Source organism: Echiichthys vipera (genome assembly GCF_963691815.1).
Source record: "Echiichthys vipera genome assembly, chromosome: 4".
Classification (NCBI taxonomy): Eukaryota; Metazoa; Chordata; class Actinopteri; order Perciformes; family Trachinidae; genus Echiichthys; species Echiichthys vipera.
The window spans coordinates 1,691,610-1,752,895 of NC_139829.1; the positions used below are offsets into that span (position 1 = coordinate 1,691,610).

Here is a 61,286-nt window from a genome sequence, read left to right on the forward strand (position 1 = left end):
CTTTTTATTATTACAGCAAACCGCACTTTGCCACTGTTTGATGTGTTTTTGTCTGTAGTCTCGCATTGCCAAAGTGGGTATGGAAAGTATTCAGACCCCCTTAAATTTCTCACACTTTGTTAATTTGCAGCCTGAAATAGTTTAAGTTGTTTTTTTCCTCATCAATGTTCACACAGCACCCCACTTTTACAGAAAAACGCAGAATTGTAGAAATGTTTGCAAATGTATTAAAAAAACAAAAAGTGAATATGACATGTCCATAAGTATTCAGAGCCTATAATGTGACACTCGTATATTTAACTCAGGTGCTGTCCATTTGATTAGGAAAGGCCCACGCCTGTCTATATGAGACCTAAAAGCTCACAGTGCATGTCAGAGCAAGGAACTGCCCAGAGAGCTCAGAGACACAATTGTGGCAAGGCTCGGATCAGACCAAGGTTACAAAAGAATTTCTGCTGCACTTCAGGTTGCTCAGAGCACAGTGGCCTCCATAATCCTTAAATGTAAAAAGTTTGGGACGAGCAGAACTCTTCCTAGAGCCGGCCATCCGGCCAAACTGAGCGATCAGGGAGAAGAGCCTTGGTGAGACAGGTAAAGAAGAACCCAAAGATCACTGTGAATGAGCTCCAGAGGTGCAGTGAGGAGATGGGAGAAAGTTCTACAAAGTCAACCATCACTGCAGCCCTCCACCAATCAGGACTTCATGACAGAGTGGCCCGACTGAAGCCTCTTGGTCTCATTAGACCAGAGAATTTGGCAAGAGAAAGAACGATTAAGAGCTATTTCTTGTGTGAGTAATATAAGGCTACATCCCAGTACTGAGCACACAGGCTTCGTAGCTTCATCGAGATGTCACTTATGTGACTTTGGTGTGTGGTCTTTTTAATTACATATTTTCAGTCTTAATAGGTTTTTTGATGAATTGGGATTCTTGATTTGCAATATTATCTTTTAAATTGACTTGCATCATAACATCATTCATGGCACAATTCAAACAGGATAAATAAAGGAGTTCTTGAACATTTTTCAGTACACAATCAAAAAGGCACACAGAAACAATATCAATAACCAAACCAAAAAAAATTAAAAGACAGATATACATAATAATTGAAGAATAACACACTTGGTCATTCAGGAATTAAGAAAGTGATGTTATTTTTCGATCAACATTTTACACATTGTGCATCAGGCAGCAAATCCGGGAATAGTTAAGGTTCTCATCTCATCCTTCAGTTGGAGACCAAATTTTATATTGTTATGCATTGGAATCTGAATATTTTGATGATTATAGGTTGTCCAATATTGAAATCCCTATACCCCCTGAACCCCTTACTCTGCAAGATAGCAAGCTACTCTAAGGAGACTGAAACCCTGAGACAGCAGGTTGTCCAGATGAAGGCCAAAGGGATGACCCTCTCAGCCATCAGAGCGAGCTTGGGCGTTCACAGTCTGTGATTTCAAGAATACTGAAACTTTACAAGGACAAAGATTAATTTAAGTCCCTCAAAAAGGCCGGTCGTCCACGGAAAACAAGTGCCTGAGAGGACAGGATTATGAGAAGACTCTCAACTCACGGCAGCTGGAGTTGGTCTCCAGTTCAGTACTGAACAGGGCATGGATCTGTCTCTGCACACAGTGTCTCATTGTTTAAGACTTTTTGGACTGGTTTTCTACAGGACAGGCCACAGCAAGTGCAGGTGAATGGTTTTAAATCCAGCAAACTGGTTTTAAATACTGGTCTCCCCCAAGGCTGTGTTTTATCTCCTGTTCTCTTCTTTATCTACACCAACAACATTTCGTGCAGTGGAGAAGGAAAGACTCTTTTAAAGTATGCAGACGACATGGCCTTAGTAGCCCATTTGACGGACACAAGAGCACTGTCTGACTACCATCAGAGAGTGAAAACCTTGGCCATAACTTTTCAGGAAATATCTCTGGAAATCAACATTGAGAAAACAAAGGAGCTCTGCTGTCAAAGCAGGGGAACACTGAGCTCACAGCAGATGTTTCAGCCACTCAGCATCAACGGTCAGCCAGTTGAACAGGTTGAGGTTTTTAAATACCTTGGTACAGAGCTGGACACATCACTGTCCTTCTCACAACATGCTGACTCTGTGTACAAGAAGGCCCAACAGCGCCTCCACCTGCTGAGGAAGCTCAGAGCTTTTAATGTCAACAAGGACATTTTAACTGTGGTTTGCTGTTCACTCATTGAATTCATACTTACTTTCAATATCTCAGCCTGGTACAACACCCTTACCATCAAGCACAAAACAAAACTTGCACGTATAGTTAATCAGGCCGGCAAAATAATTGGCTCTCCCCAAACCCCCCTACCACAACTGTACACCCGGTCAGTACTCAGGAAAGCCAATACAATCACACAGGACCCCACCCACCCCCTCCACCAATCCTTTGACTTACTGCCATCAGGTCGACGCTACAAAGTCCCGTTGGCACGAAAAAACATCTATAAAAAATATTTTATCCCCACTGCCATCACCACACTGAACAGTCACAAATGGGCAACGTATCTCACTCCACTCAGTCACCCCTTTGCACTGCTTGCATCTTCAGGCATTAATGTATTGTCATTGTTTGGGACTGTCTGTTTTGTATGTTTTTATTTATTTTGTGTAAATTTGAACCTGCCCTCTCAAAGACGAATTTCTCTCACTTGTGACAGACAATAAAATTTTTCTTATCTTATCTTATCTTATCATATCTTATCTTATCTTATCTTCTGTGGGCCATCCAATCTCTATATACCCAAAGCAAGAGCTGTGTCCGGATCCTCGGCAGTAAGTCAGATTCATTCCCGGTGGGGTTTGGCCTCCGCCAGGGGTGCGCTTTGTCACCAATCCTGTTTGTGATTTTCATGGACAGGATATCGAGGCGTAGTCGTGGTGAGGAGGGGTTGCAGTTCGGTGGGTTGAGGATCTCATCGCTGCTTTTTGCAGATGATGTGGTCCTGATGGCATCGTCGGTCAGTGACCTTCAGCACTCACTGGATCGGTTCGCAGCCGAGTGTGAAACGGCTGGGATGAGGATCAGCACCTCTAAATCTGAGGCCATGGCTCTCAGCAGGAAACCGGTGGATTACTTACTCCAGGTAGGGAATGAGTCCTTACCCCAAGTGAAGGAGTTCAAGTACCTCGGGTCATGTTCACGAGTGAGGGGACCATGGATTGTGAGTTTGACCAGAGAATCGGAGCAGCGGGGGCGGTGTTGCAGTCGCTCTACCGCACCGTTGTGACGAAAAGAGAGCTGAGCCGGAAGGCAAAGCTGGTCAATCTTCATTCCTACCCTCACCTATGGTCATGAAAGCTGGGTCATGACCGAAAGAACGAGGTCGCGGGTACAAGTTGTCACAGTTCATCTCTGCCTCACACTCTGCACCTGCTTCAATCTGCCAATCAGACACACCCCTCTCATCAAGCCAACTCCACTCACCTGTGCTCTCTGCTCTGGCTGTATTTAAGCCCCAACTCCACACTCACTCACTGCCGGATTGTTCTTGATGCTTGCACCAGACTCTCCAGCGTTATTCTGCCTGACCTCCCGGTTTCGACCCAGCCTGCCTCTGACTATCCTTCTTGACCGATCTCCTGGAAACCACCTCAGCCTTCCGTCCCTGACCACGATCCTCGCCTGTCCCCTTCTGGATTCTCCCTGTCGGCTCCTGTGGCTAACTGGCGGTTACCAAGTTCAGCTCTTCAGAGTGAGTGTAACTCCAGTCTCCTCTGTGGCTACCTGCAGCGCCGTGACTCTGATTATTCCCTGCATCAAGCCAATAAAGTTTGTTACCAACGATACCTGCCTGTATTTGTGCTGCTATTGGGTCCTAACCAAACCCGTTACACAAGTGGCCAAAATGGGTTTTCTCAGGAAGGTGGCTGTAGTCTCCCTAAGAGATAGGGGGAGAAGTTCAGCCACTGGTGTGTTCCAGGCATGTCCAGCTGGGAGGAGGCCTCGGGGAAGACCATGGACCAGGTGGAGAGATTAAATCTCCTGTTGTGGGAATTTTGGATATTTGTAATTCATAATTGAATTAGTTGAGTGTCTCCTGTCTAACCTTCTTAATGGATAACGCAAATAACTAACTCTTCATGGTATAACAGCATATGTGTGCATCTGCACTCTGTGTTAGAGACCTTGTGATGAGAGAGGTTCAGAATGTTCAGAATTGTTATGTCTAAGGCATGTTTTGTTTGGTCTAAAGACGTCACCCAACCAAGGCTTAGCGTATCCTGTCTCTTGCTCTAAAAGACTGGGCACGATTTGGATCTGTGTCATTCCTGCTAGACTCTAGGCTTTGTGAGGAAGCAGGGGTGAACATATTTTTGTCTGCAGAAGAAAATGCTTTGGCAAAATAAACCATGGAGAAAAAGCTGATCCTGTTTGTTGATCTTTATTGAAGAAATCCATTTCCACAACAATTTGGCGTCCCTGGGTGGGCACCCGGAGTGAGAGGCACGGGCTGGACAGGACTGACGGTGAAACCTGTACACAGTGGAGTGGAGCTCCTACCTCAACCTCGCCACAAATTCAGCTGAGAAGTGGGGGCCTAACATCCAACAGCAGGCGTGTCCTCTCACTGCTGGTGCCTACTGAACTCGGTGGAGGATCTCTTCAATAATCTCCGGTGAGATTCTTTTGGTTGTTGTTGACGTCTAGAGGACGAGGGTGCCAGTCCCTCGCAAATGGTTTGTCCATTTGTCTTTTTGTTGACGTACACTAGGGCCCTAGAAGACGAGGGTGCGGGACCTTCCTCTGCCGAAAGTTCGAGTCTTTCTGTTTTTTGACGTACAGTGAGAGTCTGTGCAAGGGCTGGCCAGCAGTTTGATCAGCTGCTCTTTTTTAGTTTGAGTCTGATTAGTAGTAATGGTTTGTTAAAACGTCTCACAGTTCGAGTCTGTTTGAGGTGAATTACAGCAACGTTTCTGCTTAGCTCGTGAGCAAAGTAAGAGATATTCCGGACAGTATGCTAGGGAGTTTGTTGTAAGTCTGTGTGTTGTTCCCATGTGCCTCGCTCGCTCTCTCGCTCCCTCGCGCTCTCGCTCTCGCTCGCTCTCGTGTACTGGATTCTAGAAAATCTTTGACTGAACAGATTAATCACTGACTGAACCACTTTTAACAAGGATGTTTTGCATTGAAATGAATGTTGCAGGTCTGTTTGTATGCGTGGGTGTGTGAAATATGTTTTGACTGACCAGAGGACCAATTGAGATACTGTATGTGCCTTGGCAAACGGCTATCTGCATGTTGAGCAGCTGGCTTTCATGGTTCCGAGTAGAAAAGGTTAATATGACTCAGCTGTGATCCAAATTGAGAGGAAAAACAGCAAAATAGAATTGCGTAAATACATGCTGTGAATCAAACAAATGAAGTTTTGCGGGCGTTGTCATTTTTGACAATTGAAATCCAAAAGTTGGGTGTGGCTATAAAGGCATATCGCCATTTTGGAGCAGTGGCGCAGAAGAAAATTGAAAATAGGTGTGGTTGTGCTATCAATTGCCATTTTGAAGTTGGGCTGCAGTTGAAACTTAGGTATTGGGCGTGGCTTGGAGGCCCGCCAGTTTAAAACCTGGTCGCCATTTTTTAATCAAACGTTGTACAGTTTAAATTCTTAGTAGATGTCATTTCTGCCAGGAGTGGTTTGGCAAACTGCTGGACAGGAGGGGAGTGCAACAGATAGCACCAGCTGAGAGGGCCTAGCAGTTAGCTATAGGCCCAAGTAGCATAGCTGGCAGAAAGGCTAAGCTAAGTGTTAGCATTTTACGATCGATTGCAGTTATTGCCATAGCCGAGCTTAGCATAACTAGCATAGCTAACGCTAAGCTAATTAGCATTGAGGAAAAATAGCATATAAAAAATTAGACTGTGGGTATTGCCATAGCCTAGCTTAGTATTACCAATATAGCTAAAGCTAAACTAGCTAGCATTAAAGCTAAAGAGTTAACGGTTCAATTGATTTAAAATATCACTAAAGACCAGCTTAGCATAACCAAGGTAAGCTAGGCCTAAACTTTCTACCAGTAAAACATAGAAATGGCATCCTAAGAGGAAAAATAAATTGCATAATTGACACGCCAGTGCGACTCTAGACAGACCTAAACTAAGCAAGATGGGGTCAGCTCAAAGCAAACGCAACGAAGGCATAGCCCTAAGTCCAAATCTCCAGTACATGAACAAAACTGCGGTGAATCTTGCGTTGACCAATTCAAATTTTGGGCCACTGAGTGCGGTTTTCCCAATACAGGCAGTTTTAGTCTCAGACAATTGGAAATTCAGAAAGTGGACCTCAGGCAGAATGAGGAAGACAGGGAAAAGCAAAAGAGAAGGAGGGGCAGAAGGAAGGAGCCTTTCAAAGCTGATTGGGCCGCCTATGATAGCTGGCTACAGGAAGCCAAGCTGAGAGACAGGCAGCAGACAGGCAGGGAAAGGTTAACCTCTCCTCCCCCTCCTTCTTCTGTGTCTTAAACTAGATGCGACCCTCGACCTTGACTCGGCTCCTCCGACCAGGCCGGCTCCCCAACAAGCCAACCAGCAGCAGGCTCAGCAGGCTCAGCAGGCTCAGCAGGCTCAGCCCCAGATCCAAGAGGCTGCCAACCCCACAATACAACCCCGGGGGGTGGCCAACCGACCACAACGACAGGCAGATCCAGAGGAAGAGGCAGAGGACTCGACCCCCGGCGATCGCGATCATCTACACAACACCCCGCCTACGTGCACGAGCCTGGCTCCCACTACACCAGGAGCAAAAACCCGAACGCCGTGACGAACACGAAACAGGCTGCCTTCCTGTTCCCCAAGGTCAAGGATGGAGGGCAGAAATATGCAGCGGGGCTCCTGACTTTTTGCCAACGTTTTCGACCTACCACGAAGAGATAATCACCACAGAGGTCGTGAAAAAGGCAGAGGGCGTGGACGAGGGCCAAGGGGGCGAGACGACAGCTTTTTCATCTGCGGAAAGCATGGACACTGGCGAAACGACTGCCCAGAGTGTGAGTGATGGCAGACCAACCGCCAAGGATTCCAACATGGGGGCGATTGACTGGCCGGAGGGCTGGGGAGAGTGACGGGCGCATCTGGACCGGACACAGGCCATCCGAACGGAACAGGTGAGCACACCAACACATCCACACTCTCTCCACAACACAGTTTAAATTCCGTACTGCAGGCTATTGAATGCTTAGAAAACACACACATCACAAAAACTTGCTTCACTAAACTCTGCTGTCTATAAGAATCTACCCACACTAACACTCACTGTTGCAGCAGACCCCTCACATTCCTAGTAGATTACGGAGCGACCAAATCTGTTATACGACACACAGATTTCAAAATGAGCTGAAGATGTGTTAGAGATCTTATGTGTGTTAGGCATAAACTCAGGCCTAACCATAATTAAAAATGATTCATACACTCAAGCCTTCCTGACTTCTCCTGATAGTGCGGCTACTGACCCCTATCTATGGCACCTCCCCAACTTGAGCCTCACTGCTGCGGCAGGCCCATACATTCACCCAGCCCAACACACACACCCTGGTATCTTGTGTCACACTGACTTGCATTGTGCTGCGCACATCTGCTTAGGGAAAGATATGCTATTTGAACAAACATGGTTTAAACAAAGTACTCTGTGTGACAGTTTAGAACTGAAATGCCTGTATTGGGATAACACACGCTGTGCAATCTCTGTGTGCCTGCCTGTTTCTTTTTAAGTGCCGCAGTTCCCGTATGTTTCCTTGATCAAAACAGAGGAGCCGCAAAATCTGGAACCTTACCTGACAAAATGCATCAAGGCGACCAGATGGAATCAAACGGCCGACCCCGCAACTGAGTATCATGAAGGGTTAAAGGTGCATCGAGTAACAATTCAAAAGGCAGTAACTGCTCTGAGAACGGTCAAGATTAAACTTTAAAACCCAGAGGTATCCTCTACATCACACTACACTGCACCACACGGAAAGATAATGATCAATAATAATCAGTAATCACCCCAAAATTCTCCTACAGGCCCATCCAGCGACAGTATCTATTACGGGAAGAGACTGTGGAAAACATCAAACCGGTGTTTGAGGCCCTCCTCAGGGCAGGCATCATCGTCCCCTGTGAGAACTCACCCGTCCGCACGGCAATATGTCCGGTGAAAAAAATCCGGCCTCCAGGTACGCCAGACGAGTGGAGGTTTGTCCAGGACTTGCAGGCGGTAAATGCGGCAATCCACCACGTGCCCCAACAGTACCATAAGGTCAGCGCGACCAAGTTGCCGTTTGCGTGTAATCAGGTCACCTTTCTGGAACACATATCGCAAGAGGGGAAAACACTTTCCCAAACGTGCATCTCTGCCATCCAAGAAATCCCAAAACCAATCACAAAGAAACAGATTATGAGTTTTCTTGACATGACATCATACTGTAGACAGTGGATCCCTGACTATGCAAGTATCAAGGCACCTTTGGCGGCCATTGCTCATGAGGGAATGTCCGTGCTCATCAGGGAATGCCCGTGCTGATGCTGCGGCCAAGGTCGCAGCTAAACAACCGCTGATAACACAGCTTGCTATCACTTCCAGCCCTGCTGTAAGACCCTACGCAGACTTACAAGAGCTGCAGAACAGAGCCACACCAAAAGAGAAACGGGAGTGGAAGCAAGCTGGCAGTGTGATGAAACTAAACGTTTGGTATGGGCCTAATGACAAGCCCTGTTTGCCGGACTATTTGTTTCACCATTACGCTAAATTGACGCATGGTCGAGACCACGCGTCAAAAGGGGGGGATGACAAGTGATATCCAAAGACATTGGTTCACAAAAAGCTTATCACTTTACTTACATCACTTTACTCCCAAACTTTTTGCAAAAATGCGTGATCTGTGCAACAAACAATGCAGGCAGAGGCATTAGGGTCAAACAGAGCGCCCATCCCCCAGCGGCGAGACCTCTTGATCACTTACAAATGGACTTCATAGAACTAACACCAAGTGAGGGAAAGAAATTTTGCCTCGTCATGGTCGACATGTTCTCAAAGTATGTAGAGGCTTTTCCCACTTCATAGCAAGATGCGTCAACAGTGGCAAAAGCCTTACTAACACAGATACTTCCCAGATGGGGAGTGCCCTCACAAATATCAAGCGACAATGGGACCCCTTTTGTAAACGCTCGGTTTTGACCTGAGGTGGTATTGCAGCTTTCATCCAGCAAGCAGCGGGACAGTAGAACTTGAAAATGGGACCCTAAAGAACAAACTCGCTAAATGCTGTCAGGAAACAAAACTGCCCTGGCCAAAGGCCCTCCCCATCGTGCTGATGTACATGAGGGGGAGAATCAGGTCCAGAAATAATCTCAGCCCGTTTGAAATCCTGTTTGGTCGGCCTTTGCGAACTGGGATTGGGCCTGAGCCAAGGCAATTCCCTGAGACAGGGTGTTGCAAAGATGAGATGTTGCAAATATTGTACACATCTGACCTCTGTTCTCTCTGATATTCACAAGCAGGTGAAAGACGCACTGCAGACACCCACCACACAAAGGCTGCACAACCTGAAGCCAGGTGACTGGGTCGTGGTCCGAGATCTGAGAAGGGAATCTTGGCGATCACAAAGGTGGAACGGGCCCTACCAGGTGCTGCTCGTCACAGAAACCGCAGTAAAGGTCGCAGAAAGGGCCACCTGGATCCATGCCAGCCACTGCAAAAGAGTCACGGAGCCATCAGCCGCCCTCGCACAAACAGATCCGAGGGAACCAGATCTTCCAATGCCCGCCACTCCTGGACGGGAGGGGGGGGGGGGGGGGGGGCGCCACCACCTGGACCTGGACCTGCTGCTGGCTCAACACCTCCTACTACTCCTGCTGCTGAGTGAGTCCTACTCCAGCCTCGCAGATCAAAACGGACAGGAACTACACATCGTGGACATCGCCCCGGTCAACCGACTGGAGCAGAATGCCTGGTTACGAGCTGTGGCTCTAGCCGATAGGCTGATGACGAATGACAGTTGCTATGTCTGTGCCCAACATCCTCACGGTGTGGGCATGGCACTGCCTCTGGCCCCCTGGCTGCTGAATATTTCTGAAACTCTGGGGGTCATGATGACCTTTACCAAGCCAATGCAGTCAGCGGACAGACCATCGCCGGCCTCGCACCCTGGTTGGGGATTCTGAACATCAGTGCTGTCAACTACGAGGGATCGACAGTCAGATTCAGAAACGTCACAACTACTCTGAGTCAGGTGCATCATTCAGTGATGACGACAAACCCCACACAGCAACGAGGAGCTGTGTGCTTTGTAAGAAAGTGCCGGACATCACTTGACCAAAATCTGGGCCCGTCCTTTTGCAACTAGACAGTGAGCGCCATGTGCAACAGTGCATGGAACGTTGCCACCAACCCTGAGTGCAAGAACGCGGGCCCTCACCTGGGCAGACTGAACCTCACACACACCCACAGCCTGGCCTCTCAAGGGGGTGTGTGACATTATCGGGACAAAATGCTGCACCCGTGTGCTTGCATTAGGTGACAATTTGACTCATGTTGTCGCCCACTTGAATGAACTGTTGAGAGAAAAGCAAAACTCAGAAGCCCATGACGGCTGGGACCTTGGTCCTGGCTCACAATGGGGGATGGAAAATCCATCGCTGTCAGATTACTACTCCCTGTGTTGATTCTGGAGGTGGTAATGTTGTTTGTTGCGTGCTGCCTTGCTGCAGAGCTCTCGTCGTTTCCTTAGTGAGCTCCGCCACGGGGTAGTACCCACGAATCACCATGACCCCAGATGAAGATCTGTGGGTACCACCGTTTTTGGACTCAGATATTGAGTCAAACTGATGTAAACACAAAATGTGAATGTTAGAGGGCGATCACACTACAACCACATGCATGATAACAACAATAAAGTTCTCACCCTTTTGTGCAAACCATGACATGTAATTGTGTGCAAACTGTCTCACTCAGGTCTGCCTGCTTGCCTGTCCAACCTTAGCTCCTTTACCTTCTACAGCTTGACCAGACCGCTACAAAGGGGGGGGGGGGGGGGGGGGTTGTTTAGATATCCTTCGTCTCAACCCGGTGAAGAGTGACAACAGACTTTGTCAAAGCGGCTGTAGAAATTAGAAAGTAGCTGAGCGGTGACGGTGAGTGGGGGCCCTGTGGTTAGAAGTTTGGCCAAATACATATATGCTGTATCCGCACCTTCTTTTTAATCATATTTTATCATTTTTCCCCTTCAGGGTGGAGGTTTCAAACCATCAGGTCAATTTGTGGCCTGTGGTGGGGATGGAAAGAAAGGGGTTTATCTGTATTATGCTATTCATCGTTTTTCCTTTACCCCCTCACTCATTTATTACATGATATTACCTTTTATGACTATTTCAATCACTGTTTTTACCCAAATTTACCTTTATTCATCTATAATTTAAAAAGCTTTTTCTCCAGTTTTGATGCATGCTATTTTAAAAATTGCTAAAAATTGAAATATAGATAAATTACAAATTTCCTGTTTTAGTGAACATAAAATGTTCAAAGGGGGGACTTTTGTGGGAATTTTGGATATTTGTAATTCATAATTATAGTTTTGTCAGGTCAGATACAGTTCAGTGTCTCCTCTGTTTAACCTTCTTGATGGATAATGCAAATAACTAACTCATGATGGTATAATGGCATATTTGTGCATCTGCACCCTGTGTTCGAGACCTTGTGATGAGAGAGGTTTAGAATGTTCAGAATTGTAATGTCTAGGGCATGTTTTTGTTTGGTCTAAAGACGTCACCCAACCAAGGCTTTTCGCGTCCTGTCTCTTCCTCTAAAAGACTGGGCATGATTTTGGCTCGTTGTCATTCCTGCTAGACTCTAGCTTTGTGAGGATGCAGGGATGAACATATATTTGTCTGCAGAGAAAAATGCTTTGGCAAAATAAACCACGGAGAAAAAGCGTTCAGAGCAGGACAGCAAGATGCACCCTTGCGCCTTCCTGTCTAAACAGCTGTCCAAGGCAGAACGGAACTACGATGTCGGCAAGTTGCTGGCGGTGAAAGACGCCTTGGAAGAATGGAGGCATTGGCTGGAGGGGGCCGACCACCCATTCATAGTCTGGACTGATCATAAGAACTTAGAATACATCAAGAAAGCCAAAAGGCTAAACTCACGCCAGGCCAGGTGGGCTCTCTTCTTTAACCGCTTTTCTTTCTCCCTCTCTTACAGGCCGGGGTCCTGCAACGTCAAGCCTGACGCCCTGTCACGAGTGTTCGACCCCGAGCCTGAAGCCAAGGAACCAGAAACCATCCTTCCACTGAACCGTGTGGTTGGAGCGGTGACTTGGCCTTTAGAAACTGAGGTAAAGCAAGCTAATGATGGAGCCCCATCACATAGTGGATGTCCCGATAATCGCCTTTTTGTCCCCACCGGGTTGCGTCCACAGGTGAGTCATTGGGCTCACACCTCGCTGCTTTCATGTCATCCGGGAGTCAGAAGGACTATGTCAGTCATCTCCCGGCGGTTCTTGTGGCCATCCATGGAGCCAGACCCGGGAGTATGTGCATGTTCTGGTCTGCGCACGGAACAAAACATCATCCGGGCGCCGCATGGGCTTGCTACAACCTCTTCCAATTCCCTCCAGACCGTGGTCAGATATCTCCATCGCCTTTTTTCACAGGGCTCCCGGTCTCCCAAGGTGACACCACTGTCCTCACTGTAGTTGATTGATCTCCAAAATGTTCAGATTCATTGCCTTGCCTAAGCTACCCTCCGCCAAGGAAACGGCGGAGGTCATGATGACTGGCATTTTCAGTCATCCATGGGTTCCCCAACGATATTGAAGGTTCCCTCCAAAAAGCTGGCTCCACGATTCGTCGGGCCCTTCCCAGTCACCAGACTCGTCGGACCTGCGATGGTTGGACTTCACCTGCCCCGGTCTCTTCGCGTACATCCCACCTTACCCGTCAGCCAGGTGAAATCAGCGAAGGAGAGCTCTGTAGTACCGACAGCGGCACTCCCTCCTCCCCTGGAGGTGATCCACGGGGGACAAGTTTACAAGGTTAAGCAGTTACTGGCGATACGCAGCCGGGGCAGACAGTTTCTGGTTGACTGGGAAGGATAAGGCCCCAAAGAGAGACAGTGGGTTCCCTCTCACCACATCATGGACCCTAGCCTGATCAAGGACTTTTTTTCAAGCTCATCCTGAACTCCCTGGGCCGTCAGGAGTCGGCCCTAGAGGGAGGGGTACTGTCACGCCGCGGTGAGCTTTGCCCTGTCTTTGGGTTTTTGTCTTGAAAATTTCCTGTTTTATTTTGAAAGATAACTCTCCTCTCGTTCCAGGTCACTTGCCCTTCCTTTTGTGTCACCGGTCTGACGCCATTCCCTGATTCCAGATTGTTTCCGCCTGTGGAGCCCCTTCCCTCATGTGTATAAAGTCCATGTCTTCCCCCTTGTTCCGTTACAGATTATTTCGTACCTTGTGTCAAATGTATCCAGCGTTTTGTCCCACAGTCTTGTTCATGCCTTCGAGTTCTTTGTTTCCACGTTCAGGTTTTTGTATTCCTTGATTAGTCCAAGTAAGTTTTCGGTTTTGGATTCTCTTGAGACATTTGTTTTTTCCTCCTGGACGGACCGTCTTTATTTTGTACTTTGCTTTATTACTGGCAATATTTGTTTTGTTCTTCCTGTGCGGAGTGATTTTTTTGTTTGTGGCTTTTGTTCTTTGCCACGTTCCTGTCGTCAAGCTAATAAATTAAGTGTTGATCCACGAACCTCTGCATCTGAGTCCTCATTCCTGCCCGGGTCTGACAGTATTATGCTATTCATCATTTGTTCCTTTCCCCCTCACTCATTTATAACATGATAATTACCTTTTGTGACCATTCCAATCCCTGTTTGTACCCAAATGCCCTTCATTCATCTATAATATAATAAGCTTTTTCACCAGTTTTGATGCATGCTATGTTAACCCTTTTCAAAAATTGAAATGTAGATAAATTACAAATTCCCTGTGTAAGTGAACATAAAATGTTCAAAGGGGGGACTGTTGTGGGAATTTTGGATATTTGTTATTCATAATCATAGTTTTGTCAGGTCAGACACAGTTGTGTCTCCTCTCTAACCTTCTTAATGGATAATGCAAATAACTAACTCTTTATGGTATAACAGCATATGTGTGCATCTGCACTCTGTGTTAGAGACCTTGTGATAAGAGAGGTTCAGAATGTTCAGAATTGTGTCTAAGGCATGTTTTGTTTGGTCTAAAGACGTCACCCAACTAAGGCTTAGCGCGTCCTGTCTCTTGCTCTAAAAGACTGGGCACGATTTGGATGTGTCATTCCTGCTAGACTCTAGGCTTTGTGAGGAAGCAGGGGTGAACGTATTTGTTTCTGCAGAAGAAAATGCTTTGGCAAAATAAACCATGGAGAAAAGGCTGATCCTGTTTGTTGATCTTTAGTGAAGAAATACATTACTACAACACTCCACACTGGCCTGGGAATGCCTCCTGATCCCCCAGTTAGAGCTGGTTAATGTTGCCCGGGAAAGGAAAGTTTGGGGTCCCCTGCTGGAGCTGCTGCCCCTGCGACCCGACCGCGGATAAGCGGTTGAAGATGAGTGAGTGAGTGAATTCCAAATAGCAAGGGAGAGTGTCTGTATTTCCTTTAAGCAGTGCACAAGAGGGCAGCCACAATACCTTGTATGCAGCTAATATGACTCTGGATAGATGCTATGCAAAAGCAATGGAATAGTACAGAGTACAGAACACAACACACCCACAATAGCAATCTGGTTTATGCTGGCCAATGCAACGAGGAATGCAAAGATCTCTACATTGGAGAAACTAAACAACCACTGCATAAACACATGGCCCAACACAAGAGAGCTAACTCCTCAGGCCTGGACTCTGCTGTCAACTTACATCTCAAGGAGAAAGTCCACTCATTGGATGACAACAATGTCCACAACCTGGACAGAAAGGACAGATGGTTTGAAAGAGGAGTAAAAGAAGCCATCTATGCAAAAGTAGAGAAACCATCGCTTAACAGAGAAGGAGGTCTGAGGCACCACTTCTCTCCAATAGACAATGCTGCCCTTTCATCCCTTCCCAGGAGATTCAACAATCTAACCTCAAAGAACAACTGTTCACAAATCGCCTCCTGTGACTCCTGTAGGTACTCTAGGTTAATTGGATCAAAGGTGTGACTATCAAATGAAATATTTGAACAAGGAAATGAATAAAGAAAAATTACTAAAAATTAATAACTTTAATTTATTAAAAACTTCACATGGAGAACCAATTAAATGTAGGGCCTTGACTCACGTTCAGATTGAGATTGAGTATTTTCAATAAACTTATCGTTAATCAAGTAAATATTAGCTATCACCCATAATTATCAAAGATAATAATAAAAATTACTCTAGTTAAACCAGAGTTCCTCTGGGCACCACTGTCATAGATGGAGTGACAACTAATATAAAAGTCTCATTATATTATATAAATATATTAAACCCCTAATTACGGGTTGAACACTGATAAATGTAGGCTACACGGTGGTGTAGTGGTTAGCACTGTCGCCTCACAGCGAGAAGGTTCCAGATTCGCATCCCGACTGGGGCCGACTGGAGTTTGCATGTTCTCCCCGTGTTTGCGTGGGTTTTCTCCGGGTACTCCGGTTTCTTCCCACTATCCGAAAACATGCACGTGTTAGGTTGTTTGGTGACTCTAAAATTGCCCGTAGGTGTGAATGGTTGTCTGTCTCTGTTCGTCTCTATGTGCCCTGCGATAGACTGGTGTCTTGTCTTGTCCAGGGTGTAGCCCGCCTCACGCCCTATGTCAGCTGGGATCGGCTCCAGCCCCCCGCGACCCCGACAGGGACAAGCGGTTGAAGATGAATGAATGAATGATGACACTGATAAATGTAATAGTTTAATTAGTTGAAGGATTTAAAAGTTCTTTTCTTAGTAGAGGCTGGCTCATTCATCTTTGTGTAATATTAAATAAACAGACATATGGTAAACACAAACATTTATTAACAAATTAATAAATGCAACAAACAAAACACACAATAAACTAACTAAAGCCAACAACAAATGTGTTTGTGTGTGTGTGTGTGTGCGTGTGTGTGAAACAAAGAGGAGAGGTGTGGGCTTGGACCCCTGCAGAGGAGGTGTGAACATTTAAGTCACACAAAAGCCAGCTCGCTGAAGATCTCAGAAGTTCTAATCCAGGTTATAACAAAGTTACAGTTCTATGCTTAGCCGTTCATACAGTCTTATAACATGCAGTAATGCCCAGTTGGTGATTAGTTACCCGTCCATGAGATGGGAAAGATAAGTTGCGTTGCTTCGATGCCAGTGGCTGGTCCTTGTGACGGAAACTGGTTGAAGAAAGGTTCTTGTCCTGGTTGTTTTGCGTGTGAGTGCGCCCTAAGGGCGCCCTAAGTGTGAACATTAAAGTCACACAAAAGCCAGCTCGCTGAAGATCTCAGAAGTTCTAATTCAGGTTATAACAAAGTTACAGTTCTATGCTTAGCCGTTCATACAGTCTTATAACATGTAGTAATGCCCAGTTGGTGATTAGTTACCCGTCCATGAGATGGGAAAGATAAGTTGCGTTGCTTCGATGCCAGTGGCTGGTCCTTGTGACGGAAACTGGTTGAAGAAAGGTTCTTGTCCTGGTTGTTTTGCGTGTGAGTGCGCCCTAAGGGCGCCCTAAGGGTGCCCTAAGGGTGCACTCACACTGTCCTTCCGCTTTACCGGGCCAAAACAGGTTTTACTGGTAAAGCCTAGTGCGTTTGACCAGTGTGAGTGCAACCGCTCTGCACCTAGCTGCGGCCAGCTGCCCATCCACAGCCTGTCTGAGAGAGGTGGGCTTTTGTAGAGTGCGTTTTCACATGTACGAGCACGAGCGTGCGCACGTGTACGAGCACGAGCACGAGCACGAGCACGAGGCCTACGGCGGCTCTCACGTCATTTATGGTGTGATGCGGAGTGTTTACTGCAGATTTGGTCGGATGAAAATCTTTAAAAACAGTCGGACAAGACGCACAAAAACTCTGAGGTCTATGGAAAGATTTGTAAACAAAGCGACGCATCGCAATGACGTCATCAATGCGTGTGACATGTTACGGCGTGATGATGTACGGACAGGCAAGAAGCATTTGTGCGAGGCCCAGGCAGTGTGAGTACAAACTGGCTGGCCAGCAGGGGGAGAGGGAGGGGGGGCAAGTACCCTAAAGCCCGGGGGGCAGTGCGGAAGGACAGTGTGATTGTTGTGACTTGTTTGTTGATTGCTCTTTGTTCTGCTCAGTTGGGTTGGTAACTGGTTGGTAAACCTGGCTGATGATCCTACTCCATAGAGGCCATGTTCAGGGCCTAGGGACAGCTGGCAGCCAGCAAGAGAGAGACGATTTGAATGAGGAGATTCGAGTAAAGAGAGAGTGAGCAGGAGTGACCAGGAGTTTTATAGACACTGATGGTGATGTCATCACCAGAGGTCAGGTCAGCCAATAGACTAACAGTTTGGGGTTCCTTGGAGAGTTCACACTGGGTGTGACCTGTTGGGGAAGATTTGCATGGCCATGCACTCAGGGACAAAGGCTACCAGGCTTTCGTGCCTAGTCTTTTCCTTTGTTTGATCTGGTCTAACCTTCTCTAACTCCTTCTTCCTGCTACATGTATTGATGCTCATGGGTCGACTAAATGGGTTCATTCACTCCTGAACATGAAGTCTTTTACTGTTGTATGTCAACAAGATTCAACCAGACATGTTCACCTGGATATGTTTAGATGTTTTGGTATTTATGAAAATTAGCACATATGTAATAAGATTATGCCCTGTTTGCCTATGTGAGCAAAGAATTTAAAAAAAGTTGAGTTTGCTGCGGTTGCAGTTTGTTCAGCACTTTTTCATAAAATGACTGGACTAAAGTAACACTCACTTAATATTTTTATATTGTTAAGTGAACTGAAAAATATTTGTAAAGTGACAACAGTGTTTTTTATTTAGACTGACTTCACCTAATCGTTTTTTTAAGTTGTTCAGTCAAGTTTCCAAAAATATTAAGTTTAGTTGTGAATTGTAGTGCTTAAAACCATTTCCAATACATAGTGTATACTCAGAAAACATAGAGTAAATATTACAAATGTTTAAACAATCTAATTTATCAGTCAACTCACAATTTTTTGTTATGAAATAAACTCATTACTACTATGGATATTTCACACAAAGATTCCTGTTCCTGAATTTTGATACAGTCAGAGCAAATAGTTATCATAATGATGTTAACTTTAAAGCAATAATACCTTTCTATTACAGTTACATTTACAAGGCCCTATAAATATGTTTAAAAGTGTACGAAAGAAGTCATAATAATAATAATAATGATAATAATAATACATTTTAGGATTACATAGTGGGAATGCTCTGAAGCATTCACAATCACAATACTTGCAAGAAGAGAAGAGCCCCATCGCGTGCTGTGCTACACCCTCCGGTACGGTAGGGGGTGGTGTGCATCTGAAGTCGGTGTATCCATCCGCTGACAAACACTGCTTTGTTTTGAACGCGTTTGTTTCCGGAAGTAAACTCTGTTGCAGGTGGGTCCAATCTATGGTGGGTACTCCACAGGAGCTGCCGAGTCTTACGGTACAACCATGCTGTAGAAATGTTTGTTTTGAACTAATTACGCTAGCATACATACGATAACTTGGTTCATGTTAGCAGCCTTAATTAGCTTTAGTTAAACAACCTCCAATGATGCGCCTTGCTAAATAGCCCACTGAATTCAAAGTGTCCGTTAATGTCAAATTCCGTTAGCTCAGCAAATGACTGTGTTATAGTCAGAAAGCGGGTCTATTGTTTCTAACACTATTGTAGAATATAACGTCCTCTGTTTGGACCAGGATGATGCCAAAGAGTGGTGCTGGGCAGTGACTCTGGACACGTTCTTTGAAGTCACTCAGGAAAGATGTGATGTTTGTACCGGTGTTGTGCCATATTCAGCACTCCTGCCGTGAAATGCACCCCCTCGCATTATAGGTGATATTCTGGATCAGAAGGCTGTTGTTTCCACCTATAGGAGTAGCTTATATACAGGTAACCCACAACGGTCAGAACATTGTTTTCTTAGTCTTTAAACTATTTTAAAGAGTTTAAAATCACAAACTTGGATAATAGCGAACACAAAACAACACCTTTTTGTATTTTCTGTGGAAATACACAGCAACCATAACTACAAAATGAATTAAATGGATCTTTTGAGCAAGTTGAATGTTTTTGACTTAGCGTTTCCTAAATATAATCCCAGCTTTTCTTGCAATTCATAGGTTCAAAAGTGTGTTCCTCTATATAAGCTACTCCTATAGGTCGAAACAACAGCCTTCTGATCCAGAATATCACCTATAATGCTAGGGGGTGCATTTCACAGCAGGGGTGCTGAATACGGCACAACACCGGTTTTGTTTAGTTAGAATCCAGGCTGAGAGGAGGCTGTTGAGTTTTGTACTCGCCCATGTTGGATTAAAGCATGTTTTAGGTTTCTCCCTGCTCTAACACACCTGAGTCTAACGGTTATTAAAGCCCTGACAGGCTTCAGCTGCTTGATAAAACCAGAGCATTAGACTCAGGTGTGTTGGAGCAGAGAGAAAGGACAGTGTCACTCCAGGAGCAGGGCTCCCCACCCCTGGAGTAAAGGGTAATATGCTAGTCTGTTAGCTATTGTTTATGATAACAATAGATCTAACATCTCCAGTAACGCCAGATTCCAGTGAGTGTACTTGCCAATTAATAATTTATTTCTTTTTTAGTCTTCACTGCCTTCTTTGTAGGAAACCAGCCTTTTGGGGATCATTAGATTCTTCTGATCTATGATCTTCGACATGCTTTAGATGAAATGTTTTTTAAATCAGAGTTCTGTGTACTGACAGCTAATTCCCGTGCCATTAATGGAGTTTGACCCCCTGCGCAGTAGACTTGTGTAATAATGTGAAGCTGCATTTTCCCTGTTTCCTAGCTGTTAGCAGGAGTTGCATTTCTGGCTGGCATACATAATGGATGAAGAACCAGAGAGAGCCAAGCGCTGGGAAGGGGGTTATGAAAGGACATGGTAAGACTGTTAGACTGTGGAGAGTTTTCAACTTGTGATATGTGTTGTCGTTGCATCAATGTGGATTTTTTTTCCTCCTGCAGGGAGGTGCTGAAGGAGGATGAATCTGGCTCACTTAAAGCCACAGTGGAAGAGATCCTGTTCCAGTCCAAGAGGAAAAGGTACAACATACTAGTCGTTGTTATTCTTAAGACTACTGCACTTTTTTCTCAAGCACATTTTAATAGACTTTTTAGCAAATGAGTGAGATGCACACAAAGACCAAGTAGCATGAACAACAATTTAACACATCCATACAATCTCAAACGCCCCCACCCCATTTAGCACCATCTACAAACTGGGATTTGTCAATGACGAAAAAATGTTGGAAAGATGAAAATTTGAAAATCTTTTTTTAAAAAGCATCCTTGACTTCTGTTATTTTGGGTAAATGTTAATTTTATTTCATTTGAAATAGGATTTTTATCTTTTTTTATTATCATTATTATTATTATTTCTTTATTTAAAAGATTGGCCCAAATGGACCTAAAAATATCAAATGAATGATACATATTAAATATTTCATCCACCACATTGTATGTGAGTGTACTCATACCGGTCGTTGGAACTTGGAGCACAAAGGTTTCCAGTGACATCATCGACCTTGTGAATGGTTAAATACCTAGGCTTCAGTGGGCTGTTCTAAAAATACAAATGCAAGTGGTAGCAAAAAAATAATACGAACAAGAATAACAATACAAGAGAACAATGATCTTTATTTATATTGACATTTTCTAAGCAACAGCGTGCTTTACAAGAGAAACATAAAAATGCCAGTTGTAACCTATGGAATACATGAGAACCAGGGGCGTAGTCCTGCCGGAATGCACCGGAGCAGCGCTCCTGCACTTTGAGAAGAAAAGTATAATGTGGTTGACATTCAGGCACAGCAAATACTTTGTCATCATTTTGATGTTTGATATAAAGACTGAATGACAGCGGCACTATTCACAGCGGCAGCAGTGCAAATGTGCGATACAAATGGTTTGAACATTCACAGCAGCTCAGGGGGAGTCCTGTCCTGTTTCTGCTGCTGAGTGCAGTTACGGAGGTTCACTACAGAGACTCCGTCCAGGAGACAAAATAAAAGCGTCTCCTCCTGTCATTTCTGCACAGTCAGGAAGCTGAAGCAGGAGAAGCTCAAACTGAGCTGCTGTAAGATATTTATTTCAGTTTCCTTTTAGTGAAATACTCTGAATGAATTTAAGTGTCCCTCTGGTAAACAGTTAACTGTTGTGTATTGTGTGTGTCTAGAGCTTTTATTGTGAAAGGTCAGAATGGAAAAAGTGAAGCTATCTGCGTTGCCTTTGTCGATGTTTAAAGTCAAATAGTTTTCCCTCTGATCCATAGATGAATGAGGTCCAGCAGCAGACCCTTGTGGTTTTATAATCCTAATAAGTAAACTAACAACCTGATTGGTTCATGTTTTTATTCGCATTGCGAAAGCCCCGAAAAAGTATTCATGAAAAAAACAACAGTTATAAATATATATTTAAGTGCATTAATCACAGGAAAAAGACTCCCCGGTTGTGCACATGTGGTGCAAACAAAGGATGACTGGGCATGGGGCTGGTGTAGCTGCTAGAAAGCAGTGGGCTCCATCGATCTCTGAGGTCCCCCCCAGGAAACCTCGCACAGCAGACCAGAGAAGAACTCTTTAGGGTGCCCACCTTTGACAGATTCCGCCCGCCCCGGCATGCACAAGATTTGCCGCCTCCTCCTACCTTCCAGGTCGACGACTTTAGTCATTAGCTTGGAGTTGATTTCACAGAGGCTGGAGCAGACATTTTCAAGTTCACGAACATGCTGGCTCAGGTCATCCGAAGCAAGCTTAAGAGAAGCAAGGTGTTGGTCGTGATCCTCCACTGTGGTCAAATTTGGTTTCAAGCAAGCTAAAAGAAGTCTTGAAGTCAGCTGCTCGTGACTCAAGGTGTTGGTCCAGTAGCACGGAGATTGTCTCGATTGTTATGCTGGCCGCAAGTCATTTTCCCCAGATTTGCCAATTTTTTAAGCCATTTTTAGATGTGGGTAAATGGGGGAAAGTGATCCTTGTAACACTTCGGTTGTTGAATTAAGAAGTAGAGGAGTTAACAAAAATGAAAAGTAGGCACAAGCAATTTGTTGCTTCTACACCATGTGGCTGCCACCGGAGGTGCCTCTATTGCACTTTTGAATTGTGTTGTCTTTTCATGGTCTTCCTTCTAGGATCTATATATGTACTGCTATATTGTTGAGAATTTCCCCTTGTTGCTGTATATGTATTGTTATACCAAATGTGTACATACTGCTTTGTTAACCTCATAGGGTGATAGAGAGCCATGGACAAGTGAGGCTTGGAATGGTGAGTGAATCAGTCTTCCCTCTCTCGTGCAGAACCTTGTGCTTCACTTACACTTTTGTCAACTTTGTGTTTCACATAATTGTTTCAATATATCTGAGATCATTTTATCATCATCAGACAAAAATATGGAAATATAGAGCGTTTGTAACTCCCGTTTTACAAAATAACTGTTAATATAACGTACAAGTCAGCTTATTATGTCTCTTCTTGTGAATATGGCAAGAACAATCAAATTTCAGGGTGAGGTTGCTGATTGGAATGACAATCAAATAACACACCTTCAGCTGTTCAGTATGAAACTGGTCTGTTTGAAGCACAGTGCACAGAAGAGATTTTGGTATTGAAAATATGTTTAGAATATGTCAATACCAAAACTTCAAAATGTTAAAAGATGTCCTGTGCTCTAGATGCGTCACCTCCATGTTGTGATTGACTGTTCAAGAAGCATGGAAGACCAGGACTTGAGACCAAACCGCCTCACTTCTACTCTAAAGGTAACTTCACACTGTTCAACAGCAGCTATGTGGTATGATTAGCTGTAAAGCACCATCTCCTTTCTCCTTTCCTTTGCAGCTGATGGAAACATTTGTTGATGAATTCTTTGACCAAAACCCCATCAGTCAGGTATGTTTATACAATCATGCGTTACATTCATGTTTTACATTGAACATTTAAAGTAAAGTTGAGTTAATTGGGGAAAAAAGAAGAAAAAAAGGTTTTCTTATATAAAGATGCAAGTAGTGCACCATCATGCTGTAAATACAGGTTCAGGAATTGAAAGGTTCCTGACCCTGTTTAGTAGGCAATGTGAACCCATAAATGGAAGTACCTCAAAGTTTTATGTTAGAAATGTACAGTATAGATCCCCAGGGTTCAGAAACAGCTGGATGCTAACTTGCATATGCCATAACTTTAAGCCTTGATATAATTTAAACTGGTGAGTTTTATTAAATCTATAAATCATTTAGTTTTATTATGAACTGAAATTATCTATAGAGACTAAAACTGTTGTTATTTATACTAGACTGTTATTCATTTTGTTAAATTGGGCATTTTAAAATGGGAATCAATGGGGACTGACTCGCTTTGTGGGCAAGTCTCAATGGCCACTCCATGAACCACAGTTTTTTGTTGCTGTTTGGTTCTATCTGTGAAACATATTTGCCCCCCCGGGGACAAATAAAGTTTTTTGAATTGAATTGAATAGATTTTCTCTTTCTCAAGGATATTATTTAGCCATAGTCCTATTATTCTTGTTTGGTACGGTACTTGTCTTTGTTACCTCCAATATCTAATTGGGAGTTACCTCAGAGTGTGATTGTTCTGTAAATTAAAATGCATATTCTCTGCATCGTTTGGATAATTGTGTTCATAAATATCCTACAACCTTTAACTGAGATGCAGTTATCTGTTCCATCAATTTATTCAGCGTCCTCTAGAACAAAAATGCATCAAAATGGAAATGGCCAGTTTTGGTTTCAATGGCCATTTTGAATTTCAAAAAAGTCAGAAATTAATTCAGCATCTTCGGTCATCCCCAGAACTACGCCAATATTGTCAAAATCACCTAAGCAGTAGCTGAATTATTGTGCGCCGTTGTGACGACCGCCACTTGCTCATCTCACAGAACAGATACATTATTAACTATATCAACCCACACCCTCGTCTTCTCTCGCTGTATATGTGTTTTGAACATATTAACTGTATCTACTAGGGGTTTGATGAAACCCTCAGCTCACGAGACGAGACACTATATTGAGTTAACAAAAACAAGACGCTATATTAACACTATTTTTAAATATCAGTATTTTCTCTACAGGTGGGGTTGATTTTAGCAGAGAGCTGTGGTGGTGCTGCATGTGTCTTAACATAGTGCTCATACAGTCACTGCTCCACATAGTGTGCTTTGAAGCGTTGTGACAGCCATCACTCACTCATCTCATAAACACATTTACGGCTGTATGTGTGTTTTAAACATATTAACAGTATCTTCATTGACTGATCAGCTCAGTCTGTGTGTGTCTGTCTGTCACTGCAGGCTTCACTCACTGCGCTGGGCAGAGAAATAAAGTCGATGAATTGGTTAAACACTGTTGATTTCATCCCATGAAGCCAACATAAAAACGATAAAAGATAAAAAGACATGATATAGACCTGTTCTGTAGGAGAGGTATCCTTAAATGACTTCTGTTGAGTACTGGCGCTGTATAGACAATTAACTTGACCTTCAAGGTGGTGTGGGTGGTGCAAATGGGGGGCATGTATAATGGTAGACATGTGACACACTGACATGAGTTATGTGTCCTCAGCTGGGCATTATCACTACAAAGAATAAGAGGGCTGAGAAGCTGACCGACCTGTCAGGTGAGGATCACATAATAGCCTCCATCCCTGTTTAGTGTAATACTTAAGAGTTTCTTCTTAAGCTTCCTGTAAAGAATAGATTTGTTTTTTAAACAAGGGCATGTTTTCAGTGTTAGGATTTCTCATTTAAAGCAGTACTAAGTTATTTCACAACAGAAAAAAATGTCACATTCCTGCTAGTGATGCCACGGATAAACCATGTGTCATCATCTTTTTAAACAGCAAAGAACATTATTCTGTCTAAAGCATGTACACTGTTCATTGTGCAGTGAGTGTGCAGTGCACCTTTAATGTACTGCGATGTGCTGTTTTAATTCACCACCAGGCAATCCAAAGAAGCACTCTGCTGCTCTGAAGAAAGCAGTGGACACCGTGTGTGTAGGAGAGCCGTCCTTATACAACTCTCTCAACCTGGCAATACAGACCCTCAAGTAGGTTTGGCAGTGTTTATGTTCTAGATGGGTTTCTATGATGTCACTGAATGTCACTCAGCTGGTGTCTGTTTTTGTATGCAGGCACATGCCTGGACATACAAGCCGGGAGATCCTGATAATCCTCAGTAGTCTTACTACATGTGACCCAGCCAACATTTGGGAGCTTATTAAGGTGACGTAACACCTTTTAACCTAGGGATGCATAGTCTTAGTTGATTTGCATTGCAGCTGCTAAGCTAAGTGGATATCTGGCATTTAATTTATTGCATTATGGCATTTTTTTAATATAAATGTAAAACTTCCTTGCCCCCCTCTCATGCTCCAAGAAGAATTAAAAACATGTAATTTATAACCATGTCTTCTCCTGTCAGACCCTGAAGTCTCTGAAGGTACGGGTGTCTGTAATCGGCCTGTCAGCAGAGGTCAGGGTGTGTACTGTATTGACCAGGGAGACGGGCGGCTCGTACCGTGTTATCCTGGACGAAAGTCACTTCAAAGAGCTACTGATGCTGCATGTCAAACCTCCTCCAGCCAGCTCCTCATCTGAATGCTCTTTAATACGCATGGGTCAGTATCCAGATGCTGTTTCCATCTTTCACCATCTTTGTTAATCAGCTCCTCTCCTGTTTCTAAATTAACATACACCAAGTGTTTTTACAAGTAAATGTAAAAGCACTAATGAACTGGCTTTAAGGTTAGCCACACAAACTGGCATTCTGCATCCATAAATAAACAACACTGAAGCCTTTTTAAAACAGGTATTTAGTGCTAAATGGGAGAATAAGCCTTGTAACTGCATGTAAGGGCAGTTGGCCAGCAACAGTGTGTCCTCAGACAATCAAAAAAAATGTATTTCCATTCTCTTGGAAATTATTATTTTTGATACAGAATCAGCTTGAAGTTGGGCTGTGCACACAGTGCCACCAAACTGCAGGACCTGATGCTGGTTGCTGTAGAGGATAGGTCAGTAACTGAGGGCCTGTCCACACGGAGACACGTTTTCCTGTAACCGCACAACTTTAGTATTATTTTCGCTGACCATCCACAGCAGCCGGCGTTATGGGAGCCTGAAAACGGGATCTTTTGAAACCGGGTCCGGGAGTGGGAAGATTTGAAAACGCCGAAAACGTTTCATGTGGACTCAGATATTTCTTGAGTCGAGGCTGTGTGGAAAAAAAAGGTCATTTTTAAATCGTGTGGACGTACCCTGAGATGGCACTGAAAGAAGTAAATGAGTGGGTGGGAAGTAGTGGGGGATTGGGTTGAGGATTGGGGAGGGTGGAGGAAGAGCTGATTGTGTATTGTGTCAATTTTATTGATTTAATTTACTTTATTTTTCAATTTACTGGTTGTGAAGGAGTTAAAAATTGTATTCATGGGGTTGAAGAGTTTGATGATGTTGGAGAAAGAAACGATCCAAGCTACGTACGTACGTGCGTGCGTGTGCGTGCGTGCGTGCGTGCGTGCGTGCGTGCGTGCGTGCGTGCGTGCGTGCGTGTGTGTGTGATAGAGGACGGACTGTAGAGTTGAATGTGTTTCAAAGTCAACACACAGTAAACGTGACAAGATGGAGGCTCTGAAAGAATTGGCTCACCTGCAGTTACATCTTACTAAGTACAAGTTTAATCTGACTAATTATTGCAAAGATATGCTGTATTTGCATAACCCTGCTACCTAGTGGCATCAAATTTTGTAGCAAGCCTCAGTGGACCATGCAAAACTACATTTCAGGCATTGCTATACCACTGAAAATGGTCCCAAACTAATTCTATTGTGTCCTATGTGAATGATGTTTTTTGAAACGTTTTAAACTGTGTCAAGCTGTTTAACTGAATTGGCTAGAATTTGAAAAATTATTGTGGAAAAGATTAAGGTTTAAGGCAAAGCATTTTGACCACTAAGAACAGTCCCTCCCCATTTTCCCACTAGACAAGGAAGGAACCTATAAAATGTATTTTTTGTGTCCATACAGTACATTCATTCTTGCCCTTCATCATCAAAATGTTGAGATTACTTATGACTATAAAAGCATCTACTGAATATTTGTCTCACACCAACTTGTTTGTTCAGGGTTTCCTCAGCACACCATTGCCACTCTGAGTGACCATGATGCCAAGCCTTCATTCAGCATGTCGTAAGTCAAAACCTGTGACCATTTTAAACCTTGTGGCCGGGACTGTGAGCAGCCACTGTATACTTAAGTACATTTTTTTGCAATGGGCTTGGACTCCTGGTGTGTGTCTCACAGTCACCTGGACAGCAGCAGTGGTGCCGGCCTGTCTCTGGGAGGATACTTCTGTCCACAGTGCCACGCCAAGTACACAGAGCTTCCCGTGGAGTGTAAAGTCTGTGGTATGTGTGATGGAAGAATTCGGAATGTGTGTATTTGTCTTTTTCTTTGTGTGGGTCAAAAAAGTACTGCAGTTCCTTATGCTGCTTTAAAAGTACCATGTGTTTTACAAGGTTTGACCCTGGTGTCAGCGCCCCATCTTGCCAGATCCTTCCACCACCTCTTCCCCCTCCAAGCTTTTTTAGAGACTTCTGTGGAGGAACTCCAAGAAGACAGGTGGCTCTGAAGCACTCACACACTCAAACACTCAAACATATATACTGTGCCGCTGTGTATGTAAACCTGTTGTGATTTGGTTTCAGGTTCTGTCGAGCTTGTCAAGGGGAACTTAAAGACAAAAGTGTGAGTAGACAAGAGTATGTCTGAATCTGTAGAGGCCTTCGCCCATGGTAGAACATACATTTTCCAGTAACACTAGATTACAGCCCGCAACCTACACTGTAATTACTTCGTTGTCTAATGGTGTACCGGTACAGTACGTACCAATGCCAATAGGCATGTTTCCATTACGGTAAAATGTGGCCGCTCGGAAAGTTTCAGGCCACGCCCTCTCAAATGGCCGTTCACTCGCTGTGTTTCCATTACAAAAAAAGGCCCATGAGGGATTTAGGAGACTCCGGAAGTGACGTATCACTCTGATTGCGTTTGGGTCACCGTTGAGAGACAGAGAGAGAGAGAATGAGAACGCAGCAAAGGACTACAGCTCACAATCCAACCCGGCCGCTGCAGCACAACAAGCCCATGCAAAGATGCGTGTGCACAGATCATTTTCTGTTCTGCGTTCTACTAACCAGACTCTCGCCAGATCGTCCCGCCTTGCTTTCCTCATCCATCTTTGATCGCTCCGTAGCAACGTGATTTCAGGAGGCTCGGCCTTATCAAAAACCCTTGCATATGATTGGATAAACCAGTTGTCCGTCATCTTTATTGACGTGATACTTCAACCACTCACATGGAAACCAATCAGTGACGCTGATGTGAGCGATGCAGAGAAAATCTAAACAGAACAGCCGACATGGTTCCCACCAACAAAAGCCTTCAGAGCCATTCTCTGGTGTTCTTTTGAAAAAGAAAGATTCTCTAGATTGGACGACACGGATGAAACGACAGCATCTATGTGGACGCCTGCTTCCTCGATGTGAGCCGCCATTCTTGTCTGAATCACAACAGTTGCTTCTCCGCTACGTCACATCTATAAAACCCTGCCCGGCGGTCCTGATTGGCTCGACCACCTGAAATCACTTTCCTATGGAGGGAATCCAGTAAAGACGGAGGCAAGGCGGAACGAAAGTCATCTGCCGAGAGTCAGGTTAGCGTTCTTCTACACCACTGAATGAAAGTGTCTACTCTACTTTGCTGTGTTTTTGTGGCGTCTGTACGACCACACGTCACATCCCGCTGAGAGCTACATCCAATCAGCAACCGGGCTTCTCTCAGGGGAGAAAAGAGGCCCTGTTCTCCCACAGAGTAAACAAACGGCCGAGAAACTTACATGCAAATTGGGGGCGTTTCAGTGAGGGAAACCCGCCTCATCTGGGTTTTCGACCCTAATGCAAAAGCACCTAATGTGAAGTTATGAAATAAAGGGGCAATAATTTGGGATCCTAATTATATAGTTGTTTTTTAACTACTGGGTTCCCATTCTATTTTTACAGGGTATATATCCTACTGAGCAATAATCTGGATGTTTGGGAAAAACTCAGAAAGAAAAGGCAAACATGTAGCTGCCATCAAATTTTGAATGAGGATATAATTTTGAAAAAACAATGACATTTCTCAGCTATAACATTTGATATGTTGTCTTTGTGCTATTTTCAATTAACTATGGGGTTCAGTATTTTGCAAATAGTTACTTTCTAAGTATTGTTGGTACGTGCTTTACTGGTATACCTGGTATAAAGATCACACTGTAAATTTAACAGAAATTGCAATTGCATGCAGAGATCCTCAAGTTTAAAACACATGTACGAGCTTGCATTAATTTATTTCTCTCTCCCTGTTTCTCTAGATATTCTCCTGTCCATCATGTTGCAGTGTGTTCTGTGTGGAGTGTGATCTCTTCATCCATGACTTACTACACTGCTGCCCCTGCTGTATTCACAGTCAAAGAGCCCCCTGAAGCCGAGAGGCTAACCGTCAGAGACTGAAATGCTGCTGAATCCAAATGTCTGGACTTCACCACAATCGCAGACTTTGTGGATGCATTCCGCATCATGGTACAGAAATATGTAGCCGTATAGTCTAAAGAAGAAATCAAAATGCATTTTATTATTGCGCCATACCCTTTAAAAGCTGTGAAGTGTAATTCCAAAGCTATATGATACATGTGATACATATGATACGTTGTTGCTCGATTGTTCCCACAATCAAACAGACTTAGCCGTAATTTGCCCTCGCAGACTTTATGTGATTACAGTGAACACTTCACAGTACATACGACTGAAGTCTGTGCGCTCTCCAAGTCCCCAAGTCAGGAGGATGGACATTTTCGATTCAGCCAAACTCAGTGGCTGTGTGCACTTATTGGCTCTTCATATTCATATTCATGGGTATGGACTCAAAATGGTCATATTTCAAAGTTTTTGGAAGATCAGCACAAAATATTGGACAATTCTAGTTCATCCATAATGTTTGAAAGTGGAAGCAGCTTCCTGGTAAAGATTGTGCTGAGTTGGGTCAAAGCTACTGCCTACTCTGAAAACTCAATCTGAGCTGCTGCACTTTTCCCCTGCTGTTAAATCACAAATCACTTTACATGTCAAAAATGTTTTTTGTTCATACAGTTTTGTACTACAGTTCTGTTTGTGACATAGTTACAATTAAACAGTTGTATAGTTTCAAAGCAGGACTTTATCCAATTACCCAGATTTTCCACTTTCAAATCCCAACTATTGCATTTGCTGAGCTAAATTTAGCATTAGGGGTATAGCTGTAGCTACAATTGAGGACACTGGGATAGTGTCTAGTATTTTTTTTCTGTGAATTTGGGTTAAAACTCTCCCATGTTTAAAAAGTTTACATTTTACAGTTGAAAAACATACATTGTGGATATTTTATATGCAGATTTTTTTTACTTTTAGACCAAAAAAAATAAATAAAGAAGAAAGAAAATAAAAACTCTGAATGTCATTCCTGGCATTGTGAAGACAGCTTGAAACTGCAGCGTGCTGTCGGTACACGATCCATACCAGCTGCACTATCAGTTCAAAGGCCCACTCGTGCAGAATTGAATTTACTTTACAACACGACATGATCTGTTCTACGCATGTGCGCTCCTACCAGAGATGGGAAGAAAGCAAGATGGCTCATTACTTAGCTTCTTTAATCATCTGGTCTGGAAAAAAACAATGTTGGATTCAAAATATTATCATTTTTATATATATATATATATATATATATATATATATATATATATATATATATATATATTATAAAAGGGCCGTCGATCAATTAAAATATTTCATTGTGATTAATTGCATGATTGTCCATAGTTAACACACAATCGCAAATCAATCTTTTTTTTTTACTCTGTTCTAAATGTACCATAAGGGGATATGTTTTAACATTTTAATACTCAACATGGGAGTGGACAAATATGCTGCTTCATGCAAATGTATGTTTATTATTATTGCAACAATAACAAATACTGTCCAGAATAACCTCAAAGGTACTGCACACTCCAAAAAGCTGTTGAAAGGGCATATTTATCTGTACAGAAGCCCTAAAGGGTCATACATTACATACATTTTATTTCCTCCATTTTCCTGTGATAACAATCATTTTCCTCCGTTTTCTCGAGACAAGATAATGTTCCTTTGTTTTCCCGAGATAATGGGATAATTAATTTGATAGAAATTGGATGAAACGTGATAACCGTCTTCTTCGATGATGTACACTAATGTGAACATTATCTGTAATAGAAAGGCATAAAGCTGTTTCAGCCTGTCAGGCCTTGATTGAAGACAGATGTGATGGTGATCCATATTCTCCTGCTTCTTTGACGTTGATACACTGAAGTTTGCTGCAATGATTTAATAGACTACACTATCTTTTTGTTTTCTCCAGATCTCAAATTAATTATCTTGTTTTCAAGAGAAAACGGAGGAAACAAAATGTATGTATGACCCTTTAGCCGTAGATCTGAATATACCATCCATCCATCATCTTCAACCACTTGTCCCTCGTGGGGGTCGCAGGGGGCTGGAGTTGTCCCAGCTGACATTGGGCATGAGGTGGGGACAGGAAGCCAGTCTATCGCAGGGCCTGAATGTAACATTACTTATTAATACTACCACAATGTATTAAAACTATCCAGTGTGGTCTGCCTTTGACGAGGGGGAGGAGCCTCTCTGGGTTGGCTGTATGCTTGGCCAGAAGGAGAAGAAGTTGGCGGCACTGATACACTCTTTAAAACGTCTCTTAATATTTGGACTCCGATTGCAAATCTACTCAATAACAGAAGCCACATTACATTATACTGGTAAATCAGACTCTTAAGAAACATTATACTTTGAAGTCAATGTTGACTGACATCTAAACATCTAAAAACAACTACAAGTAACCTAGCTCGGTGAGGTTTCCAAGCTAGCAACTGCTTCCTACAAAGCTATTCAAGGAAAAAATGAGTGGCCATGGAAAACGAGATAACAAACGCAACAAGGTAACTCCGAATACAGCGCAAAACAATATTGGTGAGCATAGTTATGCTGAGATGAACAAAGTTTCTGCACATTAGACCAAAGTGGATCTCTGGTCTCTTCCTAGCACTCCTAGCAACGGTCCGGCTGCCAAGAAACAGTGGGGAACCAGAGCCTTCGCTGTATGACCTACAGATGACAATCCTGAAAGCGATAAATGACAGCTGATGAATTGGCACATGATCAGTAACAACTCATCTGAAAACGGTAAACAGCAGGTGGAAATTGATTCACTGCAGAGGGAGAACGATACAAAAACGAAGATGGTGCCTCCGTGCAAACAGAAAGTGTCTGAGATCTGTCAGAAGGTGGCACCGGAGCTGTGAAGCACAGCTGGGAACATGTGACGGCAACAAAACTTGAGGGATCATCATTCTACTACTGTGCTGTGAGAGAAATCTGGAGAAAGGCAAAGAACAACGCTGAACTACAAAAGGACAAGCTTCGCTTCAAGAATAGAATCAAAGCCGACTTTGTTGGGGCTAAAGCATATGTGGATGGAAAATCCAATTTTATTTAAAGTGCTAAATCATAACAAGTTTCTCAAGAAAGTTGACATAAAGAGTAGGTCTAGACCACACTATGACTGATTTATGATTTACAGAACCAACAAGTCACACTTTCTTTAGTAATGATAATAAAAAGAAATCTGCCATGCAGCTGAGTATTGGGGGTTCATTTAAAGAAAGACTGTTCACGCACATGAACCAGCTCAGCTTGTTATTCATTCCATACCACATTATTATTAGTTATTAGGCCTAAATCTCCTTAGCTGTGCTTGTTTCCACTTTTCTGCTGTATTAACTGCCATAACATATAAGTCATATGCACATTACTATAGATATTATTATAGTTACTGTTACGCTTTGGTTGCTTGCATCTCTGGAAGTGTGTCTGTCTGTCTCTCTCTGTCCATCTGTGCGTCTTTTCTAACTTTCTCTCTACTTTTCTTCCTCCCCAACTGGTGCAGACAGATGTCCGTCCTCCACAGAGCTGGGTCTGTCCGACGTTCCTGCCTGTTAAAGGGAAGGTTTGCGTTGCCAACGTACTCTATGGAGGAATTGTTGGGTCTATGTAAATCATAAATAAGTCATAGAGTGTGGTCTTTACTTACTCTGTAAAGTGTCCTGAGATAACTTTGGTTATGATTTGGCACTATAAATAAAATTGAATTTAATTGAATTTTAGCTTTGCCTGAACAACACTTTTTGATAAAATCCAGTTTCTGTATTTCAGATTCCCTGTTATGTCTGCTGAAGCTTCTCGAAAGCTAGTTTATGCATAGAGGAAGTGTAATGTTGGTAAAGTAATGTTCTATCAACCAGAGTGGTAAAATTCCATAAGTTCTATAAATATGGTTCAGTCCAGGGGCCTCAATTATAAAGGTGACATACGCGGAGAAGACTGAAACCCTGAGACAGCAGATTATCCAGAAGTGCACACTGTCTCTGCACACAGTGTTTCATCGTTTAAGACTTTTTGACAGAAAGCCCACTCTGCAGTGACCCAACCTCTCATCATCAGAAAGAATAAAAAGGCTAAACTTGCCTTTGCTGAGGAGCATGCTGTGTGGACAGAGGAGAACTGGTCCAGAGTGACTTCAGTGATGAGAGGACGTTCAGTTTATTTGGGTCTGATGGAATTATGTTGGGCGTAGGAATGGGGAAAGACTAAACCCAAAGTGTGTAAAGAACTCAATTCCATTTGGAGGAGGAAGTGTCATGGTTTAGGGATGTTTTCTGCAGCAGAAGTTGGGCCTCTTGTGCAGCTACATGGCAGGGTGAATGCAAATATTCATGTGAACCTCAGCAACATGCAATACCTTTACTGCAACTGACTCCCAATCAGCTGCAATTATCATACAAGACAATGCCCCCTGTTACACTGGAAAATCCTTGTCAACAAAGTAATGTCTAAGAAACCCACTCCGGTTAGTGAATTGTGGAAGAGACTGAGTCAGAATGGACCAAGATCAAACCAGAGTAGTGTGAGAAACTAGTGATGTCCTGTGTGCACAGATGTGCTGAAGTCAGTCAAAGCTGTGGCCCCTTCACTTCCTGTTCATTTTTAAATCCTAGAGAAGAAAACATTGTTGAAATCTTCTCTTCTGACACAGTGGTTACTGTTCTCTAATTTTGATCACTGTTTTTTTTTTCAATTTCTATGGATTGTATCTTTAAGTTGTAGGGTTGTACCATAGAATGTATACCCGGTTGTTGACATTTTTGGTGACCCAGCCTTCTTCCATTAGCCTTGATACAACGCGGAAGCAGAGCGGATCATCCGGGTACTTTTAGAGCACGGGGTTTACGCGGCAGTTGAACTTTGTTTCCTTTCATATAAATGACCGAAGCTCCGCCTCGAACGCTGCCTCTAGTACTCTCGTTAGACAACGCCAAGAAGCTGCGACCCACAGGTGTCCAGGCTCCTGAGAATGTCCCGCATTCTCAACGGTATCGTGGCGGTGTGTCCTGACCTGGGTATCGGGAATAATGGAACTCTGCCCTGGCATCCTGTCAGACTAAAGTAAGTCACGCTGGTGAATAGTGGTCCGTGTCCGATTTTGACTGTTTGTGTCTTCTTTGTTCCAATGAATGAGAAAACGTTATTTCATTTTGCACTCTAGCCCTTTTCAAAGATGTAAACATTCTAAATGCGTTTTAAAAAGTTTATTTCTTGTTGCAGTGTATGCAAATGACATCAGCTGACAGGAAGTTACTAAGGACCAATGGAATTCCATGAAAAATCTATAAACGGAAAAAAAACACGCATTTTTTTTCGCTTTTGTGTCAAAATGTATCTATCCAAATATAACCTTCAAATGAAAGCTGTTAGCAGCGATGGACGAGTCCTGCACTTCGCGTGCGTGGAGCCGACTGGACTGGAAGCGTGGCAATGCGTTTCCTTGCCTGCAGAAATGGTGCGTGGCGATTGCGTAACTTTTGCAAATCTTCCTTCGTCCCCCTGTGGGCGCGAGAGAGCATGTGCTGAAGTGTAGTATGCACAGGGCCTGAAGCTAACGTTTTTGGCCTCCAGCCACTGTGGCAGATGGCAAATTCCACCAAAAAAAAAAATCAAAATCCACCTGCCAAAATTTTTTTTGTGCCTAAAATAAAAGTGAACGACTCTTTTACAGAATCCACATTAAAGTGCTGTTGAGTTATTAACCTACTTAATCTCATTAATGAATAGAATGACTTACAGTTGTGTCTGACCCGGTGTGGCACGCATTTAGAATAGAAAATAACAGAAATAATAACAGCCAATCATCTTACTGATTTATACTCATTTATTTAGTTAACACCCAACTGTAATCCATTAGTCAGTTTCTTTGTCCCTGTAGTGTCATTAGATACACAGGTTCAACATTTTTTTTATTTCAGATTAACAATAAAACATTACATTTATAACAGATGACTTGTAAGTTTATGTTGCTTTTCAAGATAAGACATATTTTGACCATTTTGACTGAATAACATTTAGATAAACAACAACAATAACGATCATAATAATTAACAATAACCAAACTCCATTACACTGTAAAATGGAGGTCAGACACTAAAACCCCTCTCACAGAGCATAGACTGAGGCTCTGAGTCCTCCACTCTCCAAACACACAGCAATCCCCACAGTGCATCTCTTCTGTTGTGGCATCGTACACAAGCCAGTCGCCAACCTGGCTTCCTTTCCACTTTGTATTAGAATGTTTTTTTGTTTTTTTTTAATCGTCCTCCTCTTTTTGTTCTGTTGTAGCCACCAATATGCTGCCATATTCTTCTCGTTTTTTATTTTGGAGGTCCAAGAAAACGGCGGGGCTTGCTTAGCAACAAAAGGCTACCTGATTGGTCAACAGTACGCATATTGCAAATTTGTAGTAAATTGCATGACATAAAGCTTACTTGCCAGTAGGCCTGGACTTGTATCATGTTGTGGAAATTTGGTGCAAATTGTACAATGTATGTTGAAGTTATCTATTTCCTGTTTTGTTGTGAGAAGCACAAAATGGCCACCATTACATCTGGGCACTGAAACTAAAAACAAAAAGTTGGGGTCAGTTGCAGAGTGGGTGCCCCATATACAGAGGCTAAAAGTCAAGACTCCCACCTGCGGCCCTTTGCTGCATGTCATGCACGTCCCATCTCTCTCTTCCCATTTCCTGTTGATCTTCAGCTGAACTAACTAATAAAGGTAAAAGGCCCAAACAGTAATCTTAAATACAAACCTCAGAAGTTTAAAGCATCCCCTCACTTGCCAAACCTAAAGCACATCATTACATCAACAGCCACACTATATTCACTACTGTTTTTATACTGCATATTCAAATGAAATGTTATGAATTACTGAAACCTGAATTAAACAAGGCAACACATTTTAATGTAGCACATTCATCCCCTCTAGCCAAAAACATCATAAGAAAGGGGTCTTTATTAAACCCTTAATGTGTATGTAGCGTATTAATCATTACTCCTGACTGACTTCTGGCTGTTATACGCCTCTGACTTCTTTCTGAGTGTTTTTTGAATGACAGGGAACGGGTTCTTGAACTGGTTCTGTTCAGAATTTTTTGAACCTTGGTGCTGTCTAGCGAACAAGCCTGCACTGTAATCAAAGATGCGTCAGCAACTGAGGGCGTGTACAATGCACAACAGCAGTAAATGTATTGTGCGCAGTGAGCCTGATGTATGTGTTATTTTCACTCAGCAGCAGAAACAACATGCGGTCTCCTCCGCAGGTCTTCATTAGTTCTCATACTGAAAACTGTAGCTGTGTACATTCACTTGATATCTATACACATATCTTGATAATCTTTATTTCTCCTCTGTTCTGATCTCTCTGTCGTCCACTCAGAACACATGTTCATGTCCTTTATTGGTCACGCCCCAGGAGAATTTCCCGGTTTAGGATCATTAAAGTATTTCTATTCTATTCTATAATGTTGCGTTGCTCTATCTTTTGATTGGCACACCCGCTGATGTTGAACCGGTTCACACTGAAAAAAACAGCTTTTTTCAGGTTATATTTGATTGAAATGCTCTAGCCACTTCAAACTCTGGTGCTCGAACCAGAACGGAGCCCAATCCGTGCCAGTTGAAAAAGGCGTACACTGATTTGCCCACTGTCTACTTTCCCCATGGATGCAGATGGTGCTTCAGGAACCTCATCTCTGCTGTTGTGCCCGGCCTAATTGCCGCCACAAACCTTCACAGATTCTTAATGGGATGCACGCTTTGAAAAAAAACTGAGACAGTGAGTGGCGGTTTTTATCATCTACCCCCTATTGTGGCCGCCATGTTGGTGGATTGGTGCGCACAACTTCCTTTCCACGTTAACAGTGAGCCATCAGGTCACATAATCTCTCCTTCTGGGGGTAATACCTCACCACGGCCTAATGTTAACACAGAACAGGGCTACACGTGTATTTTTCCCCTCATCTATCTTTATATGTGAGACGAGGGGGGATTAAACTCTGTGACACTGTCTCCATTCATGTTGGAGTGATGTTGTCAGACAGCACACCTCACCCACTATAGCAGCTTTGATTATCACATATGCCCCCTATTGAGGCAGTCGTTGCCATATTGCACTGATCAGTGCACCCACCCCAGCTGGCTTCGTTCTCATCCCCTTTACAGACATCTGGCAGTGTGCAGATGAGTTTTGGTTGCAGGCTCCATGAATTATCACATTGTGCTGGGTCACACAGACATCTTTTTGGGCTTTCCCCCCAGTCAATGAAGACCTTGCAACCTATTTCCACTGTCGGTTGGCTAGTCAGAGAGCTCGACCATCTGCTGCATGAAAGGGAGACTGGAATATTTTGATTTTCAGTTGGGTACACAGCTGTCTGCAGCTTTTTACAATCTGGGTGTGTTCAATGTTTCACTGTCATCCACAGCAAATTGCCTTACCATCTCAGACTAACATTTTGGACCGCAGTTACGGCCAAATTAATAATCTGATACATGTTGTTGCAACTACAGTGGACATCAGACTATCCCGTCGCATGGACACTGTCTATCAACACTTATTCACAGAAAAACACGCACGCGCTGCACACATCAGATGGTAACACAACAAACCTTTTCAACCACCTAAAGAGACAGCATCCTTAACAGTCTGCTAAGAATGAAACGGCGAGGAGTCTAGCCACAGCCAGTATAGGCAACAGGCAGCTTTTTGTTAAATGTCCATTGTATTTGACGCACAAGTTGACAAAATTGTTTTTCTCATTTCTGGTATTTAAATGAAGAAAACTGTGTGGACTGGTGGCTGGAGAGATGCTGTTGAGCATGGAATCGAACCCCCAACTACTCGGGGCACTGAGCCATTGGCAGCCCCCTCGCTCTGACATCTCTCCATTAATTGCATGTATATAGGTCCTGTTTGTGCATGTGTGTGTATTTCGGGCCTGTGTGTTTATCATGAATAAGATAACAGAGTGAAAAAATTGAATTTCCCCTTGCGGGATGAATAATAAAGGTATTATTCTCGTTCACTGGTTTAAATGAAGAAGTAAACGGTCAAAACGTACACAGACCGACCTAACCTGTACATTTCATGCATTAACTTGGTGAAATTAATTATTGTTCTTCTTTTATAGTAACGAATTCAAACATTTCCGAAAGATGACAGCAACGACATCTGTGAAAGGTAGCGTTTACTTAAGTTCAAGCTATAATCTGTAAGATTTTCATCTAGTTATCTGTCTTTTAAGTTCCTATTTATCAAAGAGTTAGTTAAAACAATATGACCCACTAATGAAAGTACTTGTACTTGCCTCTTTGCCGAGTATTCCAATCTGTGCGATTGTGGCGAAATTCCCTCCACCGTAAATGCCGTGTTGCAGCTTCATTTCAGAGTGGCCCGACTGAAGCCTCTCCTCAGTGTGTAACACATGAAAGCCAAGAAACACATGGACTCCCAGACTACGAGAAATTCCCTTCTGGTCTAAAGAGACAGAGGCTTTAGAAGCCCTGATTGGTGGATGTCTGCAGTGATTGTTGACTTTGTAGAACTTTCTCCCATCTCCTCACTGCACCTCTGGAGCTCATTCACAGTGATCTTTGGGTTCTTCTTTGCCTGTCTCACCAAGGCTCTTCTCCCTGATCGCCCAGTATGGCCGGGCGGCCAGCTCTAGAAAGAGTTCTGCTAGTCCCAAACTTCTTCCATTTAAGGATTATGGAGGCCACTGCGCTCTGAGCAACCTGAAGTGCAGCAGAAATTCTTTTGTAACCTTGGCCTGATCCGAGCCTTGCCACAATTATGTCTCTGAGCTCTCTGGGCAGTTCCTTGCTCTGACATGCACTGTGAGCTTTTAGGTCTCATATAGACAGGCGTGGGCCTTTCCTAATCAAATGGACAGCACCTGAGTTAAATATAAGAGTGTCACAGCATAGGCTCTGAATACTTCTGGACATGTCATTCACTTTTTGTTTTTTTAATACATTTGCAAACATTTGTGCAGCAGAAATTCCTTTGTAACCTTGGCCTGATCTGAGCCTTGCCACAATTGTGTCTCTGAGCTCTCTGGGCAGTTCCTTGGACCTCATGGTTCTCATTTGCTCTGACATGCATTGGAGCTGTTAGGTCTTATATAGACAGATGTGTGCCTTTCCTAATCAAGTCCAATCAATTGAATTAAACCCAGCTGGACTCCAATAAAGGTGTAGAACCATCTCAAGGATGATCAGAAGAAATGGACACCACTTATCTGGGGTCGGGTCGCGGGGGCAGCAGCTCTAGCAGGCGACCCCAAACTTCCCTTTTCCGGGCCACATTAACCACCTCAACTGGCTCCTTTCAACGCAAAAAAGCAGCGGCTCTACTCCGAGTTCCTCACGGATGGCTGAACTTCTCACCCTATCTCTAAGGGAGAATCCAGCCACCCTCCTGAGAAAACCCATTTCGGCCGCTTGTACTCGCGACCTCATTCTTTCGGTCATGACCCAGCTTTCATGATCATAGGTGAGGGTGGAAACGAAGATTGACCGGTAGGAAAGGAGAGGGGGGAGGTACCAAGTCACTTTTCGGGCTGTGCCCGGCCAAGCTCTGTGGCAAACCCGGCCACCAGGCGCTCGTCTGGGCCTGGCTCCAGATGGGGGCCCCGGGCTTTCTCTGGGCAGGGTCTCCCTTCCTCTTCCTTGTTTTCCAGAGTCTTTGTGAACCATTCCTAGCCAGGCCCCTCGCCTGAGACCACTCTGCCATGGGAGACCCTACCAGGTGCACTAGGCTCCAAACAACACAGCCCTCAGGTTCACAGGGACACACAAACCACCACGATAAGGCGATTCTTCCCGGAGAGGAAGAAAAAAAAAAGAAGAATGGACAGTATGAGTTAAATATAAGAGTGTCACAGCAAAAGCTCTGAATACTTATGGATATGTCATATCTCACTTTTTTTTTCTACAATTCTGTGTTTTTTTTTAATTTATCAAAATGGGGTGCTGTGTTTACATTAATGAGGGAAAAAAATCAACTTCAATGATTTAAGCAAATGGCTGCAAATGAAAATGTAAGAGGGTCTGAATACTTTCTGTACCCCCTGTACGCTGGAGATCGAAATTAGAGAACAAAGTATTAATTCTTTATTTTTTTTTTCTGAAATACTGTTATTTTTTTATTGTTCAGAATGTGATAGAATATCTGCTGTGGCTATACCACTGCTGTACTAGCATGTTTTTTTTAATTACCAAGGCACTTCAACAAAAACCGAAACAGTAACCATTGTGTCAGAAGAGAAGATTTCAACAATGTTTTCTTCTATAGGATTCAAAAATTAACAGGAAGTGTAGAGGCCACAGCTTTCTCACACTGCTTTGGTTTGATCTTGGTCCATTTTCCTTTAGTCTCTTCCACAGTTTACTAACTGGAGTGGGTTTCTTTGACATTACTTTGTAGCTAAGGATTTTCCAGATATTCTCTATGGGGTTTAGATCTGGAATCTGTTTTGGACATTTCATTGTTTCAATATTCTTAGCTTCAGTGAACTGCTTGTTTGTTTTGCAGTGTGGCAGAGGGCATGAAAATTGCAGCTGATTGGGAGACAGTTGCAGTGAAGTATTGCATGTTGCTGAAGGAGGTTCACACAAACATTTGCATTCACCCTGCCATGTAGATGTACAAGCCCAACTCCTGTTGGAGAAAACCATGACACTTCCTCCTCCAAACTGAACTGACTTCTTTACACACTTTGGGTTCAGTCTTTCCCCAGTCCTACGCCCAACATAATGTTTCCATCAGACCCAAATAAACTGAACGTACTCTCATCACTGAACATGACAACATGCTCCTCAGCAAAGGCAAGTCTAGCCTTTTTATTCTTTCTGCTGATGAGAGGTTTGGTCACTGCAGAGTGGGCTTTCACTCAAAAAAGTCTTAAACGATGAGACACTGTGCGGAGACAGATCCTTGCCCTGTTCATCACTGAACTGGAGACCAACTCCAGCCGCAGTGTTGAACCGATTGAGTCTTCTCATAACCCTGTTTTCTCGTGCATTTGTTTTACGTGGACGACTGGCCTTTTTGAGGGACTTAAATGAATCTGTGTCCCCAACAACTCTGTGATGGCTGAGAGGGTCATCCCTTTGGCCTTCATCTGGACAACCTGCTGATACAGGGTTTCAGTCTCCTTAGAGCAGCGTGGCATCTTAAAAAGTCACCAGGAGAGCTGCAGATAAATAGGGTGTGTCCAACAATGAAGTCCATTGTCATCAGGTGCAGATTAACACCAGTAACTGGGAGGGATCTGAAAGTGTTCTCTATTTTGTGAAAAAAAAAAGTGGGCAAAATTAAAGGTCTTTCTTGCCTTTTTTATTTAAAAAACATGCTAGTACAGCAGTGGTATAGACAGGGCTGATATTCTTTCAAATTCTGAACAATCAGAATAGATCAAGAATGAATACTTTGTTCTCTAATTTTGATCTCCACTGTATAACAAAAAAAAAAAAAGTAATTTCTTCAATTTCAATAGGGCCTTCACTGGCCCGACATTTGTTGGTGCATGGGCCCAAATAACAATTGAGCAGGAACCATCAAGCAAGACCACGGCATCAGGCACCACCACGATCAGCAGAGACCTGCGAGACGAGAAAGCACAAGGACTGAAAAAGTGAATTTAGTAACATACATTAATGGGACATGAATTATACAGAGGGAGGAGGAGAGGGAAGCTAGTATCACAGGAAATCCCCCGGAAGACCAGGCCTATAGGAGTATAACGAGCATAACTTATTTACACCTGAATGGAGTTGCTGTCGATGCTGTCAGTGCAATAAAACCTTAGTGAAAACCCAATGTTAATCAATACACCTGTTCAACTGGTGTAAAGGTCTTTTTAGAAGGTAAGCGATCCACAAGGTCTGTGTTCTCATGTGAATAGAAAAACAAATAAGCACTCCACTCTTGATTGCTAAAGACAAATTATCAAAGTCTTACTTTATAGCCTAGTTTAAGGCAAATCTATAGGCCAAGTAACGCTACCTGATACATCCAGTCATGAAGGAAAGCAATCTTTCAATTAGCTCGGTCTGCAGTCTCTAATCCACCTGCACATAGCTAATAAGTATGACATCCTCAGACCTTGATGAGCAGCAGAGGGAGGTCTGACACTGACTGATTATTTCTAAACTTAGTATTGTGATGTCAGGAATATGATTTATTTCGATGATTATTTTTTGAATAGCAGTTATTTACTATTAACTAATTGGACTAGTAAAATCCTATCTATACAACCAATGTTTGATTTAATTGAACAACACTGTTTACAAGAGCACAACGTTCTTCATGGATTTAGACTTTTGACAGCATTGATGCATTTAACTTTTAAAATGTACAAAATCTTTTTATAGGAAAGCATAACCCCAGACACCCCGAGATGGCCCGAGGTCCACACCACACGGTCTCACAGAATGCTGTGGGAAACACTACCCCCACAAAATTTGCAATTTTCAACACTTTCATACAGCATTTGATCAAATTCAAGATTTCCAATTGAATCTCTTCTCATTACATGATTTTGACATAAGACAATCAGAAGAATAAAGTAACAGAAATCAATAATGATGGAAAAAAATGTGATAGGGTATTCACTAGTCTAGCACGATGGTCATTTATTGAGGCAGAAGTTTTTCAACCCATCACTGATGCAGCCTGTTTGAGAACTGAGGAGAGTAAACTACTAATTAATATTTGAATCTAATAAATAATATTTTTTTATTATTAATTTAAACCTTGTTGTCCTGCAGGTAAGCAGAATGTGGTGATCATGGGCAGGAAAACTTGGTTTTCAATCCCAGAGAAGAACAGACCTCTGAACAACAGGATCAACATTGTCCTCAGCAGAGAGTGCAAGTATGTGTCACAAACAGTTAATGCTGCTATCCAGCATTGTATTGTTTCACTGTAGATGCAGTGCAGCCTGCATAAAGGACTCTATTTTCACGGCTCGAGACTGCGACCAAATGTTCGCATTTTGCGTCCAAAATTTGAGTGTATGACTGAATTTTACATTTGGTTGCGCATGTTCTACCAGATGTCTCACCATATCTATATGTAAGAGGCTAAATTGCAACAGAGTGGTAACACAAACCTGTAACACGTGAGCCCCGTAGCTTCTCTAACATCAGGCTACAAGTTTTAGGTTCAGGGTCGGGCACCTGACCGAACTGAAGCCTCTGTATGTGACGCGTCTGTCTGCAGCTCCTGAGTCGAGTGACAGCAGAAATGTACTAAATCAAAATAGTTCAGTATTCACTATGGGAAGAAATCATCAGTGTTTAAATGAGAAATGGAGAGTAAATGGCTAAATCAACGTTAGTATTAAAACAACTGCCGTGAACTGAGCTAACAAACCTCCTGTGACTGCTTATAAACCTCCATCATTACGCTTTCCTTGAGTTCGCGAAACGACTTTAATGTAACGTTAAATACTTTGGTTAACTCGCACACACAAACGGTAAGTTTTTCCTCCATCTTTCTAGCTGGCTTGAGGTCGCCCTCTGGTTGCCTAGGAAACGTAAACGTCACACTCTCGTTGGTTGCGCTTTTGAAAAGGTCAGCGTTCAACAGATTTAACTTTGAGCACAGCAGCAGAGAGGGAAATCTGAGTGGTGTACGCCACTACATTGGGCGCTGCCGCCTCCTCTATAGGAAATTAATGTAACGGGCTGCGCAAAGCGTTTTTACGGCGTATTATGTGTAGGGGCCTTGAGGCAGCAGGTGACACCTGATCTGATCAGTCAGTGTGGATACGGTTCATATGTTAAAACACATAAACAGTGGGAGAAAACCCAAGCGGTGAGTCGATCGACTTCATAAAATGTAAATGTATCTGTTCTGTGAGATGAGTGAGTGATGGTCGTCACATCGCTTCTTGTCTAGCTCTCTGTGGAGCAGTGCCTGTATGATGATGGGGGCAGGTCCCTTTTAGATGGCGAGGCTAACACAAGTACTCTGTACACCTGCAGCACCACCACAGCTCTCTGCTAAAATCAACCCCCCTGAAAAGAAAATGCTGAAATTTTAAAATAGTGTTACAATCTTGTCTCCTCTTGTTCTCTATATTACGTCTTGTGAGCTGAGGGTCTCGTCACAGCCCTTATTCTAACTGTATGGTATATTTTTTTATATTGTACTGTCATGACAATGATGGTGCTGTTGGTTTACCTTCCATGTTGCATCTTCATAAGCGCACAATAGACGACTTCCGGTTTGGCTGAGATGGAGTAGACACCGGTTGAGTCTTGCTCCCGTGACTTTTGATAATTTTTACGTTTCAGGACCCCGAAAGTCACAACAATATTAATATTAGTCTTGTTTAACGGCTACACCACCTAAATACTGACACATCCGACCAGACAGACTGTAAAAGACCAGGGGGCGAAGGCTAGTCCCGCAAAGGAGGCAGGTGGCGAGATTAGCAAGGACGGCCATTACTAACCTCTTGGAGCATCACCATGCAGCCCTCTCCGCCAAGAACAAAGCCCTCTCTGCCGAGTTCAAAGCCTCCATTTCAACGCTCGAAGCAAAGCTGGACCAAGTCCACACCGCAGTGTCCGACCACGCTCAGAAGATATGCTTCCTCGAGGTAAATGCAAATTTGCAGGACGAGCGTCTGCTACCGCTGGAGGCCTCCTGTGCTGTGCTAACAGAGAGCAACGCTAAGCTGTTAGCTAAAGTCAGCGACCTAGAGTCCTGGAAACAGAGCAATAACATCAGAGTGATTGGATTACCAGAATCTGTTCAAGGTCCGCGGCCCACAGCCTTCTTCGCAGAGCTGCTCATGGAGGTTTTTGGGGAAGGCTTTCTGGAGTCACCGCTGAAGTGTGACAGTGCTCACCGCACACTAGAAATACAGAGAGGTGAGATGTTGGAGCTTTACAACCGGGGCTTCAGACCCGAGCTGCTGTTCCCTGCGAGGCTGGTCATCATGATGAAGGATGGAGCCAGGAAAAGGCTCTCCACGGTCACAGAGGCGAAAGCCTTCATAACATCCACCCACACAGAGGAGCCCTGATGACCGTGGGAGAGCTGTTGATTTCACCGCAGACGAGCCGCTGTCATGTTGTCTGGATAACTGTGAGTTGATGTGGTGCTGACTGTGTTGCTGTGTTATAACAGCCCCGACTGACCGGAGTTTATAAATTTTATATTATTTTTAGACCACCTGGTTAACTGTTCAAGTCTTGACGGGCTGCTGATTTTCCGTCTGTTAAAGTTTTGAACAGAAACCCTAAGTTGACATTTTAACGCACTGTGGACATGTTGACTCGAGGTTCGGTGTTTTCTGATGCTTTTTAAATTCCTGTTTCTGTGCCTGCTCACACTGTCATGTGAATTCAGTTTGTCTTTGGTCGGTCTTCGTGCCAAGCACTGGAAGCTCGTCTGCCTGTGGATTTCAGTTCTATGTTATATATTTCATTCACAGCTTTATTTTATTTGATTTAAACTTTTTATCACCAACCGCCACAGTGTTATCTGAAGTATTCTTGTCTCTGTTTGGTCAAAGGGCTTTACTGAAGCCTGACACTTTTTATAGTCTGATGTGCAGAGATGACCTGTATCGATACAGCGCGCATTCTAACGCAGGGTGGAGGGTTTTTTAAATGCATTCTATTCATCTGAGCTGAGGTAGAAAAATACCCTCAATACCCCCAAAGTACCCATGGCCTGCCTGCCCCATGACATCTTAGCACCCTCTGCTGACTAATTTAATGTCTGTTCTGGCATAATTAGTAATACTATTTCTGTTTTATTCTTTACTATTATTCTCATGTGACTTTAAGGGGTCAAGCACTGTTTGTTTAGGGAGGAGACCCCGGAAGTTTAGTTTAGTGGTTAGTTCGAGCTAGAGAACTCAGAATGTGTTTTTTCTATGGGACTAGCCCTCAGATTGGGGACATTGTTACTGTCTTGTTTTATGTTGTTTTTGTTCTGCTTTATGTGCGTTTGGGCCTTTTATTTATTTTTTTACCCTCCCTCCCCACTCTCTTCCTCCACTACTACAGATTACTTTAAGGTCATGTAGTGTCATTCTAATTTATTATTATTGTTCCTATGGCTAATGCTGTAAAGACAGGTACTGGAGTGCGTCTAATCTCCTGGACTACTAAGGGAATGAACAAAGCGATCAAAATCAGTAAGGTCCTGACACAGTTGGAGCACCTTCAGGGGGATGTGATGTTTCTGCAGGAAACTCATCTCAAAACAGCCGGCAACCCACATATTAAGAGGGTGTGGATGAGCCACCTATTCCACTCCAAATTTACAGATATAAATAGGGGCAGCTATCATCATTTATAAAAGGGTCCTGTTTGAGCCAACAAATGTAATCCTAGATACTGACGGCCGCTATGTCATAGTTTCGGGCACACTCCAGAACACACCAGTGGTCTTAGTTTTGGTTTATGTGCCCACCTGGGATGATGAACAGTTCTTTAGAAGGCTATTCGCCAAAATCCCAAACGCTGACAGTCATCGCATTATCATAGGCGGAGACTTCAACCTGGTGCAGGATGTGACTCTTGACAGATCTTCTCCTACACAGGTTACGCTATCCAAATTGGGAATTTCTGATCCCTGGAGGTTTAGAAACCCCCATGGGAACGCTTTCTCCTTTTCCCCCCCCCATGTACACCACACATTCTCCGGAATTGATTTCTTCTTAATCGATTACAACCTCCTCGACTGTGTGAATGCATGTGAATATCACCCAATAGTCACTTCTGACCACGTTCCTACCAAAGTTGACATTAGTTTTCCACAGGATACAATTCCCCGTTCACCTTGGAGGTTCAGCTCACACTTACTGTCGGATAGTAAGTTTAAAGATTTTGTTGCGACTCAAATCCGCTCTTAAATAGAGTTTAATGACACCCCTGATGACAGCAGCGGCACTCTGTGGGAAGCAATTAAAACTACTGTTCGAGGACAAATGATATCCTATACTTCTCAAATGAGAAGTAGTGGAGAGACGGCTATGACAATCTAAACAAAACTTTTTTGAGCAGCGAGACTCCTGGCACAGTAGGCCCGCGCAGCTAGTGCTTCCAGACTAATCTCTGAAATTCAACTACCAGATGGTAGCCACACTTCTGACCCAGTGATGATCAACAAGTCTTTTTCTGATTTTTACACCGCATTATATACTTCTGAATGCAACCCAATTACTGCAGCGACCCTCAACCCCTTAGACTACTTACCATACCCTCAGATTGATTTAAACATTGCTAGAGAGCTCGGTAGACCCATCGCTCTGTTGGAGGTGCATGAAGCGATCAAGACTATGCAGAACAGGAAATCTCCTGGTCCCGACGGTTTTACAGTCAAGCTTTTAAAGGCATACTCAATACTATTAGCTCCCTTCCTTGTGAGAATGTTTAACGACTTCTTCACTGAAGGCAGACTGCCAGCGACCTTGTATGAGGCATCTATTTCATTGCTACTGAAGAAAGACAAGGATCCTACCTCATGTGGCAGCTACAGACCGGTCTCACTTTTAAACATAGATTGTAGGATTCTTGCTAAGGTCCTCACCCTCTGCCTCCAAAGTGTGATGTCATGGATAATTTCACAAGACCAGACAGGCTTCATATTAGGGAGACATCCATTCTTCAACACCAGAAGGCTGCTCAACATCATATTCTCACATGGATCGGACACTCCTGAGCTCGTAGTGGCGCTAGATGCGGAGAAAGCCTTCGACCGGGTAGAGTGGGGCTTCCTATTTTATATTTTGGAGAAATTTGGCTTTTGATACTAACGGCGTCCGTTCAGCATGTTTCCCTCTCAGGCGTGGAACCCGGCAGGGCTGTCTGCTCTTACCCTTGTTGTTCAACATAGCCATCGAGCCGTTAGCAATCTGGCTTAGATCCCAGAATGAGTTTGAAGGCATCACCCGTTTTGGCCTGGTCCACAAACTCTCCTTATATGCTGGTGACCTTCTCTTATTTATTTCCAAAGCCCCACAACCTCCCTCCCCCCGGTTTTATCATCCCTTAATCAGTTTGGAAACCTATCTGGGTATAAATGGAATATATAGAAGAGTGAGTTATTCTTTGTCAACAACTTGCCGAGATCACTCCGACAATCCATATTCACCTTTTAAAACAGCTGACGAGGGGTTCGAGTATTTGGGAGTGTTTATCACCAGCTCCATCAGGGACCTTTTTCAAAAGAACTTCCAGCCACTATTGGATAAATGCAAATCAGACTTATCTAGATGGGCAGGCTTCCCCCTGTCCCTTAGAGGCCGGGTTAATCTTATTAAGATGGTAATTTTACCAAAGTTTCTGTACCTTTTTCAACACCTCCCAATTTGCCAACAAATCGTTCTTCACTAACCTGGACCAACAACTTAACGCCTTTATCTGGCAAAATCAACCAGCCCGTATCAAAAAACCTATTCTTCAACTCCCTGAACCTGAAGGTGGACTAGCACTCCCTAGTTTCCGCCACTACTTCTGGGCCTGCAACATTAATAAACTTTTATTTTGGCTCCGCAGTGAAGTTGCAGACCCTTGCCCGCCCTGGGCTCATACAGAGATAACATCTTCCTCCTGCTCTTTGCACTCTACGATTTGCTCACAGCTCCCCATAACTGCCCACAAGGTCTCATCCAATCCGGTTGTCGTTAATGCCATTAAAATTTGGATCCAGTTCAGGAAGCAGTACGGCTTGCAAAGGGCTTTGGTCCTTGCGGCAGTTTTGAATAATCATGCATATCTCCCTTCCTGCATTCCGCATATGGTCAGATAAGGGCCTCAAAACTCTTAAGGACCTGTATGACGAAGAGGTTTTTGCGTCCTTTGCATCTATTTCGGACAAATACAGCCTGCCTAATAGCCTTTTTTCGGTACTTTCAAATGAGATATTTTATCCAAAAGCAATTCCCACATTTTCCGAACCGGCCCCTGAAGCTGAGATGGACCAATTCCTGTCTCTCAACATACAACACGATATGTGTCATTTATAATAAGATTGCTCTTCTGAGCCGAGTCCCCACTGCCTCACCTAAAAATGCATGGGGGTAGACATTACTGAGGTCCAGTGGAGGGACATTCTGAAACTGGTCCACTCATCCTTGATTTGTGCCAGGCACGGCCTATTACTGTGGAAGGTGCTTCATAGAACCCATTTCACCAACGCTAAATTGGCTAAGCTATACCCTAGCCACAGTGACGCTTGTAACCGCTGTAAGCAGTCCCCGGCCGACCACGCACATATGTTCTGAACGTGCCCGAAGCTTGCTGAATTTTGGTCTGATATATTTCAACCCCTCAAACGGGCTCTTAACACAAATTTGGAACCAAATCCTCTGACTGCTCTTTTTGGGCTCCCTCCGTCTAAAAATCCCATTACTACACAACGTTACTACACAACGTGCCGTTGCCTTTACCACCCTGCTCACCAGACGTAAAATTCTCCTTAAATGGAAACATGTTTCTCCACCGACTCATAATAGTTGGATCCGTGAAATTTTACAGTGTCTCCGGTTGGAGAGGTTTTTGCAGAGGGGATCTTTGGAGGCATTCCACAAAACCTGGAACCCACTGCTGGCTTTTATTAGTAATAGAATCCCTGTTACTCCTGACGATGCTGAGGACACTTCCTAGTGCTGAAAGGAGTGAGACCCCCCCCCCCCCCCCTTATTCATTTATTTTTTGTTGTCTTTCTCTTTCTTGAATTACGTTAATTATTTTTGCTATTAGTTTAGTTTTTCTTTCTTTTCATTTTTATTTTTATTAATTTATTTTATTTTTATTATTATTATTTTTTTTAACTTACGTTATCTACTTTTGTTACATGTTATTCGGCTACTTGTTTTTTGTTATTGTGATAGTGTCTGGGTTGTTGAGGGGTTGCGGGATTCATGTTGGGGTTTTTCGGTTTTTGTCTGTGGTTTTCTTTTTTTTTTCTCTTTTTTTACCTTAAAGCAGATGTACTGTACATGTGTTTTACCTGTTTCTCTGGTAAGGTCTACAGAAATAAAAAAAGCGCACAATAAAAATGTGACACTGAATTTGAAACAGCACATTGTAATTTCTGCATCTATTATCAAAGTATTTATTGGTAATACAGTAAAAATCAGTAGAAACGTTAACATTTGGTTAGCATGTTGATTTACCATGTGTGCTCCTAAAATTTCTGGTTGCGCTCCTAAAATTTTCAGTTGGGAGCCGCAGTGCTCCGAGTGAAAAAAGTTACTCTGGAGCCCGGATTTTACTCAATTGTTGCTCATTTTGTTAAAGTTCTATTGTTAAACTTTGCAACCCTGTTTCCAGAACATCTGGGAGGCTGTAAAATGCAAATAGAAACAACTACATTTTATTTACAGTGCCAAATCATAGCAAAAGTGATCTCAGGACACACAGAGTAGCAACGAAAACCTTCGCTATAACAGTCAGGAACCAGAAACAGACCCAGCTCTATGGAGAAGTTGAATTAGTAACATGCATTGATGAGACATGAATGATACAAACAGAGGAGAGAAGCTCAGAGTACCAGGACAGGATTATTCCCCAGCAGACTCGGCCTATAGCAGCATCATTAAGCAGAACAAAATCAGCTTAGGCCCCGTATATGCAGGCTCTAAGAGAAGTTGAATGCCAATAACAACATAGCTAAGGGCTTGTAAGCGCTAGCTGTAAGCTTTATCAAAGAGGAAAGTTTTAAGTTTACTCTTAAATATGAGGACAGTGTCTGCCTCCCGAATAACATTTGGGAGTTGGTTCCACAGGAGAGGAGCTTGATAGCTGAAGGCTCTGCCTCCCATTCTACTTTTGGAGACTCTAGGAACAACAAGTAGCCCTGCATTCTCAGAGCGCAGCGATCTAGTTGGGTAATACGGTACTATCAGCTCTTTAAGATACGATGGAGGCTGACCAATGAGAGATTTGTAGGTAAGGAGAAGGATTTTAAATTCTATTCTAGATTTTACAGGTAGCCAGTGCAAAGAGACTTATACAGGAGACATATGTTCTCTTCGATTTCTTTTAGTTAGTACTCGAGCTGCAGCATTTTGGACCAACTGGAGACTCTTAACAGACTTATTGGAGCAGCCTGATAATAAGGACTTGGAATAGTCCAGCCTAGAAGTAACAAACGCATGGACTAGTTTTTTTGCATCTTTCTCGAAACAATGTTCCTAGTTTTCGCAATATTACGCAGGTGAAAATATGCAGTCCTTGTCGTTAATATTAAGTGAGAATCGAAGGATCATCCAACATATGGCTCGTTGTTTTACGCTAACTCTCACTTTCACCCATCTGCCAACCTCCCAATGGCAGACGCTACTTGCCCATCATGTAATATAATCTAGTCATTCAAACCACGCGCAGTCTGGTGGAGCAATTTGAGGCTCAGTGTCTTGCTCAAGGACAATTGTTGTATGTATGTTGTATGTTCTTCTACTGATGGCGAGGATCTGAATTAAAAAATTAGATCACCACTGGAGACTGGTCTGGGATGTGTTCCCATGCCAGAAGTCATCGGCGTTGCTAAGCCCCATACTGATTGAGCTCAACTTTAAAGAGCTCCTTCAAGAGATACCAGCTGTTGGTAAGGACTTCAGCGTGCAGGAAAGGGCCAGAGGTCAGAATCCGACCCGGCTGTTGCAGCACTCATTTTAACAAGCCCGTGCAAAGATGTGCGTGCACAGATAATTTTCTGGGGAGACCTGCCTTATACCAGGAATTCGACTGTAATGGAAACACCACTACTACCTACACATTATGGCCACTTAAGGGTATTGCAAGTCCATAAAAAGTATTGTATCTATGTGCGGCTCTCTTGAGATTTTCTTTGGATGATAATTTTGTTTGTTTAAAGCAATATTGTCAGCAGGTGCTAAAGTGAAATGTTACTTTGCAAAGTATCAGTGAAGTGACCTGAAAATAATTGTCAATATTCCTCCAGAGTGCCCCCGGCAGGAGCACACCACCTGGCGCCAGACTTCAGCTCAGCTCTCAGGCTTCTCGACACGGAGTTGGCAGAACAAGTTGACCAGGTCTGGGTTATAGGGGGCAGCTCTCTCTACAAGGTACTGCATGGAATCTGTAAAATTTTACTTATGTCTGACAAATGCTTTAATCATTCAGTCTTTAATTCTTAATTTTCTCATTTTGGAGTCTTGGTGGAAAACTGCTACAGCAATTGACTGCTTTCAAATAACCACGGTAGAGTAGGCTTGAGTATGTGATTATTGATCCCACTGATGTGGGAGATGTGGGAGCGGACCCGCCGGCTCCAAGAGAAGCTAACGGACTTAGAAGGAAGATCACGGAGAAATAACCTCCGTATTTATGGAGTCCCGGAAGACACAGAAAAGGACTATGAGTCATTGAGCAAATATGTGGAACACTTGTTGATTACTGAACTCGGACTTCCGGAAGGAACCGAGCTCCACATTCAGCACTGTCACTGAGCCCTCGTGAAAAAACCTGGCCCAGAGGCGACCCCCAGATCAATAGTCACCAACTTTCTGCAATACGACACTAAAGAAATGATCCTACAAAAGGTATGGGTCAAAGAGAAGAAAACATTAAAGATCGCAGACAAACGAGTTTTCTTTGATCATGACTATGCGACCGAAGTCATCCAGAAGCGAAAAACATATGGTCATTTTAAAAAGAGACTAAAACAAGAAGGTATCTGGTTCCAGACCCCGCTGGCTAAAATAAGAATATACTGGGAAGACGGAGTGAAAGTATATGAAGATGCCAGAGAGGCAGCGCTTTATGAGAGCGAAGGGCTATACGATGGAAGATCCTGGTGAGGAGGGGGAAGCACCGGTAGCGAGGAGGAACAACAGCACACCGGCTCTGGAGTGAGACCCGACTCAACACAGAGGAGCTGCTGGAACAGCGGGGTTGCAGAGAGCTGGCGGCAGGAGAGACCGACCGCAGACAGCAAGGTGAATAAAGGAGAGACTGCAAGAGTCTAAAAGAACATAAGAGGTACAACTGTGGACTAATTGAAATCCAAGTACAACTGTGGACTAATTGAAATCCAGGTTAATGTTAAGTTAGATTAATAGCGAGGAAAAAATGTGTAAAATGGGAAAAGGCAAAGGGCTACTTTCCCCCTTTTAATCCACAGTGGGTTCAGTGTTAATATTTCAAACCACTTGGAATAGCCAAAGGCAATAGTGGCCGACATAAGGGGAGGATGGGTTAATTGGGCAGTTAAGCCCTATGTCTAGACCAAATAGGCAATATAGCGTTAGGAGAGGACTTCCTCTCCACCCAGCAACAGGGGCGCTGGGGCACAAGGAAAATCGCCCCAGAGTTTGAAAACCTCCCGGTTTCTGGGTTTTGTTTATGTTTGTGTGTTACATGTACATAGTTATTTAGATCTTAGTTATTTAGTTTACACTTGTCGGGGAGTTCACCTGAAAACATTAAAGAAAGGCAAAAATAGCTGATAGCATTATATTAATATCCCTGAATGTAAACGGCTTGAGTACACCGGCAAAAAGAGGAAGGGTTATGGCAAAACTAAGAAACTTATCACAGATAGAACATGAAAAACTCAGCAAATTTGGTTATAAGAATTTATATCATAGTACATATAAAGGTGGATGTAAAAGAGGTGTAGTAATATTGCTGGCAAACTCAATCCAGTTTGATTGTGAGAAGGAACCCTTAAGACAAAGAAGGAAGGTTTGTTTTAATAAAGGGGAAGATAGCGAATGAAAAAATAACATTGATTATTATTTATGCGCCCCCGAAGTGATAAGCACTTTTTCAAGTACTTATTTGATGTCATAGCTAAGGAATCAGAGGGAATTACAATTTGTGGTGGTTATATAAATGTGGCGCTATGCCACAGAAGTGATACGAGTCTTAAAAGAAATAGAAAACAATTATCAAGGTTTATCATTACATCACTGGAAGAGATGGGCCTGATCGATGTGTGGAGGAATTTACATCCACTGGAAAGGCAATATACATGTTATTCAGCTGCTCATAAAACACATTCAAGGATAGATTATTTCTTCATCGGTGTGGGAGAGTGTCATCTTGTAGAGGAGTGTAGTATTGGGGGGGGCGGTGGTATCGGACCATAACCCCTTATACTTAAAAATCGGCCTCCGTAATAGAAAACGGCAAACAGCATGGAGGCTGAATACGAGCCTACTGAATAATGAACAGAGAAAGGAAAGGGTCAGAAAGGAAATCAACACATATATTGAGGAAAACGATAATGGTGAAGTAGACCCAACAGTACTTTGGGACACCATGAAGGTGGTTATTAGGGGAAAATTAATAGCATAAACAGCACTATTAAAAAAAGAATAGAAACAAACAAGAAATACACAAAAAATGTAAGAGTGCTAGAGAGAAACTTTCAGAGTACAAAAGACCAAAATATATACAGAGAAATTACGGCTTTAAAGACAAAAATAAATATTTTAACAGACGAAGTAGAGAAATAAAAATAGGTTTCTGAAATAGAACTATTATGAAATAGGAACAAGATCTACTAAATTATTCGAAAAGCGCATAAAAAAGCAACAAACAATTAATAGCATCCATAAAATAAGAGACCCCCACACACAAGAGCTGTTTTGCACGCCAGAAGATATAGAGAAGGTCTTCCAGGAGTATAATAGTAAATTGTATACCCAACCTATATCAGCAGGAGAGGATGAGATGGAGGAATTTCTGAATTCTTTAGACTTGCCTTCAATTGGCAAATCACAAAATGAAATATTAATGAAATTACAATGGAGGAGGTGACGGATGCAATTAAAAAGTTGAAAAATAAAAAGAGCCCGGGAAGTGACGGTTATCCGGCCGAATGGTTCCATGTACTCAGGGAAGAACATGCACTGTTACTTTTGGCGTCATTCAATTGGACACTAAGACACAATAAAATACCTCCCTCATGGGATGAAGCGATAATTTATATGCTCCCAAAACCTGGAACGGATAAAGAACAATGTGGAAATTATAGACCAATCTCACTATTGAACGTAGACTACAAGATATAGACATCAATTATGTCAAAAAGAATCAATACTTTTGTAGCAGACATCATAGAAGAAGATCAAACTGGATTCATAAGAAATAGACAAGCACAGGATAACATTAGAACTATACATATTGTCGAGCAAGCCCAAAAGAAAAAACAGAATGTCGTTATTAAGTGTGGACGCCCAAAAGGCTTGCGATTCTGTAAACTGGAAATTCTTATACAAAGTAATAGAAAGATTTGGATTTAATTGCAAATCAGTGCAAAGTATAAAAGCACTCTACCATCAACGCATTGCCAGAATCAAAATCAATGTCAGCCTGACGGTTGGGATAAATCTACAAAGATCAACTAGACAAGGTTGCTGCTTATCGCCGACTCTATTTGCTCTCTTTATCGAACCACTAGCTCAAGCAGTCCGACAGAATGAAGGAATTAAAGGTGTGACTATAAATGGTATGGAGCACAAGATAGGGCTCTTTGCTGATTACATCATAGCCTACCTCAGTCAGCTGGATGACTCTCTCCCTACACTGATGAAATTATTCGAAACATACGGACATATCTCAGGTTATAAGATTTAATATATCAAAAACACAGGTTTTAACATTACACTATACCCCATCAAGGCTGATACAAGAATCTTACGATTTTAACTGGAAGCAGAAAACAATCAAATACTTGGGGGTTTGCATTACTAAAAGTTTAACCAAATTATATAAGGCAAATTACAACAATATCAATCAAGATTCAGAGGGACATAGAAAGATGGTCTACTTTACCATAAGATTTCAGCGCACGAATTGAGGCGGTCAGAATCAATATACTGCCTAGTCTTTTATACCTGTTCCAAGCTTTACCTATAGAGGTCCCCCAAACTCAATTTGTAAATTGGGATTGAGTTTTATCAAGATTTATTTGGGGAGGAAAAAGCCCCAGAGTAAGGTACGAAACTCTCCAGCTACCAAGAGATAGTGGAGGTATGGGTCTCCCAAGACTAAAGGAATATTACCATGCAGCCCAATTTAGATCAATACTGTGCCGGTGTAGGCTTGACTACGTGGCTAAGTGGAAAGACATGGAAAAGGAATTTGGTGGGTACCCAATTCAGAGCATCATTGGGGATAAGGAAACCTACAAAAAAAACAGGAAAGAATAGACCCAATTCCCTCATTCACGTTGGATCTATGGTTCAAAGTGGTCCAAAAATACAAGATAAATGATATTCACCAACTAAAATGGCTGGCATTTGATAGTAGTTTCAAACGAATATGACTGGGTATTCAAAACATGGTTAACTAAGGGAATCACAGCATGGTGCACCCTAGAGGAGAAGGGGGAGCTGGAGAGTTTTCAAAATATGAAGGATAAATACGATCTGGGGAAGCATGATTTTCATAGGTATTTACAGCTAAGGGACTATTACAAGAAGAAAATCAGAAGAGATCCCTCCATGGAAGTGTGGGGTGTAACTCAACTTCTAATCAAATCATATGCAGGGACTCCTTTTCGAACTATATCAGCATTATACAAAGCATTGACAACAAATGAAAAACCAAATATGTAAAAGAAAAATGGGAATCGGAACTCAACATAGGCATTACAGATCAACAATGCAAGAGATGTGGAAAGCACACCAAACAACCACCAGCTCACAGTCATGGAGGGAATTCTCATGGAAAAACCTGATACGATTCTTTATTATGCCTAAAATTAAAAATAAATATTCAAAAACGAATTACTTGTGTTGGAGAGAATGTAGCGAGTTAGAAGCAGGCCATGCCCATATTATTTGGAAGTGTAATAAAATTGTAAGGTTTTGGGGAATGGTACACAGTGTCATGCAGAAGATACCCTATGACCTGTGAGACTCTGTACATGTGTGACCTGGATGAAGGACATATACATATTGGAGATAGATATTTGGTAAATATATTATTGATTGCATGTAAGAAAGCTATAACTAGAAATTGGTGTAAGGTAGACCCACCTAACCAGGATCAGTGGGTGGCATTTGTCGAAGAGATGTACACAATGGAGAAGAGGACATTTCATATGAGACTACAAGAGGTCCAAGGAGAGCAAAAATGGGAGAAATGGACTATATACAAGAACTCAAACAGTGATAGACACGAGGACGAGGGAAACGAAGACTGAAATATTCAAGAGAGTGACGCCCTATACTGTTTTTATTTTTTTTTCGGGGTGGATTATTGTCAGTAGTGTTTTTGCAATGTCTGTTAAATGAAAACAACATTAAAAACTGAAGTGAAAAAAAAAAGAACACAGCTCATATAAAATTTACAGAAAGTTAAATCAGAAAAGTTAAATGTAGAGAAAATGTACAAGATCAAATATGTATGACTGGATATGACTGTTTAATATGACTGTTGTACTGGTTGCAGCTATCAATGATGATCGTAGTGAACCACTTCTGGATGAGCTGAAATTACACACACCTGTACTTACTACCTACTTATTTCTGTAATCATGGTTTGGTTGCTTTGGGCTACCCAGGAGTTGATGGAGAGCCCGGGAACCAGAAGACTGTTCATCACGCGAATCCTGAAGCAGTTTGAATGTGACACGTTCCTCCCTGGAATCAGTCCAGACAAATATCATCTACTGCCAGAGTAAGATCAGCACACATGTTCAGCACATTTTTGTGGGTAATTCAGGTTTATTACAACTTCAGTCTTATTTTGTAGTTTTGACAGTCATTTCTTTCAGTTATGATGGTCTTGTACTAACCTCAAAGCAAGTTGACATCAGATAGGTCAAGAACCTAGAGCAGTCCAGGAAAGTAAGACCCAAGTTATAATAAACTGAAATTGTGAAACTTCAAAATATTATTCATTTTAAGTCTTATGTTTTGTAGGTTAGTAAAGTGCTTGAATTTTAATATACTCTATATGTCTAAAAGAAATCTGGTATTTGGGTTGTCCGTCCCATTCTTGTGAATGTGAAACCCCAATTTAGATGTGATGATGAAGGCTTAACGACTTTGTACAACCTTTTAGGTACCTCATCAAAACATTTCCAAACTCTAAAACCAAGTCTTCTTTTCAGCAACATACCTTGAGATTTATCTTGATGGGTATCACTGAGCTGTTGGCTGCTGAAATTTTGAATCATGCACCTGCCCTTAAGCCTTTAACATTTATGTGTAAACCTGATGAAATATACAGCAAGGCTCGTTTCTCCTGCAGGTTTCCAGGAGTGCCACAAGAGCTACAGGAGGAGAATGGTATCCAGTACAGATTTGAAGTCTACGAGAGCATTGATCAGTGAAGTGAAATTAGAATAATTAAAGGCAATGTCAATCCTGGACTTTTGGTGATTGATTTCTTTGGTAATTTATAGGTAAGCAGAAACTTGTAGCAATTCCTCCAAAGAAAGGATTTATTTGTTTTACTGCCAACTCGTTTTGGTAAAAGTTTAATCTACTAGTTAGCCCCGCTGGTGGCCAAAGGAATAGAGTACGTCATCGGATCGTAGGTCTGATTGGTTAATGGACTGTCCAATAAGGTGCAGCCATTTAAACTATGCCCGCCTCTTGTGCTGAAAAAATGACCGCAGCCTTCACAGACCAACGTACAATCTACGATTGAACTCCGCCTGACAATATCCAGGCTAGCCACAGCTAGTCTTTGTCTATCACTTCCTCGTTTAAGGAACCTAGACAGCCAAAAAAAGTAGTGACTATAGAAAAATATAGTGCCAGTACCTTATAAAAGTTAGTTTAAATTGAATTAATCAATAACTATCATGGTGGGTAAAACCCAGAATATTGCTTTTCAAACAGAATATATTTTCCTTCTGTCAGTTTATATAATTTACAATTAAAAACAAAGTATGAGGACTATACTCTGCTGTTCAAAAATAATAATAATAATAATAATAATAATAATGCTCTAACAGTTAAGCAACATTCCAATGCAAATTATTAGCAAACAGTGAAAAAAAAAGAAAAAGTTTGATTATATTTAGAATTATTATTTATCTCTCATACCTCGTGGAACAAATATTATTTGTATAAAAGGTGTGAGAAGAACTCAGATAATGTTACTGCTGGTGTTTTTCTACTGGGGCCCTCTATGACCACTTTGGAAAGATAGCAGTCTTCCCCTGTCACCTCCAAAAGTGAACAGTTCTTACTCAATCAGTCCATGTACAGTGGTAACCTCCAGGAGGCGTGCAGTGTGTAGGATGCTTGCTAACTTATTCAACTGTATGATTCTTCACGCCTTATTACCTCCCTTCCTTTTTCCATGATGGGCCGAAGTTTTTCTCTGGCCTCTCGATCCTCCGGGTGAGACGCAGCTTATTGTCCCGTAGAGACTTGCAGACCTTGGCATTTTTTCCAAACAATACCACGGATAGGGCCTACGGCAAAGCGAGAATAGTATGATGAGTGACTGGTGGGATCCATCCTTTCTCTTCGGACAAAGGCTATGCGCGTTGTCGACACCTTCCTGTAGATATTCATGAGTCCCGGGGCAACTTTTCCAAGGATATCACTCACCACTGCTCTCGCGTCTTCGTTCATCTCTCTTACTCTGTGGTTTCAGTGTCCATCTGTAACTGCAGTGCTTTTTTTCAGCAACTCCTGCCCTCAGAATCCGGTTCTCTTTTTCCACTTGTTCAATATCTAACATAGTCTATTTCAAAATGTTTCTGTGATGATTAATATCCACCACAAGTTGCTCAATTGTAAAATATATTTTTTCAATACGGTGAGACGTTTTTTCTGCCGTAGATTCTATCAATGAAATCTTACGGAACGTCTCGTCATGTTTGTTTGAGAGCTCTTGGATAGCTGCCAAAATGTCAGCTCTGACATTTGCACTGTCACCGTTACCGTTCCATTTCTTACGTTTGTTGACACGTGAGCGTCACAGGACTGGGCCGTAATTTTGTCCAATATTATCTTGCGCGTAGTTTCTTTGCATTCCTCCCACGGTGTATTCATTTCTACTGACTTTTCAGACTCACTCATGTTAGAACTGGAAGTCATCTTCTTTCTTTCACTGGCGTTAACTTCCGTTGGTGCGTTAGCTAGCTTCCATTTTTTTTTTTTTCGACGGAACATTAGTCTTGGCACCACAATATTAATGCGTTAATGTCTATCTTTTATCATTAACACATTAAAATATTCTGTCTGCCTATTTACAAAACCTCAAATTGTTTGACGACAATAGTAACAGTAACAATATCTCTTGACGTAGTGCCATCCATCCATCCAACTTCAACCGCTTGCCCCTGTCGGGGTCACGGGGGGGCTGGAGCCGACCCAGGCTGACATCGGGCGTGAGGCGGGGTCCACCCTGGACAGGACGCCAGTCTATCACAGGGCACATAGAGACAGACAGCCACTCACACTCACATTCACACCTGCCGGCAATTTAGAGTCATCAATGAACCTAACACGTGCACGTCTTTGGACTGTGGGAGGAAGCCGGAGAACCCGGAGAAAACCCACGCAGACACGGCGAGAACTTGCAAACTCCACA

General features: G+C 42.9%; 2 protein-coding genes across 2 annotated transcripts; both read left to right on the plus strand.

The window, feature by feature from the left end:
* The first annotated feature begins 18,564 nt into the window (after nucleotides 1–18,564).
* gtf2h2 (general transcription factor IIH, polypeptide 2) lies at nucleotides 18,565–30,538 on the plus strand. Its single transcript, XM_083912574.1, has 15 exons — nucleotides 18,565–18,617; nucleotides 19,984–20,076; nucleotides 20,160–20,237; nucleotides 22,420–22,456; nucleotides 22,864–22,950; nucleotides 23,030–23,080; nucleotides 24,766–24,820; nucleotides 25,146–25,251; nucleotides 25,336–25,426; nucleotides 25,626–25,821; nucleotides 27,325–27,388; nucleotides 27,503–27,606; nucleotides 27,718–27,820; nucleotides 27,907–27,946; nucleotides 29,613–30,538. The coding sequence occupies exons 2-15, from the start codon at nucleotides 20,021–20,023 to the stop codon at nucleotides 29,721–29,723; spliced, it is 1,179 nt and encodes a 392-aa protein (XP_083768700.1). The 5' UTR covers nucleotides 18,565–18,617; nucleotides 19,984–20,020; the 3' UTR covers nucleotides 29,724–30,538.
* Nucleotides 30,539–34,630: 4,092 nt separating this feature from the next.
* dhfr (dihydrofolate reductase) lies at nucleotides 34,631–59,101 on the plus strand. The gene is made up of 6 exons (XM_083912576.1): nucleotides 34,631–34,827; nucleotides 38,903–38,952; nucleotides 43,545–43,650; nucleotides 52,714–52,837; nucleotides 58,291–58,406; nucleotides 58,983–59,101. Exons 1-6 carry the CDS (start codon nucleotides 34,736–34,738, stop codon nucleotides 59,062–59,064), a joined length of 570 nt encoding a protein of 189 aa, XP_083768702.1. The 5' UTR covers nucleotides 34,631–34,735; the 3' UTR covers nucleotides 59,065–59,101.
* Nucleotides 59,102–61,286: the final 2,185 nt, after the last annotated feature.

Coding starts and splice junctions, on each gene's coding strand:
- dhfr (XM_083912576.1), top strand. CDS start 34,736: ATGTCCCGCATTCTCAACGGTATCGTGGCGGTGTGTCCTGACCTGGGT. Junction 34,828..38,902: donor TGGCATCCTGTCAGACTAAA/GTAAGTCACGCT, acceptor CTTCTTTTATAG/TAACGAATTCAAACATTTCC. Junction 38,953..43,544: donor AGCAACGACATCTGTGAAAG/GTAGCGTTTACT, acceptor GTTGTCCTGCAG/GTAAGCAGAATGTGGTGATC.
- gtf2h2 (XM_083912574.1), top strand. CDS start 20,021: ATGGATGAAGAACCAGAGAGAGCCAAGCGCTGGGAAGGGGGTTATGAA. Junction 25,252..25,335: donor CTGGCAATACAGACCCTCAA/GTAGGTTTGGCA, acceptor TTTTGTATGCAG/GCACATGCCTGGACATACAA. Junction 27,821..27,906: donor GAGGAACTCCAAGAAGACAG/GTGGCTCTGAAG, acceptor ATTTGGTTTCAG/GTTCTGTCGAGCTTGTCAAG.